This window comes from Scylla paramamosain, chromosome 16 (genome assembly GCF_035594125.1).
Source record: "Scylla paramamosain isolate STU-SP2022 chromosome 16, ASM3559412v1, whole genome shotgun sequence".
NCBI lineage: Eukaryota > Metazoa > Arthropoda > Malacostraca > Decapoda > Portunidae > Scylla > Scylla paramamosain.
In genome coordinates, this window is record NC_087166.1 from 1,355,777 (window position 1) to 1,427,865 (window position 72,089).

At 43.0% G+C, this 72,089-nt stretch overlaps 1 protein-coding gene, 1 long non-coding RNA gene and 3 other non-coding genes across 5 annotated transcripts in view; 1 reads left to right on the plus strand and 4 right to left on the minus strand.

Annotated features, from left to right (window-relative positions):
* The window catches only part of LOC135107882 (uncharacterized), a 27,639-nt gene extending 24,765 nt beyond the window's left edge, over nt 1-2,874 (minus strand). The window contains exon 1 of the long non-coding RNA XR_010272031.1: nt 2,723-2,874. This is a non-coding gene — a long non-coding RNA (uncharacterized LOC135107882). The remainder of the gene's footprint in view (nt 1-2,722) is intronic.
* A 6,019-nt stretch (nt 2,875-8,893) lies between these two features.
* Nucleotides 8,894-59,584, minus strand: LOC135107883 (homeobox protein Hox-B1b-like). Its single transcript, XM_064018241.1, has 2 exons — nt 58,806-59,584; nt 8,894-11,665 (listed from the first exon to the last, which is right to left on the minus strand). Exons 1-2 carry the CDS (start codon nt 59,548-59,550, stop codon nt 11,178-11,180), a joined length of 1,233 nt encoding a protein of 410 aa, XP_063874311.1. The 5' UTR covers nt 59,551-59,584; the 3' UTR covers nt 8,894-11,177.
* Nucleotides 41,064-41,136, minus strand: Trnak-cuu (transfer RNA lysine (anticodon CUU)). Its single transcript has one exon. It is a non-coding gene; the product is annotated as a tRNA-Lys (tRNA).
* A 7,514-nt stretch (nt 59,585-67,098) lies between the features above and the next one.
* Trnan-guu (transfer RNA asparagine (anticodon GUU)) lies at nt 67,099-67,172 on the minus strand. Its single transcript has one exon. It is a non-coding gene; the product is annotated as a tRNA-Asn (tRNA).
* A 97-nt stretch (nt 67,173-67,269) lies between these two features.
* On the plus strand, nt 67,270-67,343 carry Trnan-guu (transfer RNA asparagine (anticodon GUU)). The gene has a single exon. It is a non-coding gene; the product is annotated as a tRNA-Asn (tRNA).
* The last annotated feature ends 4,746 nt before the right edge of the window (nt 67,344-72,089 follow it).

The window sequence follows — 72,089 nt, forward strand, 5'->3', positions numbered from 1 at the left end:
CAATCGTATTTATATCGCCATTACAGCGACCCGCCTCACCCTCCGCCGAGCATCCATCTTCAGTCTCGTTACAACGTGAAATATATAAAATCATGAAAGACGAATTACCGGCGGAACACACGCGCTTAAGGTGAGTCGTTTGCTTAAGTATACTGGGTGGGCTCGTGTCTTCCTCAGTGACTCAATATGAAAGCAGATGGAGAGAAACTGAAATTAGACTTGAAACCTGGAAGCGAATGAAAGGTAATAATAATAATAATAATAATAATAATAATAATAATAATAATAATAATAATAATAATAATAAAGCCATTACTTGAAAGATCACATCCTCGATTACAAAAAACAATAAGTCAGTGAATAAATAAGTAAATAATAAATGTGGAGCAAGACTACAAATCCGAAGCAAATTAAATAAAGTAAAGAAGAAAAAGAAGGTAATGTTTAATAGATCACAGCCTCGATAAAAAAAAAAAATATGGTGTGGTGCAAGACTTCAAATCCAGTAGCGCATAAGTAAGATAAATAAAGAAAAAAAAACAAGAAAAAAAAACGCAGCACTTAATGGGCTAGAAAACTGGAAGCACAGGATGGAGAAACTCAAGAACACAATGAATTTAAATCTGGCTTCTCGACTCAATGAAGAAAAAGTAAAACCGGATAAAAAAAAAAGAAGAAAAAAAACAGCCGGTAGTAAATGCAGTAAGAAAAGAGAAAAGGGACACAAGCTCGATCACAGAATTGCAACCACGAAGAAGAGGAAATCAGGTGTATACGCGACAACTTCACCTCCCCCCCCAAAAAAAAAAAATAATAATAATAAATAAATAAATAGATAGATAAATATAAAAATTAATGAAAATAATAATTATAATAAAAAAGGCAAACAAATAGATAAAATAAAAACAAACAATTCAGTAGATCATAAATAAAGAGGCTGAGATCAAACAATTAACCAGGTAGAAAAAAAAAAAAAGAAGAGAAATCAACATTTAATCAACCGCAAAATAGCAAGCACGCTGTTGAGGGAAGCGAGTCTCCTTTGCGTACAAGATTCAGCGGCAGCCAGGAAGCGCCTTGCCTGGGAGCGGCGCCGTGCCTTTGTTCCTTCCTTTCCTCCACTAAAGGATTCCTCGCCAAGAAAACGCCAGACTTTCTTCCGCGTGTGTACAAAGACTCACCACCTGTTTGTCCAGTCCGGGGGGGAGAGGTGGAAGGCTCAATGCGGATATATTCTAAATTATCCTCCCGGTAAATACGAGAATATATAAGTGAATGGTCTTTATATTAGTTTATTACGCTTTATTTGGCCCCAGCAAACACAAGGTGGGCCTGAGCACCGCCTCAAACCGCGCCTTTAGAAATGAAGGTGAGGCGCTTTCCATCCCTGCCCGCTTTGTTCCCGCCAGGCGACGAGCAACACGCGTGGCTGCATGACTCGCTGCTCGTGCTGGCCTCAGGAGAACGTGGTAATTATTTAGACTCCTTTTTCTCTAACACTTAAGAAAATGTTCAAGATATCTAGTAGTTTATGTTGGGCGTGAAAAAAAAAGCAGGGAAATAAGTCCAGTTAACCAACTCAGTTACTGATAACTTTGTCTATACTGTAGATTTTTTTTCTATTTATTTTCATTTTAGCGATTACTACCTACGTTTCTTGCACTTCTTACTAACTATTTAATAAGCAATTCATTTTACCGCACTGATATTGCATTACTTCAATTCATCAGCATTTTGGTAAGTAACCATTAACAAAGTTTATGGTCTATGTGGTCAAAATACATATTTTTCCATCCATTCTTTAGTTCAGTGTAATAACAACACATTAAAATATCGTAGATACCTCGTGTTCTATCACGCCAGCAAAACATACTTAGGGATATGGCAGGAGGGCGCCTTGAGGTGATGTGCAAAGCGAAGCATCTCCTCCTTCGGCTAAAAGGTTATAGCACTTTGTAAGATTTAGTTTTGATAAGCCCTTAACCGTTACCAGACAAAGACTGAAGTAAGTAGTTAATTCAACTCGCACACCAATCGAGGCGACTTTCAGGAGGCAGGTGCAGGAACGCGAAGCGAGGCACTTACGTTTTTTTGTGGCCTTCATTCTTAACGTCATGATTTATGGGAAAAAAATGTAGTTTAGACTAAATACTTGATTACCAACTGATTGTACCAAATTACCTCTCTCTCTCTCTCTCTCTCTCTCTCTCTCTCTCTCTCTCTCTCTCTCTCTCTCTCTCTCTCTCTCTCCATTCATTGCCTCCCTCATCACTCATCTTGGTCTCACTTTCTCTACGACACAATTCCCTGCATTTCTCACACTCCTCGTGCTGCTCACAGCCTTGTACGAGGTCCACTGTGCCCCTCTAGCCCGCCATGCTACCTGCTGTTATCTTCCTTCAAACTGTGCAGTCCTTCACCACCACACTGACTGGACAAGAGAAGCGGCACACAGCTGGCACACACAACAGACAAGTGCAGGTCAGGCTATGACTGGCTCTGTCCTATGCTTGGTCGTTATGTCTACTTTTGTTGTTTCTGTACATTCTGTTATGTGGAATTTTACGTACTTCCAATTATGTAGAGAGAAAGGATGCAATGGCTGACCAAAATGGAAATGTATTAATTAGCCCAAACTGAACAACCCGAGGGAAAGTAATCACCTGTGACATTATACAAGAGTAACCTCCCAGCTTGTCTATAGCCCTTCCTTAAGACTTACTTGTCGTCACGAGGCATCCTGGACGTCTGCTGCGTAGCGTGTGATCTTCACCACTTCCGTATGATGAAGACACGAGATGCCAAGTGAAATAGCACCAACACACTAACATGGCTACTTTTATCAGCAGAAGTGAGGCCTCGCTTCCTCTAGCAGGCATGCCAACCTTACAGACGTGAACAGTGACTACGCCTTACATCTGCTCCACGCTCCGGGGGTTTTGGTCATTTGCATGTTATCCTTCGACATGAATTATGTTGCTATAAATTAAGTAGTGTAAGAAACGCATGTCACATTTTATGCTCCATGTGTTTCTATGTTCATGTTTTGTAAAGTTTACAATACGTGCGATTTTAAACTTAGTTACTTGCCTTGTAAAGATCAATTCTACTGTCCGTTTTGTGATTATCTACATATAAAGTATTTTTATTGCTAACACTTTCCAATCCTACTCACGCACGACATGTATTACTTTTCACTTACCTCAAAAGTCAAGCTCGAGGAAAACTAGTGTGTCAAAATTCTTCCATGGCTGTTGAGCAATCCATTTCTAGTGTACTTCCTTATGATTCACCCAATTGTCAGTCTGAATGATAGAGTACAGTTAGTTATAATCAAACAAGCTTAGTTACGTTTAAGACTGCCGTGGATATCTTGTATTCACTTAGTCAAGAAAAATGAGATGAGGGATCGAGTAACAAGATACCGTCTGTTATATATAATTCGGTCATTTTAGGAAGTACGGTGCATTTCTCTATTTTATTATTCCATTACGTAATTGTATCTTGTTCTTTCGCCCGAAGTTTATTAGTAATCGTATATAGTTAGTTTACCAGCTACTCTCGATACAAGCTATTTCTCTGTATATCATCTCTAGTTTTACGAGTGAGGAGGAATTACAGCTAAACCTTTACATCTCATTACACGTCCACATTTCAACATATGCAATTAGTGTATGGTACAAATATACAATAATACTACTGTATATAGCTATGCAACTCAGTACAGCTCAAGCAGCGCCCCAAAGTTCACCAGGCGTGCCAACCGTGCAGAGTGAGCAGCCTCGGGTCTCGGAACGAAGGCTCAAGACTCGTACTTTCCCACGAAGCTTCCCCCAAAACCCACGAGCAGTACGTACACCTGACTGCACTTGCGTCCTTCTCATGTTCCCTCATCCTTAGTCCGGATTCTTCCATATAATTTCCTCTGCCTTTTGTTTACTTACCTATTTTCTTTTCATCGTCATCTTGCTCCTTGCAGACCGCGGGACGGGAGAGTGCGAATCCTCATGGGTGGGCGGGTGAGCGCGGCGGCGAGGGAGGGACAGGGCGTGATAGAGTGAGATGCAGTGAAGACTAAACACTGCGCCGCCCAGCTGACCCCTCCACCACCACCACCACCTTGCTTTCTACACCACCAGTCCAGTCTCTCCACCTTCCCCATCCCTCTCAGCTCCCTTACCTTGCTCCTCCACTATTACCACGATTATCATCATCCTCCCCTTCACCACTATCTGTACCCCTTCCTTTACTGCAACTTTCACTTCCCCATTACCACTACCGTACTCCCACTCTTGTCTTCCCATTCCTATCAGGTTCCTTACCTCTGTCACTTCACTGTAGTTCTTCAGATTTTTGCAGCCTCCATATCAAGGAATACGTAATTTTATGATTGTTGTAACTTCTTTTAATCTTAATATTAACAATCATCTATTGCACTAATAGCAAGAGTTATATAGCAGTTCAAGCCTTTCAATCGCTATAGTTATAATTCTGATGAGTAAAATCGCCTAAGATCACTAAAATGAAGTAACAAGTAGCATACTGTCATTAGTTGAGGAATTAATTACTTCCTGACCATAGGTGCCATTTAACATTTTATACTTCATTATATAAAACGTTCGCGGTAAATCAGGTATATTTGTTCTGGCTTCTCGTCCATCTCTTTTTATTCTTTTTTCTCTATTGTTTTCTTTCCATTTGACTCTCTTACCTCCTGTAGCAGTAGTGTTCAGGACGTTTCTCTCAATGCATTTTAACACTTATTTTATATGTATTCCCGAACGCCCTTCGATGAATCAATTTGTATTCACGAACAAAACTCACGCACTCATTCAATTCACTCCGTGAATTGCTGCGCACACCTTTCCTCCTCCGCTTCTTACTCCTGGGCGCCGCCTCGCTCATCCAGACTCATTACCAAGACTCCCTCACTTGCTCAGTCCACTCACGCATTATTCTCGCCTCGTTATTTCCTCTCGTAACATCTAAACCTGCTGTAATCTTACTGTCATTCGTTGATAATTTTCCTCGCTACATAATTTCCTCTCGTAACATCTAAATCTGTTGTAATTTTAAAGTCGTTTGCTGATCATTTTCCTCGCTACATCACGTAATCTTGCGGTAGCGGAGGCATATCACCATTCATCTTTCCGGCACTTCGTCATCATATATTTTCAATTAAGGAAGGAGTGATGGAAGGGGTGCGAGCTTTGCCATGGTGCTGACAGCTGGCGGACACCGAGTACAGTATAATTTCTGTAAGCGGTAACAAACATGAGCGAAGTAGCGAGGGGGCAGACGGCAGGAGGGTAATCCGTCATACTTCCAAGGTGAAACTGCCGCGTGAATAATGAAACGATGGCGGGGCGAGCAGCATTGAGACATCGAGTGCCGGATCACAGGCAGTCTTTGATCCTACTCATACCCTGCAGCTCTTCTCACGACCAGAGGAGGCGCGATCTGCTGCTGGTTTTGCTGTGGATGATGATGAGGCTTGAAGTGATCTGGTGTGTGTGTGTGTGTGTGTGTGTAATAAAGAGTATCATTATATAGAGCTATCTGCAATCGTAATTTGTAACTCTCTATTCTGTTTGTAGTCCGTAAACCTATCTTTTCCTTCCCTCAATCTCTGTTATTTCAGAAAGAGTATCCTATTACGGCCATATACTTAATTAAGCGAGAAAAATGGGAGACCAAAGCCATTTTTTGGTCTTAATATGTTTGGTTCGGGATATTAAAGTACCCAAACTACCTCTACATCTATTAACCAACCCAAGGTAAGTGCAAGGCCTCGACGAGCTGACCCTAACTCCAACCCAGTCACTTTACCTAGCATTCTTCCTCAGACAAATGGTAACACAATAAACACTTAGCCGAAATAGGGAGAGAAAGAGAGAAAGAATAGAAAAACAACGTGTCCCGAACAAAAGTACTCGAGGAGGAAACGAAACAAATCAAGCCGCTCATTCCTGATCGAAGCCTCGTCTTGTGGGGTTCGAGATCCTACCACCAAGTCTCTTCATGTATAATGCTGCGGGGTGGTGGTGTTCCTCGCCTAATTTATATCACTTAAGAGCCAACAAGCAGCTATGAGGGGCGGGAAGGAGGGAGGGAGAGAGCGAGAGGGAGATGCAGGGAGGAAGGGAGGGACGCGAAGGGAGATGAGAAGAGGGGAGGGATGTGTGGGTGAACATGATGGGAACGTAAGGGAGTGAAACATGAGCAGGAAGGAAGGAAGGGAAAGGGAGGGATAGAGGGTGAGAGGGAAGGAGGACGAGTGAATGAAGTGAGAGGAGAAAAATGTAAGGAATAACAACGAACAGCATAACAAAAAGGAAGGCGTGAACGATATAAATATGATAGGAAAAAATAAGTTGGAGTGAAGAGAAAACTGAAGAAATCTAATGAATGAATGAAGTTTTAGTGAAAGATAAGGAATGGAACAATAATGACATTTAATGAAGGAAATCAGTAGAAGGAAATGAGTTCATATGGGACTGAGAGTGGATGGTAAAGAAGAAATAGGAAAACAAGAACCCGAAAATAAACGAGGAATGTGAAAATACGGAAAAATAAGAAAAGAGCAAATATGACAAGAAGCCAAGGAAGCCAAACAGAAGAGGATAACAATAAAAGGAAGACAACAAGAAAAGGATGAAAAAAAAGAGAAGGAAAGGAAGGAAGACAACAAAAAACCGAAGGAGGAATGACAAGAAACCGATTTTAGAATAACTGAGGAATATGGAAGTAGCAGAGAAAGAAAGAAAACAAAAACAAGGAATATGAACAGTGAAAAAAAAGTAAATCAGAACAAAAATAAGAAAAACAAACAGTCCACCGTCATTCAACCACAATAAAGTAAACAAACAAACCAAATACACGAGATTCACTACATGAACACACACACATACACATACACACACACACGAGCGCAGACAAGACTCTTCCTCCCAAAATAAGAGCGACAATGAATAACAAACACACAACACTATGACCTTGAGTAGTCTTGCAGTACCTAACAACAAGCGGGTCACGCGAGGGAACACTACGAGCACTGCAGGGGCGTGGGTGGTGATGGTGATGGTCGTGGTGGTGGTGGTGAAGCGGTGAGGTGGACGCGATATTAAAACTTTGGAGTGACGTATCGACACTGAAAATCTTGGGGCCACTTGCTTTCAACACAAAACTCTCTCTCTCTCCCTCTCTCTCTCTCTCTCTTGGCAGTCTCATGGCTCCGGTGTAAGGTTCTCTCGAGCAGTGTGATTGTGCCGCGTGTTCGAATCCTGCTTGGTTGGGTCTTACCTGTTTCATCCTCTCTCTCTCTCTCTCTCTCTCTCTCTCTCTCTTATGACGATGTTTTTAGTAGGAGGACAGATATCAAAGGTGTTTCTCTCAGTTTTCTTCAGCCAACCCTCCATGTGTGTTGTGAGCGAGTCAGACAAGCATCACAACCACGACACGCGGATATGAGAGACACATGATGGAGAAAAATAATACAATAAACTCAAGTAATTACATTCCTCACTCCACACTCAACGCTCACCAAAAGTTACGCTCACTCCTACACCTCCTCCTTCTCCTCCTCCTCCTGCTGCTGCTCCTCTTACCAAACCACGATGATAATAATAATAACAATAATCTGAAATATCATCATTTACACAGTGCAAAGAAAACTGAGAGAGAGAGAGCGCGAGAGAGAGAGAGGGAGGAGAAAAAATGCATTCCCTTAACTCGGTCAACAAAAGGAAGAAAGGCACTGGGGGTGTAAACATAGAGTTCATCCCCCTGGTGAGGACGTTTTCCTGGTGGGGGAGACGAAGATTAAAGAAAAAATATCGCCCATTGGCTGTTGGTCGGGCAGGAGAGGCAGGCGAGGCAGGAGAGGCGGCCGCGCGGGGTGTCAAAGAAAGATGGATCTATGGTGGCCGAATAATGCTCTGTCCAGTGTTCCGGGAATACTGTATCCCAGCCAGCGAGGGACGGAGAGAGAGAGAGAGAGAGAGAGAGAGAGAGAGAGAGAGAGAGAGAGAGAGAGAGAGAGAGAGAGAAGCAGACACGAAGGAACACAAATGAAAATCAAGCAGCAGCTGACATCTTTGGATTTACGAGTTTGTCTGTGATAGCCTGTGTAACTGTAGTTTGCAGTCCTAATTGCCTGGTACAGTTATAAGGGTTATTTTAAAAAGTTCACATATATCAGTTGTGTTCTTATGGGTGTTCTCCTGATGATGATGCAGAATACTTGTTAAACTATTACTAAACTCATAAAAAACACCCTTTAGATAGAGACAGAGTGCCGAAATGATTAATTATAAAACAGACTCATCCCGGCCAGCGAGGGAGGGAGACGGCGAAAAGGAAACACAGAGGAACATAAAGGAATAACAAGCAACATGACATCTTTGTACTTACGTGGTTGTCTGAGATAAACTACATAGTTAATCTAGTGATAGTAATAATGAGTACAAATGTTGGGAGGGTTGGTAGAGGCTGGCATGGTTCTCGTCTTGTTTATTCAGCTTCTGGCTCTTGCAGGGTAGTAGGTCATATCGAGGTCACCATGACTAAGCTGAGACACATTATAGAGAGGGTCTGTTAATTGTTTCATCTACAGAAAAAATAAAGGTTTGGAAAATGTCCTGAAACTTTTTTTTTTTTAACCAAGGTCAAATGACATGTATGCAGCAATGTAGTTGTTGAGTTAGGTTTGGTTACGTTAAGGTGACGCGCAGCACTATAGTTATTGCAATAAAAAAAAGTTTAATAGAGACATTTTAGGTTTGGAGATGACTTGAAACTCTTCCCTTTAAACAAGATCACGTGACATACATGCAGCATTATAATTGTTGGGTTAGGTTAGGTTAGGCAACATATATTGTAATGAAAGCCATACTTAGTCAATATTTACTTTATTGAAAAGCTCATCATTCCAGAGTTATAATTTACACTGATATGAGTGAGGAGGACAGTGGTGATAAAAATATCGGGAGGTACACAGCTGCTGCGGCGCTGGTGTGTACGCGACGACCCGCTGGAGGGAGGGTCAGGTCACGGCCTCCAGCTTGTATGTACAGCGGGGAGTGGCACCCTGCAGGACCAGGAGGAGGAGGAGGAGGAGGAGGAGGAGGAGGGGGAGGGACGGAAGGAGGCGATCTCTACGGATTTATGAGAGAGAGAGAGAGAGAGAGAGAGAGAGAGAGAGAGAGAGAGAGAGAGAGAGAGAGAGAGAGAGAGAGAGAGAGAAACGAGGAATGGGGGAGGGAGAGGGTGGGCGTCTGGCAGCGTCGGTTTAAAGCACAATGGGTTTTTTTCATGTTTATTAATTTTTCTTTATAAATTTCATATATTAGAATCTTACCAATAGACGCTTTATACAAAATATACACAAGTCCTCATACACACACACGCGATTACGCACTGACATTCACTCATCACATAGCAAAAATAAAGACGTTCAATATATAAATTATGAAAATGAAATGTCTTCTTCCCAATTCGGAAAAAAAAAAAATAATAATTTGAGAACATTATCGCCGAGGAGGAGCGGCTTGGGACTCCTGCACCAAGCTGCTGGTACCTTGACGACTGGTGGGGCGCCAGGAGGAGGAGGAGGAGGAGGAGGAGGAGGAGGAGGAGGAGGAGGAGGAGGAGGAGGAGGAGGAGGACGAGGAGGAGAGTCAGCGTGTGGAATGTTTCTAATGAAGGAGGCACATTCGCAGGAGGAGGAAGGAAGGAATGGAAAGAATCCTTGTGATTACAAAAATAGTGTCTCAGCTCCCGGACGCCCAAGAACACTGTGTTGTTTCGGTTCTTCACTTCTGTTGTCCACAGTCCCATTGCTTAAAAAAAAATGCTACTTTTTTGTACAGATTTATTCCAGTTGTTAGTAACGTGAAGCGCGCGTCTGTTAGAACAAATTTTGCACCTATGGTCCAGTTTGCTCCAAAAGCCCCAGTACCGTTTTATTGTAGTTTACTTGTAAGTAGGAAAATCAACAACAATCTCATCAAAGAAGTTTGTCTCAGGAAACTTCTCTGGTTGATGTGGGAACTTCCAGGTGCGGTTGAGTTGAGTCTGGCCCCGCCGCCACCCCGTCCCTGGGCCGGCGGCGGGCGAGGCGGTGCGGGGCGGGGCCGGGTGTGCGGTCTGCAGGAAGGCATGCACCTTCCCCCAGCCCCGCCGAGACTAAGGTGAACCTACCGTGAAGTAATGGGCATGCATCCGTCAGTGCCACAGGGAGTCCACACTAATGAGGCGATATGAAATGGGAAACCTGCGTATAAGAGGTTCACATGCGAAGGCATAATGTGACAATGATATTTTTACAATGTGTTTTATAGTATACGAGTATCAGAAAAATATAAATTTAAATATATATAAGTATTTATATTTCATGTCCTTGATTGTGTACAGAACTGTACATAACACTCGAATTACTACTGCTGCCACCGCACGATGAAACTTCTCTCCCCTTCTCATGAGTTGTGACAGCCAATCATGCTCCGGTGTGTGAAATATTGCACAGTATGGCTAAGGAGGAGAGAAGACGACAGCTCACACGGGTTGGAACAGCATGAGAGTGACCGACAGCCCGACAGCACCGCTCCAGTAGCAGCGGGAATATAGTTAATATGAAGGCTACTGCACCAAGTGACAGTTCCCTGAGCAAGAAGCTGATAACAGCCACCACCGTGCCGTCGCCAGGCGGGATCCTGCTGCCCTCCTCTTCTGGAATTATTAATTTCCAAAGAGGTCCCTTCAAAGTGTCCTCTCACTCCGGGTCCCTCTGCACACCTCTCACTACCTATACTGAATGTCTCGTGCACTTAATAAAAGCAGATATGGATAAAGTCTATTTTTTTCATCACACACTTGTGTATAGCCGCAATGGTGGAGGCACGTTCAAGATGCTTCCTGTAATATCACGAGGAAGGAGGGCCGGGTGGCGTGGCAGACTGCTGGCGGCGATGACCTCGCTGTGGGCGTCGCTGGCTGGCGGATGCTGCTCCTCACCGGGGCCCTACTGCGGCAAGGGATGATAAGAGGACCCTGAGACCGTTGGGGGAGCCCGGCACTCGCGAAGAACTGTAGACGGCCGGAAGTCTTCCCTGCTCGAGGCCGCCCAGGTCACAACCCAAGTTAAAGCTCTGACGGGCACCGAGGCCCAGGCCTTACCCTTACGAGGGGCTTTGGGTCGTGGCGGGCAGCGCTTGCGTCTTGGATTTGCTGGTCGAAGTGGGAACTTGTAAGGGCTGAGAGTCGCTGCCACCTCCTGACACCGGCGACTCTGACTTAGTGGTGACGCCGCCACTCGCTGCGCCATTTCCGCCGCCGGATGCGCCACCACCGGAGCCGCCGCCCGTGCTGCCACCCGTCGTGGCTGTGGAGTCTGAGTCGTTGCTGTTCTCGTTCGGGGTTGAAACAGTCGGGGGTTCGGGAGCAATGAGTCCTTCCTTCATTCTCTTTTTTTGCTTCATTCGTCGATTCTGGAACCAAATTTTGACCTGCGTCTCGTTGAGCTGCAGCGCTGAGGCAATCTCGATCCGCCTGGCGCGAGTCAGGTACTTGTTGAAGTGGAACTCCTTCTCGAGCTCCGTCAGCTGTTTGGTGGTGAAGTTGGTGCGTCCTGTGCCGCCCCCAAAGCCCCCATAGTCAGTCTTGGGCGCTGCAACGAAGGGTTTGGTTAGTATCCTGCTGCGCATTGACTGTCTTTGCTTCTACAACAGTTAAGTTGACTTTAAGTATAGAAAATAATTTTTTTTGCTATCTCATTTGAGCCTCAAGTGAAATGGTCTAATTACATATATACACAATAATTACTGAAATCATATTTACGTTTAGGATAATAATATCATATTATACAAGACGCGACAAACATTAACTGATGATTTTAAAAACCTAAGTAAATGTCAAATAAACGTTGATGTTATGAGAGAAGTGTGTACAATAAAAGCTATATCAGACTAAGATGAAGGTGAGACCACATTGTAATATACAAAGAAAGGAATATGAGTGTGTTTACGTGTTGGTGTTAGACAGAAGGCCAGAATACTGTGGACTCGTGTCATGTGTTCCCAGCGTGGCGGCGGCGGCAGGCAGCGGCGGGCAGGGCGACTTCACACTAGCATCTTTCTCAGCTTCTCCACCCACCCCTCCCACCCTCCACCCTCCACTTCCCATCCTCCACTACCCACCAGTCCTCACGTCTATATAATAGCAGGACCTTCGATTGGTGTCATTTTAGTCTCCATGAATTAGATACTTGAAGGTAAATCCTCAAGAAATACTAGATTTATACCGATGATGGCAGTGGGCCGCGGAACATCCATCTCCAGGGCCGGGCCACCGCAGACTTGCCTAACAATGCCAGTGTTTAATCTTGAGTATGTTTCGCGCTCTCCACCACCCAGTGTAACCGATACGTGTTTGTCTCTTTTGTGCTGCCCGTTTGTTAAACTCATCGTGTGTTTGGGCTGCCTTCACGGTGCGGGTCGGGGTGAGCACCATCGCCGCCCCGCCAGCTGCTGCACTATTTTCACAGTACTTGGCTCGTTGGACCACACACCTTACCACTTTTTTTCACTCGATTCCTCTCGCATTTCTGGCTTTCTCTCGCTTTCCTCGCGTTGCCCGAGGTCTAACTGTGGTGAAGTGGTTTACGTGGCGTGTGTGTGAGGCAGGAGGAACCCGCGGCAAGGCTCGGGGAGGCGAGGAGACGCGGGCGAACAGACGACGGGGAGCGACAAGTGTGGGAAGAAGAGAGAAAAACCAAAGAGGCCGGCAGTAATGGCGTCCAAACACTGTAATTACACAGCTTAGAGAATCGACAGAGAAAGGAAAACAGAGAAGACAAAAAGACAAAAGGCTGCGGGCGAATCTTTATACAATGACTGGGCGTGGGCGAGACAGACTAGGGGAAGATCACGCCCAGAGGAGGAGGAGGAGGAGGAGGAGGAGGAGGAGGAGGAGGAGGAGGAGGAGGAGGAGGAGGAGGAGGAGGAAGAAGACAAGAGAGAAGAAGAGGAGGAGACTGAGCAGTGATGTGCGGTGTAAGAGATAAAGAAAAAAAAAAACTAATTTTATATTGAGAAAAAGAAAAAAAATAATAGTTGAATTCTATATCTGTCATTCTATTAATATTATGTTTGATTTTACCTTTAATGGAGAGAGAGAGAGAGAGAGAGAGAGAGAGAGAGAGAGAGAGAGAGAGAGAGAGAGAGAGAGAGAGAGAGAGAGAGAGAGAGAGAGAGAGAGACCTAATAATGGAGGGAAATACCATGAAAAGTTGAATTATAATTGACTCGATCAAAAACAAAAGCTAAAAGAGAATAGAATAGTGTAAAAGAAAGGGACGAAGAGAGATAACAACTGGAAATGGAGGGGAGCAGAAAGGAGGCACACGGGAACACAAAGGAAGGACAAGGAGAAACTGATCTGATGGTCTTGATGGTGTTGTTTGTGATACATTGCATTATTTAATTTAAAAGTGGGAGGAGTAACAACAATAAGGCGGAGGCTCTTCAGGAGAAGGAGGAGGAGGAGGAGGAGGAAGAATGTCTGGTCTCTGTTTAGGGGTGCATGAGAAGGGAGACACACACACACACACACACACACACACACACACACACACACACACACACACACACACACACACACACACACACACACACACACTAGGGAAAAAATACATACACAAACGTGGTTATGATTCTTAATATGACAATGATGATGGAGACAGCAATGCAAATGATAATGGTGATGCTAATAACACGATAGCAGTGACAGTGGTGTGTGGGTGGCGGCACAACTCTCACTGTTGCTGTGGTGGTGTAGTGGCGTGTGGTGGTGTAAGTGACAGCTGGGATGACGAGGGAGGGAAGGCGTCGGAGGGAGAGAGGGAAGAAAGGGCAGGAGGGAGGTTACAATGGGAGGAGAGTGAAAGAGAGAAAGAGAGAAGAGAAGCTACAGAAAACGGAGAACTTGTAAGAGTACAGTGGAAAGGAAGGAGAGATTGGAGAGAAGACGAGAACGAAGAAAATGTAAATAGGTTAAGAAGGAAGGAGGAAGAAAGAGGAAAAGTTAGGAGAGAGATCAGAGGGGAAGGAAAAAAAAAAAGGAAGCTGCAGAGAAGGAAGAAAGAGCATAAAGGAGGAATAGATAAGGAAGGAGGAATTGAAGGCAAGACAAGGGGGAGGAGGAAGTTTATAGAAGACTAGTAAAGCAGAATGGAAAAAAAAAGGGAAAAAAACAGAGGATGGAAAGAGAAAAGTTCAGAAATAAAGAACAAAAAATTGGGAGGGATGAAGAAAAAGCAAATCTGGCTGAAAAAGGAGAAAGGAAGAAGAGAAAGAAGGGACGAAAAATGAATGGGAGAGTAGAAAGAATGGAGAGAAAATTGAAAGACAGAAAAAAAAGAAAGGAAAAAATGACGGTGAGGAAAAGGGATGGAAGAAGGGATAAAAGTGATGAAGGAAGAGAGAGAGAGAGAGAGAGATAGAGAGAGAGGAGTGTCGGAGGCTGCAAGTATAAGTATGAAAAAAAAAAGCAAAATTATGAAGACGGCATAGCAGTAAAACCCTCTTTGTGGAAACTCACACGGATGATAAGAAGATTCACACGCAACAAATGAAAGCAGACAGTAACAAGTGACACGGTTTAAAACTTTCCTTTCAATGTAAAAAGAGAAGGAAAAAGATAAAAATAAATTAAACTTTGTCGCATACTTGAGCATTGGCTATGAATAATGATGTGTAATGATGATGGTGGTAGTAGTAGTAGTAGTAGTAGTAGTAGTAGTAGTAGTAGTAGTAGTAGTAGTAGTAGTAGTCTCACTAGTAATAATAATAACAACAACAACAACAACAACAACAACAACAACAACAACAATAGCAATAATAACACCAATAACAGCAACAACAAAATCTCAAAATAAAAGCTGAGAAAATAACACAAACCATACTTTTTACCCTTCGTCTGAATGCCACAAAGCCTCATAGCAATAACAGACCACTCCTAACACATTCCCTTCCTGTATGGCGACTGTCCTCAATAGTTAAACAGCTTTGGTTCGTTTCCTTGGTGTTGAGAGTGTTAGGTATACTGTACAGCAAGGAAGGTATTAGGAGAGCCAGTGTAGGTATGTAGAGGGTGTAGATGAGTAGGTGTAGACGGTGAAAGCTTGTGTGTGTGTGTGTGTGTGTGTGTGCCAGAGGGGGTAGGAGGGAGTAGCGGGGTGTGGTGTGCGTGCGATGATCACCTACGGAATGACTGCGGGCGGCGGGCGGTGGGCGGCGAGCGGCTGTGGGTACAAATGAAGAGAAATAAAAATATCTACGTACACGCGGACGGGAGGTCACTGCCGCCCTTGTTGCGACGCCTGGCAGTCCTGGTGGTGGTGGTAGTGGTGGCAGACTGACTCAAACTATTGATATTATTCATTATTTAGTTGCAGGTTTATACATATCTTTCCAGCGCATTTGAGTACTTTTTATTTGTTTTTATTTAATGTACCACCATATTTACTTGGGAGAAGGACAAAAAAAAAAGACCATCATCAATATTGTTATCATTATCGTTCAGGACACAAGAATAATGGCACTTAATCTTCCACCAATTTCAGAATCATTAGAAATTTTCCAGCGCGCATGAGTTTGTTTAATCTATTTTACGTACCACCACACTTGTTGCATGTATAAAAACCATTACCCTCAATATCACTACCATCATTATCATCTAGCAAATAAGAATACCAACACTCAATCTCCCGCCAGTCTCTCCCTGTCTCATCTTGGACATCCTAACAATTCACGGTTTTCACACTAACTCACGGTCACGACACGCGGTCTTAAGATGACGTCTAAAGCTTCAGGGTAATACAGCGAGTTACTTAATGGCCACAGGAGATAATCAACTTATTACAGGGAGAGGTCGGTCATGGAGTACAGCGGAGAAGAACGTAGAATGAGAGAGAAGGATATTAAAGTGAAAGAGAGGTGGGTGTTAGAGGGAGGGAAGGAAACAGGAGAGAAGGAGAGAGTGGGTGACGGATTAGGAGAAAGAAACTGAGGAGCAAGCCCGAGTGAGAAATAAGGGAGAGAGAGAGAGAACGTAGTAGCAAAAAGTGGAAGGAGGAGGAAGAGAGGTGGCTATTACAGTGAGACTAAAACAAAAACAGGTGAGAAGAGAAAGTGAGAAATAAGGGAGGGAAGGCGTATGGAAGAAAAAAAAAAAAGTAGATATTAAATAGTAAAAAATGAAAAAAAAGGAAAAAGAAATTAACAGAGGAAGGGAAGACGTATGGGGAAAAAAAAATAGATATTATATAGCAGAAAAAAAAATGAAGGAGAGAAAATGAGAAATGAGGAAGGGAGTACGTTTGTCTGGCAGGGGAGGAGAGTAGAGAAGAGGTGAGGTCGCTTGGTGCACGGCTGCCTCACCGCCTCACCGCCTCGCCCACCACACGCAGCCTTGAGACTCGCTGTTGGCGCTGCGGGGCAAAGGTGGCGGCCAAACACAGCCGGCGAGAGGTAGCGACACGCACCAACACAGCCAGGTAGCGCCTTACAACGCACTGCTCAGATACACGTAAAAATAATCTATATGCAAAAAAACGTGTTCGCGGAGTCTGGTTCTGCTTGGTGTGCTGCAACGAAGAAGGTTTTTATTCTTTAAACGTTTCAGCGTCCTGTTCCGACCACTCCAGACAGGCTTTAGTGGAAGCTATCCGGGTTGTCAAGTTTTTTTTTTTTCTTTCTGTGATTGTAGTGATAGTTGGACCTGTATTCTGCAATGCCAATGTTAAAAAAAGTAAGTAAATAAATAAATAAATAAGTAAACAAATAGATAGATAGATAAATAAATGAATAGATATATAAATAAATAAATAAATACATATGACGAAATAAAATAAAGTAAAAATAGATCAAATAAACATGAATAACAACACCAATGAAAGCACCCAAAAAATGATACTTGAAATTCCTAGGAATCCAATGTAATTAAATAAATAAACATAAATAAAAAAAATCCTTTAGTGTTTCATTTATATAGTAATTAGCTTTTTTGATTATACTATCGCTACTTCCGTATTTGAATTACACTTCTGTTTTCCCCAAAAAGCCATGTATTATATGGGATACTTGTGCATTTTCTTCATGTACATTAAGACACTGCAAACAATTTCCAAGTATAATAAAATGTTTCAAAAATTTTAAATGCTTACTTTTCTCTAATACCACTGTTCAGCATAGTATAATCAGTGATGCCAACAAGAACCTGAATTTCTAATGATGTACGAAATTCCTCGCACTCTCTCTTGTACAGTATCCTTGGTGTTGAGTGAGTGGTCGAATATGCTACATCGCCTGCCTCGCCGCCGCCCCTGTATTGAGCTGTACCCGGGCACGGAACTCCTCTATTAAGTCAATAGCAGAGCCCCGCGGAGGGACTGCCTGGCCTCGCACCACTTCTTTGATCAGCTGGCTGGCAGTGGCTCAGGCAATGGCTCGACCCGCTGGCATTCTTGCTTAACGACCGTGTTATCAGAGTACAAGCAGACCACAATGAATAAATAAACGAATGAATGAATAAACTAGTAAATAAATAAAAGATACAGACAGGAAATCAATACATAGAGAAGAATAAACATATGTGATAAATTACAATTTTAATCCATCAGTCGATCAATCAGTAGAGATAAAGAGACCATAAACAAATACAAACAAATAAAAATAAGCAACATTTCTGAATACTTCTCGTCTGAATCCGCTCCACAACCTCTTTTTCTTTTTTTTTTCATATAATAATTCTCAAACTGAAGCACGTACGTACAATCCAATCACAAAACATAACTCGAACTAAATTACACAGAATGGCAAACATCGCATGACTTCAGCGAGATAAAAACAAAAAAGTAGCCCGTGGTTAGAAAATAATGGAACAATAAGAAAATAGTATGATACAGATGCAGCAAAAAAACACTGGTTCGTTAGTTAAGTGGCGAGAGGGGAGAGGGAGAGGGAGGAGGGAAAGGGATCAGGGATAAGGAGGAAGGAGGGAGAGGGGGGAGGAGGAGGAAGAAGAGGGGGAGCTTGGACCCCTGCCAGAAAAACAAGAGGGGAGAAGGAAGAGAATCGACACACACACACACACACACACACACACACACACACACACACACACACACACACACACACAGAGAGTACCACGAGTGTCTTTGTTTTGGCTCAAGAGACTTCCAATAGTTCGGTTGTGTTTGTGTCCTGTAGTTAGTTGGCGAGGCAGGGGTAAGGGGGACGGGACAGGAAGGAACAGGAGAAAGGGAGGGGAGGGTGATGGCAGTGGGGAAGGCGGTGCTGGGGGTGAAGGATACGCAGAGGAAACTAGAATGGAAGGGAGGATGACGTTACAAGTTGAAGAGGAGAGGGAGAGATGGATGAATGTGATATGAGACTCTAAAACACTTCTGCCCTGCATCTCTACTACACTCAAAAGGCTCTAGTTCAAGCTACACGGGTTTCTAAGGGTGTTTTCATAGTTCTACTGACAGATTAACAAGATTACGACATTATTAACAGGAAAAACAGTCTTGAGAGTCCGGCTAATTGTTTCTCTGGCCTCTAAAAATATTTATGGTGAGAGAGCAAAGCGTTTCTGAATATGTGCCAGAGGTGAGCGGTAAGTGTGTGTGGGAAGGACGTGATACTTGACGGCGCTGGGAGGCAGGTGTGCATGCAGGTGAGAAGCAACGTGTTCTGAGTTTGCCATACTATAAGACCTTAATTATGAGTGACGGGGGTGAAAATTATTGGGAGTTTGAAAGGAGTAAATCATTAAATAAAGAAGAAATAACATCAGTAGCAATGTAAAAAAAAATATATAAGAAAATCATTAGTGGAATTAGCTGTGAAATCAGGGAAAAAAAAAAAATATCGGAGAAACGAGAAGATGTAAAAATACGCATTAAATACCAACATACATTTTAATCAAGGAAAAATTAAAGAAATATTGATAAAAAATTGTAAAATAAAATAATAATACTAACCATAGCTATTAAGCAATAGCGTCCACAATGAAGGGAGCCAATCATGAGAAAATTAAAATCAGAAGAAAAGGTAAAACTCGAATATACACTGAGGAAAAAAAAAAAGAAAAGAAAACACGCAAGCACAATGGCAGAGCAAACACGTATCTGTTTTCTATATAGTGATTGGTGTGATTTACTTTTCATGTCTCGTCCCGGCAGCGCATCGACCCGCGGCACGGCACGACACGCCACGGGGGAACAAAGCACCAACGCCTGCTACCTTCAAGTTCATGTAGCAGCTTATTTGTTCCATCTTCCTCCTTCACTTATATCTAACCGTTCCTTCCAAGACTTTGCTACTTAATAATCTGTAAAATTATCTTTATTTCACACTCATAATCCAGGAATTTTCACTGGCCATTATCTTCGTGCTTCTATTTATTTTTTCCTCACTTGCGTACGTCACTTTTTTCTTTATTTTCATTTTTTTTAATTAGATTTTGTACCTTAAGGAATTTATATTATACAGCAACATAATTTTTACACTTAAGTCTAATTGAATTCCTTATATAATTAGAGGAAATTATCTTTAAGCTCCAACAACATATTTTCTTTAACTTCTAAATAGTTTTTATTCTTAGACCGTGGGCAGCATTCTTAAACGCTTTGTTCTCTCATCACAACTATTTTCAAAGCCACGGAGGTTACTCGTTTTATCATGAGTGTTTTTCCTACTGAAGATCCAGAATCCTTGTTAAATTATCACATGAATCATGAAAACTCTTGAAACTTGCAAATCAGCCAAATAATAACAAATAAAAGATAGGACAAAGAAAAGTTTAAGAGTACACCTGATGTTGGCAGCAAGCTCAAGTTTGTTCAGATACTCGCAGAAAAAAAAAAAAAAACCTATTCCTGATTATATACAAACCGCATAATATTTTCTCAACATTCCTTATTTATTTTGATTTTTTTTTCTTATAGATTCTTTTTCCTTAAATATCCACATAAATACTACTACTACTACTACTAGTACTACTACTACTACTACTACTACTACTACTACTACTACTACTATAATCCCCTGTAAACCTCACACTTTTCGTCTCTTTAAATGAAATGATCTTGACAAATACCAAATTAACACGAATATAAAATAACCTCCATAAACCACAAACCTCTTAGCCACAACCACAACGAACGATCTACTGGAGTAATGCAAACGTCAGCAATGAGCATGTCAAGAACGCATTTGTCTTTTCTTCACCGGCACTGTTAATAGCCACCATTTCACTTCCATCCGTCACTGTTCACACCCTGCAATGACTCAATTACGGGAAACACAACCTGGGGAGGAGAGGAAGAGGGGGGAAAGCGAGAAGGGGATAGAGGGACAAAGAAGAGATAGGGGAATAGAGGACAAAAAGGGATAGGGACAAAGAGGATAGAAGGATGAAGATAGGAAACAGTAAGAAGAGAGAAGAAAACGAGAAAACAAATAGAAAAGACATGATGAAAATAGGGAGGAAAGAGAAGAGAAGGAAAAGCACGAATAGGCAGGTAAGATAGAAAAAATGAAGAGGGAAAAGAGTAAGGAGAGAGAAGAAAACAGGAATGAAGAGACAGAGAAGATAGAAAAAGAACGAAGAAAGGTAAAAATGGGAAAAGAATGAAGGAAAAACACTAAAGAAAAAAAATACACAGGAAGAATGGAAGACGAAATGGGAAAAAATAGATAAAAAGGGTGATAAAGAAAAACAAAAAAAGAAGAAAAAGTTAAATAAAAGTAAAGAAGAAAAAAAAAATGAAAGGAAAACATGCAAGAAGAGAGAGGGGAATGAGAGAGGAGAAAGAAAGAAACCAAATAAAAGCTAAATTGGGGAGGGAAAGGAGAGAGAGACAGAGAGGGGAGTCAGTGGGGAGAATGGTTGCTGGCCTGAACTGTATCCGTGTGTCTGCTTTGTGGTGGCACAGTTAATAATGGTTCCTGAACTCCGGGGACACGGCAGGCAATCAGTGCATGCAGGTGAGGAGAGGCAGGTGAGGGCAGGTGATGTGGGTTACATTATTTTGGCTTCAGTTCACTCTGCCATTTTCCCTTCATCTCATTCTCCTGTTTTCCTATTTTCCTTTCATCTCACTTCCTTATTCTTCTTTTCATCTCCTAGTATTTTCTTCTCCGTCCGTGCAGTCTTCTTTGGGTCTGTATTTGTGTGAGTTTCTGAATGCGCGATGGATTACATGTTTCGTTTCGGTTCGTTTCTTTTCGTTTTTCGTTCGTACGGATGGATGGATGTCATTTCGGAAAGGTAAGGAGAAAGTGAAAGTAAAGAAACAAAAAAAAAAAAAAAAAGTGGAGGGTAGAATTTCCACACACACACACACACACACACACACACACACACACACACACACACACAGGTGAAAACTAGTAAAAACATTAATATTTTGTGTAGTTAAGAAGAAAAAAAAATCGAAAAAACCACAAAAGCAAAACATGGATCAAGATAAAACCGAGAGAGAGAGAGAGAGAGAGAGAGAGAGAGAGAGAGAGAGAGAGAGAGAGAGAGAGAGATACAGTCGCACGAACTCATCGGGAGCCGTCACGAAGGAGCCACACGCCTGCCAGTCCCACTTTTTGTCTCCAACATGCAACGGTAACTTCGTAAACTCCAGCGATATGCAAATTGTCAGGTTTCCTCGGGCCTCCTGCACTCCAGTCCCTCCAATGTGGGCCTCTGTTGAAGGAGGGAGGACGAGGAACACGGAACCCATATATATAGAGCCCCTTTGTTGGGTTTTCTTAAGGTATGGTTCAAGGCATTCGATTACCAAGAGCGAGGCAGGATTGATACGTTGGTGGGTTTGTGTAATGGCTTCGTTTTCTTTCCTGTCTTTGCCTGGCTGTGGTTATGCGGGATTGACATGAGGTGATCTGTGTTGTCTCGTGCTCCGGTGTGTTTCGTAAAGGTGGTATACTTGTCTGTAGGTGGTTTCGTTATTCTCTCTCTCTCTCTCTCTCTCTCTCTCTCTCTCTCTCTCTCTCTCTCTCTCTCTCTCTCTTTTGCACTTAGCTTTCCTTCTTTTCCTTCCTCTGCACCTCTCCTGCTATATAGTGATTTTCAACCAGCATTTATACCTTCCCTCATGAACTTTATTAGTCATACATTATGCTTTATTCATATTGTAGGTAGTTTCCCGAAATGCTGTGACTAATGTAGAGTAGAGCATTAGAATCAAACACTCTACTAAGAACCTAAATGTTTGTTGGTGTTTGAAATTCTCTTTATTCCTCTTTTTTTTCTCCTTTTTTGTTCTTTTCTTGTCTGTTTCCTTATCTGCGTTACTTCGTGCTTGCGTCTGCTTCATACAAAGAGAGCCAGTATATACATGCCAGCAGGAAAGATTTCACTCTTCACTCAAGGAAATGAGACGGAGCAAGGGGATGGAGGAGGCAGAAAGCAGTCAGTCCTTGTCATGCACTTGGGTATTGAATTTCTAACGTAAAATGCTGCCTCGAAAAAGGACGTGAATGGATGCCAGCTTTACCATTTCCTCACGATATACTAATCCTGAGCTTCGTTTCGCTTCTAAAACTCAAAGCCACACATACATTGAGCATAAGACTTCAGTATATAGTTTATGTGGGGCAGTTTGTATTTTTTCGGACGTAAGTGGTTGCCAACTTTATCATATGCCCACGATATACTAATCCTGAGCTTTGTTTTGCTTGTAAAAATTCACACCAATCCATACACTGGGCATAATGAGATCAAAGTATATGATTTATGTGAGGCAGTTTGTATATTTCCGACATGCGAATGGTTGCCAATTTCCCTATTTCTCCAAAGATATACTAATCCTGAGTTCTATTTCGCTTGTAAAGATTAAAACAACATATAGATCAAGCACTACAAGACAACAGGGTATCATCAGCATCACCCAGTTTGTATCCTTCAGGTCAGGCAACGGAACACAAGCAAATAAACTCCGCGGCACCTCAAGGGCGTCGCGGGCTGTGATTGGGTGGCTCTGGCAGGAGGGCGGGCCTTTCCTGGGTTGAGTACTTCACGTAATTATAGCAAACCTATTCCTCCCATTTTGTTCAGGACACTTAGGGAAAGGCAAAGCGGTCAATAATCTCCTCCACATGACCCATTAGTGTTGCTGTTCCATGTGTTCATTTATTTAAAGCTTCCTTCTGCCCCGAGTCTGAGTCTTGAGTGGTGTCATCATTTTATAAAGACGAGAGAGAGAGAGAGAGAGAGAGAGAGAGAGAGAGAGAGAGAGAGAGAGAGAGAGAGAGAGAGAGAGAGAGAGAGAGAGAGAGAGAGATCAAAGAAAACGTAGAAAGTGACGGATCTAAAAAAAAAAGAAAAAAAAAACGAGAAGGAAAGAGGACAAGGACATAATTGAAAACGCACTGATGGCGAAAAAAAAAAAAAAAAGAAAAGAAAAGAAAAAGAAAGAAAAGCAGGAATGGAAGATTTGAAGAGGAAAAGCACTGATAGAAATTAACATGAAGGGCAAGAGGAAAGAAAGAAGGTGTATGTGAAAAGTGACACGACGAAGATGAACTATAAATTAATTACCTGAGTATGCCAAAAAAAGAATGTACAGGAGGAGGAGGAGGAGGAGGAGGGATCGCAGAATATTAAGAAAAAAAATATCAAAGAAAAACATAATCCATGAAAAAAAATAAATAGATAAAAACGAACAAACAAATAAATACATAGATCAATAAACAAATAAAAACAAAAACAAATAAAACCTCAAATAAAACTTAAAAACAATAGACAACACTCACTACCAAAAAAAAAAAAAAAACTTAATAAATGCACCGCGAGACACCTGAGGGAAACAGATCACAAGAGCCACAACAACTTCTAAGAACGCCACTGAAAGGAATCGAGGCCAAGACAGCTGAGTGATGGTATTTCCAGCTTCACTTACGTCGCCACATTAGCAAAAGGACAAAAAACAACGATAAAAAAATAAAGCGAACGAAGGGAAGCTGGTGATGATGGAGGAACAAGGAGGAAGAAGGAAGGAGAAGCAGAAGGGAAGAGGGAGAAAAAGAGGAGATGCAAGGAATTGGTGAGAGATGACATAAAAAAAATAGAAAGAAAATAAGCAAGATACAGAACATGGTAAGAGTAATAGCAAAGTGGTGAGATGGAAAAGGAAATAAAGCGGTAAATTGAAGATAAATAGAGGGAAGAAAAGAGTAAGAAAACGAAAGAAAGGACAGGAAGGACAGGAAGACACCATGAAACAGGGAAGAGGCAGAGAAAAGAAAACGAAAGAAAAAAAGAGGAAAACAAATAAAATAATGGAAAGAAAGACACCATGCAACAGGAAAAGGACGGAGGAAGGAAAAGAAAGCGAGAAAAAGCTGCGGAGAGGAGGAAGGAAGGGAGAGAGTGAGTGAGGGAGGGAGGGAGAGAGGGGTGTGTGGTGGTGACGGTGATGATGACGGACATAACATCCTGTGCCAGCGTAACAAGGAATGACAGACTGACTCGGTGCTACCTCCTCCTTCTCCTCCTCCTCTTCCTCTTCCTTCTTCTCTTTCTCCTGATCTTCCGCTACCTTCTCGTCTTCGTCTCCTCCTCCTTTTCCTCTTTTCTCTGCTCCTCCTCCTCCTCCTCCTCCACTTCCTCTTTCTCTTTTCTCTACTTCTCCATCAATTTACTTTCTTCATCTTTTTCTCGTCTCCTATTCCTTTTTCTTTTGCATTTTTATCACTTTCACCATCTACTTTTCTTCTTTCTCCATCTCCTCTAGACAGATTTTTCTTTTCCTGCTCTGCTCCTTATTATTCATCACTGCCTGTGTGTGTGTGTGTGTGTGTGTGTGTGTGTGTGTGTGTGTGTGTGTGTGTGTGTGTGTGTGTGTGTGTGTGTTGGTGTGATTTTCTCTTCTGGCATGCATATTTCGTCAGTCTAATCCCCCCAGTAACCTCTCTCTCTCTCTCTCTCTCTCTCTCTCTCTCTCCTCTCTCTCTCTCTCTCTCTCTCTCTCTCTCTCTCTCTCTCTCACTCACTGTTTCTCCCAACGACCACCATAACCATCCATACAACAACGACCTCTGTCACCACATCACCATTCATCCAACGCTGCACCATACATCCCACCACCGCCACCTCCCCTCATTGTAGTGACTGTCCCAGCACTACATCAACCGCCACAGTAACATTGCCAGTACCACCAGCACCAAAATAACAAACAATATCTCCATAGCCACACTGTTCATTCCTCCCACCATACTATCCTAGCGACCTCCTATTGCAACTCTGTCACAACACGAAACAAAATCCTAAGGGTCAGTAATCGTGGTAGTGAAGGGTTCAAGCTTGATGAAGTTAGAGTTAAAAAGAGATAGGAAAAAACTGGTTATCAAACAGAGTGGTACAAAAATATAATGGACTCAGTAATCAGGTTGTCAGTGCCGAGTCAATAGGGAGCATTAAAAGATTAAGCAAATTTATGGATGGGGATAAGAGGTGATAATAAGTATACAGGTTTTATGCAGAGACTACCACGTGTAGGCTTGATGGCTTCTTGCTGCTTCCTTTATTTTCTTATGTTCATTTATTTACAGCCATTATACCACCTCCAACATAACAGCCTCCCCATCTTAAGTTCATTACAACCACTGAGGACAAATCTAGCCCACCACTAAGCCTTGCCTCATCATGCACGCCACCGCCACCACGTCCCCTTCAACCCCGCCACCCGCAATGCTCGCCATCTGAGGTTCTTTCACCAGTATTTGCATTCATTGAGGGGTGCAAGACTCCCTGTGCGTCAGAATGGTGCAGCTGAAGCCACGCACAGATCTAGGCCAAGCAGGAGGCCGCCCACGTTGGGTTACAATTACTGCGACTTAGGAATGTTATTCTTATATTATATTTATTTTTCTATCTACTTTGTCATCTAGAGTATTGTGTTGATTACTTATAACTGGCAGTAGATTCATGGGTCTTTACCGAAGTGTGATTATCGTCCCCATTGCACAGAATATAACATGCAATTGGGCTTTAACTTGATCTTATTTTCTTCAAGTAAACGACACCCAGTGCTGTTAAGGAGTCTGATGAGAAAAGACAAATAAATTCCATGACCAATCAGCCTGGCGCGCGTGCTGCCGTGGCGTCCCGTGTGTTGCGGCTTGCAATCCCCGGAGGTCACCCTGCTGGCCATAGAAACACTCACGCGAGTCTCGGCACCGCCGCCAGTGCCAGCTGCAGACACTCGTCCATTTGGGTTATGAACACAGATAATAATTTCTCATCAACTTTATCCAGCTTTCATTCTTCACTCTGCCTTTTTCTTCCCTCGCTTTTCAGAAAATATAATTAGAAAAATTGAGCTCGTCCTGCGTCATGTGATGAGTCCATTAGTTAAGTATGAGTATTGTGATATAGTGATAGTGGTGATGGTGGTGGCGGTGGTATCACTGATTGTGGTGGAAGTATTGCAGTGACTGTGATGCATATACAATTGTACCTGTGGTGGATGAACGAGAGTAATTCTGTACTGGTGGTCAAAAAGGAGAGTGGTAACGGAGGTGGACTGTAGAAGCAAAGGCGGTAATGATGGTGAGTAATGGCAGTCTTGGTAACAGTAAGTAGCCATGGTGGTAATGGTGGAGGCAGTAGTGGTGATGATGGAGGTGGAGCACAAAACACAGCAACCAGATCCTCCCTCTTCCCTCCAGAGTGGGTCCTGATCCCTCTGAAGGCAAGCTGATCCTCTCAGATCGTGGCCTCCAGAGCCCATTACCACGCAGCAGAAGGGAGGAGGGAAGCAGGAAAGGGAAGGGAGAGCGGAGGGAGGGGTGGAGTAGAGACTTAGGGTGGTGAGGGTAACGGAGGGGAGAGGGGACACGTGGGGAGGGAAAAGGGAAGAGTGAGAAAGAAGGATAAGGGAGGGGAGCAGCGAGGGGAGAGAAGGGAGCTAAAAGGTTATAAGAAGGGGAACAAAAAATCAGGCCCATATAAGGATATATTAAGAAAATGGCAGACGATGTTGGAAAAAAAAAAGTTTGAGCTGCGTTTCTACTTTCATTATTTGTTTTTAGTTTTCTGGATTATATATATTTTTTTCATCTTGGGTAGTTATGATATTTTTGCTGATTCTAATTCCTCGTTCCTCTATTTCATTACTTTTTCCTCCCTGCTTCTTTCTTATTTATCAGTAGTTGTGATTCCGTTTCCATTTTGTGTTCCTCGTTGTTTCCTCATCCTTCATTCTCTGCTTCTCCATTTTTTACTTTTTCATCTCTTAGTTTTCCTCTATCCATTGCTGTTTTCTTCTATTCTTGTCTCTGTCCATGTGTTATAACGAAAATATCCTCCACTACTTATTTATTTATTTATTTTTTATTCCTCGCTATTTCATTTTATTATGCTTCATCCTTTTATTCTTGTCTCTTTCCCTTTGACTAACAATACCCTCCACCACGCTGCGTGTTGATGCAGTCCTGTTGTGAGGGCGTGCTGGGGACTGTGCTCGAGGCAGATGGGACGCAATATGTTAAGGCTGAGGCTGTATGTAAGAAAAAAGTGACCTCTCAGAATACAAGCAATTTATCATTCTCTTTTTTTCTGGCTGATCTTGAGATTGAACAAGTAAATAAAATAGAAAAATCACTCCACAAAGAAAGAAAAAAAAACGTGATTAAACTTAAACATTAATGGAGCGTTTAATTTACTGCATAAATTATATGAAAAAAAATGAAAAAAATAGAGAAGATATATCATGAATTAAGCATGAACAGTAAAGAAAAAAAACATAACTTGTAAAAACCTGCCATTAAGGATTCCTATTACTTCTTACAAGGAGGAGGAGGAGGAGGAGAAGGAGGAGGAAGAGGAGGAGGAGGAGGAGGAGGAGGAGGAGGAACAGGAGATGTGATTGGGAGACGAAGGACAGATAAAATAAAACAAATAAAAAAAAAAAAACTAACTTCATTTTACGACGCAGAGAAAACCATCTGTGCCGCATACAGAGCGATTCGAAGACGTAGACGTGGACAAGGAGGGAAACAGGAGATAGAAGGAAAAGAGGAAAGATGAGGGAAAGTAACATACGAGTGAAAGAATAAAGAGGAATACAGGAGAGTTTTTATTTTATCATTATGCTGGCTAAAGTAAAATAATATGGATTCTTACATACTTAAAGGAATAAATAAGAGCTGAGGACGTTTTTCTAATCAACTGCGTCAGGTTTTTGTTATGGAAAAGGAGACTATGATGCTATGTGTGTTGACTACTGTAGTTGTGGTGGTGGTGGTAATGATGTGGTAGTATTTGGTATAGTGTGGTAAATGTGTCGATAGTGGTGTTGGTGATGGTGTAGCACTGCCTGAGGTGGTGTGGTGAGTGTGGTGACGGTGGAAATGGTGTAACAGTGCTTGCTGTGACGTGATGACTGTGATGATGTTGATGGTGTGGTGTGGTGTGATGATTATGGTCGTGGTGGTGGTAGTGGTGGTGGTGGTGACAGCAATAGAGGTGGTGATGTAGTGCTGCTTAGTATCATGCTGTGATTGTGATGATAGTGGCGGCGGCGGTGCTGATGGTGATAATGGTGCAGAATTCTTTGATATAGTGGTATATGGTGGCGGTGGTGGTGCTGCATGGTGATGATAAACAGGGTGATGATGATCTGTCTTGCCTTAATACGCCCCAAGTCTCGCCTCTTTAGACACAATCCACCAGCAGTTTACCTAACACAGCCTATACAGGTCGCGGATTTAGGCCTACTGCGTATACATCCAACCAATTCAATGAGCCTATGAAGTTATAACTGGACCGGAATTTTTGGGGTGAAAAGTCCCCTTGGCGCTGTCAGAGGAATAATGGGGAGAGGTAAGATGGATCAGTGAAGGGGAGAGCCTTTATCCTCCCCACTCCAGACTCCTCCCGCTCCTCCAGCTCCCTTCCCGCCGCTGACTTCAAGTATGGTCAGCGAAAGTTTAGCGTAGATGAGCTGGAAAGTATTCTAAGCTTTCATATTTTTGACTTGGAGCAGGAAAAGGACGAGGCGTGGTAGGTAGAGCAAGAGAGAGAGAGAGAGAGAGAGAGAGAGAGAGAGAGAGAGAGAGAGAGAGAGAGAGAGAGAGAGAGAGAGAGAGAGAGAGAGAGTGTATGTGTGTGTGTGTGTGTGTGTGTGTGTAAGGTTCATGACGTCAATAACACGAGGAAAGGCTGTCTACCCACCCATCTCTTCCCTTCCTTCTCCTCCCTCCGCCTCGCTCCACGCCCCTTCCCAGCTGGCCAGCTTTGTCCTCCTCTCCACTCCTCCCAGATTGCCTTGTAGGCCTCCGCAGCGACACAGGGCGAGGATGAGACGAGTGTGGAGGGTGGAGAGGGGAGCGAATAAGGGAGAAAAGGAAGGGGGATGAGGAAAGGGGCACGAGATGAGGGGACAGAGTGGGTGAAATGAGTCAGAAGGAAGTGGTCGAGGAAAAAGAGTGGAAATAAGGATCGGGATACAAGGGGAGATGAAGAGACGAGTAGTTTAGCATGAAAAGAACAAATAACGTTATAAGTAAAAGATAAAAATGACGGGAATAAAGGGGAAATGAAGAGGCGAGTTGAGGAACATGAAAAGGAGCAAGTAATGTCAGAAATAAATGAAAGCCAGAAGGACAATGATAAAAGGGAGATAATAAGAGGATTAGAGAAGCACGAAAAGGAGGAAGTGATCTTAAAAGTAAAGGAGAACCAGCTTTTACAATCCAAATAAGATCCAAGACTAAAGTTTGTGAGTCTTAAGGGGATAAAAAGAAGACGAAGAGATGAGTACAGGGGAATATGAAAAGGAATAATGTTAAAAGCAAAGGAGACTTAGCACTTATAATCCCATTTAGCAAAAGATCCACGACTAGTTTGTGAGTCTTAATGAAGGATGATACGCCTTGAAGTGGAGTGCACTGGTGAATGTATCGTGGTGGACATAATATACAGTATCTTCAAAGTAGTGAAAATAAGTTTGGGTAGTGATGGTGGCGGAAGTTGTGATCAAATACGCTTTGCTCTCTCACACAGACTACTTTTAAAGGCCACACCGACAATTAGCCGGGTTCTGAAGTGCGTTGCTCGTGTTAATAATGTAGAAATCATGTTAATCTGTCACCTGAACCATAAAAACACCCCGCATGACTTCAGCTAGAGCCTTCTGAAAGCCGTGGACGTGTGGCGCAGAAGTGTCTCAGAATATGGACCCCAAGACGCTACGGTACAAGTGCTGTGTTGGTCATCAGTTCTCTCCTCCCCTCTGTTGTGCTTCCTTGCCTTTCATTCCTCCCTCTCCACCTCCAACTACTTTGTTTCTCTCCCTTTGTCCCTTCATTCCCTACTTCTAATCTTTCTTATTCCTTCTCTCCCTTTCATTCGTTCCTCTCCTCACCAACTACTTCCTCTTTCCCTTCATTCTGTCTCACATCTGCTCTCTGTCTTCCTCTTCTCCCTCTTCTCCAATTTCTCTGCTTCTCTTCCAATATCTCTTCATTTAGTGCCACAAGATCTCTTTCTTTCCTTATTTCTCATGCATCACTTCTTGAATTGCATTATTTGTCTACTACACTCCCTGTCATCTGTACATCTGTCTCTCCTTCTACACTCCCTGTCGTCTGCATATCTGTCTCTCCTTCAGTCTTCATGTCTGGAAAATTTTAATATGAGAATCAAATGAGCCCTCAAGAAACCCCACAGAAACTATCTACATTCATAACAACCATCAGATAATAGGAAATAATGATAGTAATAATAACAGACCCGAAACAGTGACCGTGAAATAAAATAAGGGCGCCAAAATATAAATCTGGATTCACAACAACATTAAATCAAGGAAACGAAACACCAAACACTGAAACCAGAAAACTAAGAAGAAAATGGCGTTCATGGAGACGGAAGAAGATATAAAGCTGGATTCCTGAAAGTATAAAATTAACTGCTGCCGGAAAGGAAAACAAGGAATTATACATCTGTTTTCATTATTTTTCCCTAGTTTTCCCGTCAGTTGGTGTATATGTAGAGGAAAATATAACTAGGCATAAAAGAAAACTGCAATTTTTTCCCTTCCTTTCCTCCTTCAGGTGCTGAGGCTCAAGTTTAAGTCTGTGTGGGGTGAGAGTGGGGGGTGGGGGGTAACTGGGGGCCATAGCACCTTCCCTCCCCTCTCCCCTCCCTCTCTCCTATCCTTCCCCCTCCCTCTCCCGAAGTGCTGTGCCGACGCCGGGATCAATGTTTACATCACGTGACCTGGCCCCACCTCCTGCCTGCGGAGTGGTGGTGGCTGGGAGTGTACGGGAAGGCGCGGCACACACACACACACACACACACACACACACACACACACACACACACACACACACACACACACACACACACACACACACACACATGCCTCACTAACCTCGCTCTTCACCACACCTGCCAGAAAATGTGTGTGTATGTGTGTGTGTGTGTGTGTGTGTGTGTGTAGCGGTGATGGTGAGAAGGCTATGCGATACAATTACAGGAGGAGGAAGAGGAAGAGGAGGAGGAGGTTAGCGCGCTACGATTATTATGACTGGACGCTCGAGGCAGGAAAACTTGATACTGTTGCACAAGATGGATGGTGGAGGCAGGACTGAAAATGGCCGACCGTGGTGTGAGTACCTTGGGATGTCTGTCTGGGATGTGTGTGTGTGTGTGTGTGTGTGTGTGTGTGTGTGTGTGTGTGTGTGTGTGTGTGTGTGTGTGTGTGTGTGTGTGTGTGTGTGTGTGTGTGTGTGTGTGTGTGTGTGTGTGTGTGTGTGTGTGTGTGTGTGTGTGTGTGTGTGTGTGTGTGTGTGTGTGTGTGTGTTGAATAGTTGGTTCTTTCATTCACATTTTCTTGAAGTTGTTATTCTCAACCCTTCTCTCTCTCTCTCTCTCTCTCTCTCTCTCTCTCTCTCTCTCTCTCTCTCTCTCTCTCTCTCTCTCTCTGCACTAATCCATCTTCATCCATATTTCCAACACTACCTCCACATTACTTCTTGGCCACCATATTTCTTCTCCACTTTCTCCTCATATCACGAATGTTCCAATGACAGTTTTTCCTGACACACAAAAACGCCTGGTTGTAATTGCTCTTTTTGTCTTCCTTTCCCTAACCCTGTACTCCCTCCCTGTACCTTCTGCCTCCCCAGCCCAGGCCTTGGTAAACAAAAAGTACGTCTCCAGCACCAGGAATGACCAGGAGAATGTAGGGTGGGTTGGTATTCAGGTCATTAACTAGTACACGGTGAGACGCAATGCCGCCTGTGGGTATGAAGAATGTAACGCAAAGGAGCACAAAGGAAGAACAAGCAGCAGTGATGTCGACCCATAGGAGTCAGTGATATACGATATATAACTTAAGAAACGTAGGATAGGAATTATGAGACGTCGGAGCGGGGAAAAAAAGAAGGGAGGATATATATATATTTTTTTTTTAACGTTGAAAAATGATTGTTGTGAAATCTGTATAAAATCAGAAGCAGTAATGTACCTTCGATAATAAGTATAAACAGGAAGGTTAGGCACGAGCCATTTTTTTCTGAGATGTTGAGATCATGAGGTGTTTTGTCATTCAATTAGTCTGGACACTTGTTATTGGAGTCTAGGTAAAACTGACGACGTCCAGACACTAAATATCGATAGGGAAAACCAAAACAACGAGAAAAAAGATAGACGGAAACTACTTCAGTCTTACGCCGGTGTGTTTAAAAAGGGAGAAAGGGAGAGAGGGAGGACGATAAAGAGAGGCAGAGGAAGGCGGAGACATGGATGGGGTGGAGAGGGCATATGGGAAGGCTGATGGGAAAGGGGTATGGATGACCGGGTTGGGTATGGATGAGGGGGAAGGAAGACAGGGAAGAAGGGAGGGCAGGCAAGAGAAGCAGGGGGAATGAGTGGAGAGTCGAGGTGGTTCTCTTACCCAACAAATTTAACTTTGAATCTTGGGGAAAAAAATGTAACTTTTTCTCCAACATTCCTCCCTTGAAGTTGAGATGAAGGGAGGGGAAGCGAGAGGGAAGGAAAGGCGCGTCTCCCAAAGCCATTTCAGCCGTGCCCTTGTGTTCAGTCTGGCGAAGGCTGAGGAAGGGAGGCGAGCAACGGGAAGATGATAAGAATAAACAAGTAAATAGATGAATGAATAGATTAATCAACTGGTAAATAAATATATGGGAAATTACTCTATCGGGACGGTGGTCGAATGTATAATTGGGTGTTTGGTTTAGTGTAATTTGAAAAGATCCTCAATTATTATTATTATTATTATTATTATTATTATTATTATTATTATTATTATTATTATTATTATTATTATTATCATTATTATCACTACTGCTACTACTACTACTGCTAGTGCTATAAGTAATTATTTTCAGAATCACTCTCATCCTCACTATTATGATTACTATGACCGCTGATGAAGAAAATAAATAAATAATGATGATAAAGACAACAGCAACTTCATCGAAACAATGATGATGACGATGATGATGATAGTGATGATGATGATGATGATGATGATAATGATGATAATAATAATAATGATGATAACAATAATAATAATAATAAACAATAAAAAAAATACAGTGTTCAATAACCATAAAATACAGAAAGAAGCATAAGCACTTTTTTTTTTTTATTTCTTAGCTTTCTTTGTAAATAAAATAAAAAAAAGCTTCCTATCAAATACATCCACTTCACATTCCTGTTTATAAAGCTTCCTCCACCATTCACACCACCACAGCCACCACCACCACCACCACCACCACCACCATGACCACCACCACCACCACTGCCATTACGCCTTGACATTATCATCATTGCAAATATTAACCATTTAAATGCAAATAATAAATGTAAAAAGTCATCGTGAACAAGACTGAGGGAGAGCAAATGAATGAGTGAGGGAATGAAAGAGGAAGAGAAAGTGCAAGTGAAGTGAAGTAAATAGAGAATGAAGACAGAAAGGATATAGCAAATTACAAAGCAAAGACGAAAAGAAGAGGAAGAGGAAGAAAAGAGAGAGAGAGAGAGAGAGAGAGAGAGAGAGAGAGAGAGAGAGAGAGAGAGAGAGAGAGAGAGAGAGAGAGAGAGAGAGAGAGAGAGAGAGAGAGAGAGAGAGAGAGAGAGAATCCTATTACACTGTGAGCCAAATAGCACGAGAGGAATAAATAAAAAAAAGTAAAATAAATAAAAAAAGAAAGACAATTCCAACTTAAGAGAAAGAAGGAAAGAAAGAGGAACAAAGACGAAGTTAAACACGGCACGAGGAAGAAGAAGAAAAAAAAAAGAAACGAAAGAAGAGAAAACGAAGAGAGAAAAGGAGACGAGAGGATAAGGGAGGAGGAGGAGGAGGAGGAGGAGGAGGAGGAAGAGGAGGAGGAGGAGGAGGGACTGCTGGTCAGTAAAACATTGGCACACACGCCAACCCAAACACGCCATATTGATTTTCCACATCCTCGCCTCCCTCCACCTCAGGCTGCCTCCACCCACCGCTCCTCCATCTCAGTTTATCTCTCCACTTCAGACTCTCCCTCTCCACCTCAGTGTCTCCCTCTACTTGTCTCTTCATGTACCTTCTATTTCTTCTTCCACTTCTCCTTGTTTTCAGTTTCATCTCCTTAGTTTTGTAATTTCTCTTCTTTTCTTTTAGTCTTCTTCCTTCCCTTCCTTGTCCAGTCCTTTTCCACTTTCCTTATGTTCTTTGTCTTCCTATTCGCTGTTTTTCTGCTCCTTTCTTAACTTTTCCTTCTACCTTTCTTTTGTCCTTTATCATTTATTCTCCTCCTCCTCCTCCTCCTCTATAATTACAATTCCTTAAACACCAAAATATCTCAGACTTACTCACAATTCGTTCACAAATCACTAAGGAAACACTAAACAATTTATGAATCCTTTTTTTTTTTTTCATATTATTTTATTCCCGTCTGAAAGGATATGTATGCCTGAAGTCACTCCCTCTCCCTCCCTGCCTCCCTGTCAGCGTGCGGCGTGAGGGTGGACATAACGGTGAAGGGGAGGTGAGGGGAGGGGACGTGACTCACCCTCACCCTCACCTGACGAGACGACGAGGGAGGCAGGCAGGCTGACGTGGTGGTGGTGGTGGTGGTGGTGAGTAAAGTTAGTGAGGAAGTAATATATATTTTTTTTCAGCTGATGGAAATTCATAATGTTAAATTGATGTGTAAGTAAAAACGTGTGAAACGAAAATCTAGGGAGTTTTTTGATAAGGGTAAAAATGAAGGTGCGGACACCGACGACGAAGAAGAAGAAGAAGAAGGAGAGGAGGAGGAGGAGAAGGAGGAGGAGGAGGAATACAAAGGAATACGAAGGAAGACCAAAAAGCAACAAACACTGAGGCCCTTAGTGTTTGGGTAGGAGAATAAGAAGATGAAGAAGAAGAAGAACAAGAAGAACAAGAAGAACAAGAGGAAGGCTAGGAAGAGAAGGAGCAGGAGGAGGATATGCAGGCCAGTCTAGTCAGTGTGGGAGCGCAAGGGAGGAGTAGAGGGTAGTGGTTGTCATCCATCTTGCTGCTTCGGTGGTGTAGGTTACCAAGGTCGCTCGCCTCCTCGCGCCGCCACGAGAACCACCGAGCCACTAACACCACTACGCGGGGCCGAACCTCTCCTCTCGGTGTAGGGAGGCTTATATTCCATCGAGTATTAGGATATTAAATAGTGCAGGTCGGCAATGTATGGTGTAGATTGTGTGTGTGTGTGTGTGTGTGTGTGTGTAAAGTTGGAGATATGGAGTTTTTTTTTCTCTCTTTTATGTTTAGTTGTAGGGATATGCATAACAAAGTGTTTTTAATCTTTTAAACTGATACTTTTCTCCTTTGCACTTTGGATAAATACAGAAGAAATTTTCTGTATGAGCAAAAAAAGGTATCATAATTACTAGTACTATTATTTTCATTATTATTATGGCCATCACTATTATCACAAGAGCCCCTAAGCCCACTGAACACCACTACACAACCGTAGGGGAACTTCTGAACCAAAGAATACCACCAGACAACCTCACAATCCCTGCAAACTGTCAAGACTTCGAGATCACTTGTGTGAACTTATGAACGCTGCCTTGGGACCCTTCACGCCCCTCACTCACCTTGATAACCGAGTGCTTCCCCTCCAGACCACTGATGAGAAGGTTTTTGACGGAACAAAGACTCTCGGTGGGTGACTATTTATGATTTTGAGATACTTGAAGACATCTTGAAAATTCTCTACTTTAATATTACTGTTACTTGATGCTGTTATTGATGCTGCTGCTATTTCTACTACTACTGCTACTACTACTACTACTACTACTACTACTACTACTACTACTACGCTCCCCTCCTCTCTCTCTCTCTCTCTCTCTCTCTCTCTCTCTCAAGGGGTGCAGTTCTAAGGCCGTATTAGCGAACTTAAGATACATATTTAAATGATACAATTGGATGTTAAAGATAACTATATAATTAAATAGGATTCGTGTTTATTTATCTGCTCGAAAGATGAGTCTTGATTATTATTATTGTTGTTGTTGTTGTTGTTGTTGTTGTTGTTGTTGTTACTATTATCATCACTGGCATTTCTTATTATGGTGTAATGGTGGCGAGGGTGATAACTGTCATAACCTAAAAAATAAAAAAAAATAAAAATATTGGTTATTAGTGTTGAGGAGACAATGATGGAGATTAGTGTTTTAAGATTCATGTATAGCAGTGGTGGTAGCGGTGTGGTGGTGGTGGTGGTGGTAGTGGTGGTGGTGGTCAGTGGTATTAACTAAAGCATGGTTACTCCAGTGGTTGTGGTGAAGATTGTGGTGGTGAGCGGTGAGTCATCATCTTCGTGACTGGACAGATGGTGGTGGCAATACCTAGTACTGGTGGGGAGAAGCGGTGGTGGTGGTGGTGGTGGTGACTGAGATGGTGTTAAGTGGTGTCTATTGGTAGGCTGGTGGCGAGGGACGGGACAGAAGAAAGGTTTGTAATGATGTTAATATTTAATGAATGTCGGTTGTAGAAGTGACAACAGTGGTCATAGTAATTGTTGTAGTGGTAGTAGGATGGCAACGAGGGACATGAAGGTGGTACATATAGTGGTAGTGATGTTAATTAGTAATAGTATATTAATGGTGTCAGTAGAGGTGGTGGTAGTTGCGGTGGATGTCGTGGCGGTGGTAGCGGTGGTGGCGGTGGTAGCGGCGGTGGGGGAGACACACCGCCGCAACAAGGCGAGGAGGGTCTGGTAGTGTCAACAGCGGCCGGCGGGGCGGCTGCTGCCTCGCCCGTAATTACCCAACACTGTTTGTCCTCAACCAACACGGCCGAGCTTTGGGCCGCTCGCCACCGCCGCCGCCCTCGCCTCCACCCTGCCTACCCACCTCCACCCTACTACCCATTTCCCTCATCCAAGTCCCTTAACCTATTCACCTTAACCCTGTCTGTTCATCTCCTTCACCTCTACCCACCTCCCATTCCCTTCATCCTATTCTCTTGACCCTGTCCACTCATCCTCCCCTTGCCCTCCATCCTGCTTCACCCTATCCTTACCTCATTACCTATTCCGTTTCCTATTCAACCTATTCAACTACCGTAACTTCATACCAGTCCCCATTTCCTTCACTCTCTCCCTCTTAATTTTGTTTGCTTCACCCTCAACACACCCATTCCATCCACCTCTCCTACTCACCTACCTCATATTCATCTAGCAGGTACCCATCTCGCCTGCCCAACCAAAATCACGTCTTCAATTGCTCTTTACTAACCTCCTTCACCTGTCTATTTCATTTCCTCAATATCTATGCTTCTGATTTTCTCTCTCATTCACTATCTTCATTTTTTACTTTATCCATCCATTCCTTTTGTTCTTATCTTGGCGTATCACTTATCATTAATTCGATTTTCCTTTATTTTCTCCTCCTAGTTTTAATCCTGCTTATTTGTCGTCTCTACTCTACCTATCTCCTTTACCTTCATTTAATGTTTTTTTTTTCTCTACATACCTTGCTACCTGATCTATCTCCGTCCTATCATTTCATATCGCACTTTCTTTTTCTTCCCACCACCCGACCTCTAATAATCAAACTATCATTATATGTAGTAAAATAAACATCAAGACAAGTATTCTCCATTACAGGTCTTTACAGTCCATTCACCAATCCTTTGCTCCTCGTCGTATAACAGATCCTTCAGTGATCTTAAAACCCAAAGTAAACGCGAGAAGATTAGCTTCTCTTGAACTTCATCTCATTTGGTCAAACAGAGACCAGACTCCGTGATGCGCGTGAAGGAAAACCGTTACACCAAGAGCAGCAATAAACACGGCCTTGGCAGAGGAAATAAGCATCACTTGAATATAATTATCCAAAAGAAAGAAGAATTACGTCTTGCCAGTAAACACTATAAAAGAAAGTTTTAACAGCAACAGCGGCACTGGCAACAAATGAGACAGCATCACTTGAACCAGTCACATTATTAGGTCAAGTTAGGATACATCTCAGTAAACGCCGCAATAAACAGTAATAGCACAAGAGCAACACCAACATCAACAACACCAACAACACCAACAACAGCGGCGGAGGAGGCGGCGGCGGCGGCGGCGGTGAGGGCGGCGGCAGATGTGTGTGCTCAGGGATCTGGTCTACACGACGCACGGCCTCACCACTGCCACTCAACAGCGACCGAGTAAACAGAGTCAAGGATCCTTCACGTCTCTCGCGGCCACGACCCAGAGCCTGTGTGATCCCGGGCCCGCCAACACCCTGTAAAATGCCGAGAGTATCCTATCCCTCGAGGAGTCTTACACGGCAGATAAGTGTTGACTCAAGTGCGAGGTGCTGTCACGCGTGTTTTGAGATAACGTGTATTGCTCGCTGGTGTGGCGTGGTGGTCCCGCGGTGCCGGCCTGGGCAGGGTGAGTGGCTGCCTGGCTGACTGGCTGGCTTATTAGCAGGGCATAATGGGGCGAGGAAGTTTGTACACAGGAGGGCTTGCTGCGGCGCCAAGTACCGGTACAAAGGGGGAAGGGGCGCTGTCTGTGGAGGGTGGAGAGAGGGAGGGAAGGAGTGTAATATTTAGTAATGACTCGTGTACGTGTCAGAGGAGGCGAGGCGGACGCGGGCTGCGGTAGTTAATACAATGCCGATGACGTGTGCAGTGACGAGGTGCTTTATGCTTGCTCCTCGATAGCGGTCTGTGACGTGGCGGTGCGTGGAGCGGGGTTCAGGAGGAGGAGGAGGAGGAGGAGGAGGAAGAGGAGGAACTCGTGCGACGCGGGACCTTTCTTCCTTCTGGAATCACATAGCAGAGGGTCAAATGGCTGGTGATCTCTCTCTCTCTCTCTCTCTCTCTCTCTCTCTCTGGCAGTTACAATGAGGTTGCAATTTCTCGTGTCTGACATGTAGTATGATGCATCTCGTGTCCCTCTTCGTGCGTGCATAGCAATTACTGGTGCATTTATTGATGCTAATGACGAAGAAGTCAATTACGCTCTTACTTAACACTATTCATGACGAGAAAAATAACATGCACGTCCTGACACAGTTCCAGACTCTTTGTTTTGTTAACGATAAGCATTCAAAGTGACCGGCAGGTGGGAATTACACTCATCAGGATCTCGTTTACTGGCAAGGCGAGATGGAGGGAAGGTTAGGAGGGAAGGCTGGGAGGAGAGGATGGGAGGGAAATATAGCTCAGGGACGAGGTGAGAGAGACACGAGACGGGTGGGAGGAGATGAAAGGGAGACGAGGCGGGAGGAGGTGAGAGAAAGGTGAGGCGGGAGGGAGAGGCAGCAGAGCAGAGCAGTCCGCATGACAATCACGTTAATTAAACAAGAGCGGAGAGGGACCACGCGGAAGTAAGACTCTCACCGCTACGGCCGATGGGAATGTCTCTCCTCCTCCCTCTCACTTTTCTCTTCTTCTTTCCTGTTATGCGTATCTTCCTTCCCGTGAGCCACCCTTCCCTCCACCCTCCGCTCCCTGGCTGGCTCTACTGTTTGACGTTAGCTGGTGGCCACTGATGATATTGTAGCTGTTGTGGTCACGTGAAATGCACTTATCAACAAAATTATTATAGATTTTGAGAAGCTTAAGGTACAAATTGAATAACTGTGTGTGTGTGTGTGTGTGTGTGTGTGTGTGTGTGTGTGTGTGTGTGTGTGTGTGTGTGTGTGTGTGTGTGAATGGACGAACGCATGAATGAATGTATGTATGTATAAGTGAAACTGCAAATTGACAGACCTGTACAGTATATCACATAAGCTGACCCGATGTAAGCTGCCAAATTAATTCCCATTTTCTTTTGATCCTCAGTGGTTACATTTTCTTTCAGTCCCCAAAGCTTGCTCGCTTTATAGTCAATTTTCACTTTTAAATCATGTCTTTTCACGACTGGGAAAACTCGAGTACTTGCATCATGCTTCACATCAAGTTCTTTTCAGTGATAACAACGCTCCACTGTCCTCCACGCCGCTGTCTCATCTGACTAACAAATGATCAGGGCAGCGCGAGCCTCCTCCTGCGGCGCTTACACATCACCAAGAGGCGCGTGCAAGGCTCTCCAGGCTGCCCTCTGCACTCCCCTTGGACACACGAAACAGACACGATGAAATCGACCTCACGCCTCTTTTCGATTGTGCAAATTAATATGTGAAACCAAATGTATACACGCATTATAGCCTTGACGTTGTTATATTTAATTCCTTCCATAAGTGTTACTATACAGTGGATACATCTTTTTAAGTGTAAAGGAGTCTGGTCATGGCCCTGAAAAAAGTACATATTTACAAATGTTCAATGTTCCTTTTTTTTCGGTATTTACGTCCGGGTTTCTGTGATGAGTCAAGGTTTAAACGGTGCCTCCTTCGGATGACTATGACTTGGCATTTGGGAACCGTTACCCGGGAGTGGATGCCCATCCAAGCACCGGACCATGGCCAGGATTCGAACCCGTGCGTCCGAATACGCACGAATCAGCATCACAGCAGCCCTCCAAAAAATTAGCAGATATTAATGCCGCCCAACGTGGGGCTCGAACCCACGACCCCGAGATTAAGAGTCTCGTGCTCTACCGACTGAGCTAGCCGGGCTGATACTGTATTTGGTCCAATCAGGCTTGTTAATTTGTTTCTGGAGAAATCTTGAGATAGTAGGGAAGGAATATTATATCTCTTCTGGTAATAAGGAATGAGGGTGATATAATACAGATGAGTGGTATTACTTGGGATGAGTAAAGCAAGACACAAAAGATGAGAAAAGAAAAATATAGCAGTCCAAGTGAAGCTGAGATGGAAACACTGCAGGGGAGGTTGTGGCGTCTGCGTCTCGTCTGGTGAGGAAGGCTGGGGAAAAAAAAAAAAAAAAAAAGAGATGAGGTGGTATGTACATCCACCAGACAGTAAATGGAAGGGTGCAGGTGAGGGTGACGGCTGGACGCAGGTGTGACGGCTGGTGATGTCATGGCTGGTGGTGATTGCAGTGGTGGTGGTGGTGGTGGTGGTGGTGGTGGAGTGCCTGAGTGTCCCTCTGTCTGCCTGTGTGTGTGTCTCCTCTTTTTATCATTTAAAGCTCATGTGTTCCTAGAAGTGATTATTTTTTATTAGGTCTCTGTCTCTCTCTCTCTCTCTCTCTCTCTCTCTCTCTCTCTCTCTCTCTCTCACCTCTTTTTATACGCCTTGGAGTCTGGGAAGGTTGCCAAACATCACCAAGATCAAGAATACAGTACTTTACACCTGCACTACCGTAAAACCTACTGCAGAAATTCATGAAAAGACCAACACGACTCTATGTACGATACGATTAACCACTGACAATTTTACGAACGGAGGAAACTCTACAAATATGACGATGTGAAAAGTCAAGGTCACAAGCAGTCCCATTTCAAACCTGTAGTCCTAAAGATGCAATGTAAGGACTCTTCACGCCTCACCCTCGTCAGCGTCGCCCTCTGATATCTTGTCCGCCCGCCATCTCGTCCCCGTCAGCGTCGCCCCTTTGTACCTAGTCCCCCGCCGCCTCGTCCTGAGCCGTCCCATCCACCCACTCTCTTTCTCCTCCCTTTCCGTTCTATTTCTCTCCCTCCCTTGCACCCTCAGCACCTCTTTCATTACCGCGCCATAATTATAGGCTCAGCACAGCGCCACTCAGCTCCCAATACTGGCGTCCAATCTCAAACATTCACCATCGATCGTTAATCCATCACACCATCTACATTGTTACCATTTTCTTTCTCCTCCGCTGCTTCTACCGCTGTCCCCAATACTGCCAATGCCAAAAACAAAGAGAGTTGTCAGCACCTCCATTCCTACTTAGTACTGCTGCGGTTACCGTCACGATCGCCACTACTAGTACTGAATGAATCTCCTAAGCTCCTCTTGTGTGATTAAAAGACGCTCTCTCACACGCACTTTCCTTAGCTAAATGTACCTGTAATTATTAATACTACCTACTGCTACTACTACTGCTCTGCTACAACTACTAATATCACCGGGCACCGTCACCAGTACAAGCAAGAAACAGTCACTTAATATCAAGAAAACAAGGGAAAAAAATTTCTTCTTCAGAAAAAAAAAAAAAAGTAAATGATAAAGATCTTCTCACTGTCACTGAGACTCTTGTCACCTCGAAACAGAGAAGCGAAGGCGTGTGAAGTGTGGAGTGGAGGTAATAAATAGCCACTGTCATGAGTTGTTAGCAGTGAGGGCAGAGTGGAAGATGATACACAGAAAAACGAGCATACAAGATCATGAAGTGTGTAATTTCCAGCAAGATACATGAATTAAAAAAAAAAATACAAGACTATTACCTGTGAAATTTACTCTTAATCGCGCATAATTTTCTATTATGTATATTTTCCTGTGACGATCAAAAACGCAATTTATCATTCCTTTTTATTTAACTCATACTTTCTCGGTCGTTATGAGAACCGTCTGTCAGAGTTTTACATTCAGTGTGAACTCAATATGTCATAAGAAACACGTACACGAGTGTGACAGGTAACCACTACCATACATACAAGTTGAAACGCCAGAATTATGTATCGTGACAAAACTTAAACTACTTAGCAAACTTTTTAAACTAAGCTAAAGCTAACTCAACTTGATAACCAAAAAGAAAGTTTTCTACGTAATTATATCTAATAAAACTTAACTCACAAATAAAGAAATATATGGAACATCAAAACTGGATCTGATAGGTATAAATTCCTCCCAGCTTTCCAGGGGGCAAGGAGGAGTGAGAGGAGAAGGAGCAGGATCAGGGGGAAGGCGGGGGGCGGCGGACCCGTATGGACAGCATCAGACACGACCATCAGCAACTTGAGACCACACCAGACGCTTCCCCAACGACCCCTCCCCCTTCCCCGCCAGCAGGAGGTAGGCGCCCCCCACCCTTGGAGCGACAGAGGATACCAACTCCGCCATTAATCATCCCTCGGAGACAATTAGCTGTGAGTATTTTGACTTCGGGAATGGATTCATATTTGCAAAGTGATGTATGTGTGGTCGAGCTGTCATTTGACGGATGGGTTTTTGAGAGAGCTTGAGGGAGGGGGGAGGGAGTGAAGGGGCGCAGGGGGTCGCGGCTGGGTGAAAAAAGGGGTGTGACAGACTGGAAGTGTCCTGGAGGTAACGTATTCAAATGCTTGAGTGAATGGATTAAGGTAATGGATGGGGTGTAGGGAACGCCGAGGGTGTGTTGGTGAGAGGAATAACGAGGAAGAAACAGTCTTGGTGTGACAGAGAATGTTTAAAAAGTAAATATCATTGACTAAAGAAAGTGTCAATGCTTGTATACGTGTAGATAACAAGGCAACTGTGGAATCATAGTTGTATCGTTACGACGTGCACTTCTCTCAGATGCGTGACTTGTGTGTACTTCATGTTATATTTATGTTATCTCCATCAACACCACTACTACCGCTACTACTACTACTGCTACTACTACTACTACTACTACTACTACTACTACTACTGCTGCTGCTGCTGCTGCTGTGGATGCTGCTGCTGCTGTTGTTGCTGCTGTTACTGCTGCTGCCGCTACTGTGGCTACAATAACAACAACAACAACAACAACAACAACAACAACAACAACAACAACAGCAGCAGCAGCAGCAACAAACAATCAACAAGTATTATTACTACTACTGCTGCTGCTGCTACCGCCTCTGCTGCTACTGCTGCTGCTACTACTACTACTACTACTACTACTACTACTACTACTACTACTACTACTACTACTACTACTACTACTACTACTACTATTGCTACTACTACTACTACATTTTAACCAGCGTTCCTGAGCCAACACACACACACACACACACACACACACACACACACACACACAGCTAAGCCTCAACAACTGATCACACTTTATCTTTAAAAGCAAACCAAACCGAGAGCGTATCAGTCACCGGGAAGAAGAAGGAGGGAGGAGAGGAGGAGAGGAGGAGCCATTCAAGGAGGGAGGGACGGAGGAGGACAAGGTAGAGGAGAGAGAGGGAGAGAGGGAGAGGGAGAGAGGGAGTGATGGAGGACCACCGCGCCCACTTCCATGATTAATGATGCGGGTGTCACCCCAAATTAATGAATGTCACTGTGTGGCATCCAACCTGACTGGCGGCCGCTTACAGGGTGGCCAGGACGAGGTGGTTAAGTCCTTAATGCCGCGTTAGTTACTCTTATCACCTTCTTACAACAATTAGACTGAGGGGGAGGGGATGCTGGGCTCGGAGGAGGGGGATCTGAGACAAGATACAGAGGACAGGAAGATACAGAGAAGGAATAAGGATTGGAGACTGAGAAAGAAGAAAAAGAGAGATAGAGAAGAAGCGGTGCAGAAACGAAGCGCTGGAGTGGGAGACAGAGAAGGAAAGGTGTGGAAGGAAGGCAAAGCAAAAGAGAAAGAGAAAGGAGAAAGGAAAAAGACAGAAATTATGGATAAGAAGATAGAGAGACGGAAAAGGAGCAGGCAGTGGGAGAGAGGCAGAAAACGAGAGGGTAGAGAGGAAGAGAGATGGAAAGACTTAAGGAATTGAGACAGAGACAGACAGTGAAAAAAGGAATAGAAAAGGAGAGAGACATGGAAGAAAGTCAATGATAAGGAGACACACAGAAGGAAGGATGGGGAAGAGACCCAGACGGAAAGAAAGAATAGAATCAGAGAGAGAAGGAATGAAGGGATAACGACACACACACACACACACACACACACACACAAGCAGAAGGAATGAGAGAACACACTCAGAGAGACACACGGAAGGGATGAAAGGCGGAAGAAAACTCCAAAGACGACAAATTCAGTCACCGAAAACAGACATACAGAAGCTACCACCTCTTGTCCTTCTTCATCCATTTTCACTCTCCCTCCCTCCGCCTCCCTGCCCCTCTAAGCCCGTTGGAAGAGGAGGAGGCGTTCGGATGGCGCTACAAATGACGCACCACACCCCAGCCCTTACAGAATAGAAGTGGCGGCCGTGGACAGAAGGAGGGTCATTACACGGCCGCGACACAAGCATTAGTCTTACCGCCTCGCTGAAATTTATGATCTTGGTGAAGGGAGACGCGTGTTTGAGAAGAGGAGGGAATGAAGAGGGTATGGAGGAGGTGAGTCAGGCGGGAGAGGTGGAGGTGCAGTGAATGGGAAAGGGAGAGAAGGGGAAGGTTTGGTGAGAAGGAAAATGGAGGTGTATTGCGGGTTGTCTGCTGGAGATATTTTTAACATTTGGCTTCAAGTATATGTGCGTAAATACCGTTGACGTAGGTGAATGTAGTAGTAGTAGTAGTAGTAGTAGTAGTAGCAAAAGAACAAGAAAATAAAGAAGTCATTGGCAAAGAATATGAGGAGGAAGAGGAGAAAAAGAAGAACAACAAATGAAGATGACAACGACGACAATGACAAAGAAGAAGAACAAGAATAAGAAGAACAGAAACAAGAACAAGAACAAGAAAAACAAGAACAAGCACAAGAAGAACAAGAACAAGATCAAAACACGAACCATCGATGCACACTCATACCCAAGTGCAGACCGAGCATGGAACCAACGGATAGCCGCAGCGCTGCCCCGAGGACTGAGCTGCCTGGGAGGAGATAAGCAGCAAAACGCAGACAGAGAGGGCACCAAATGGAGACAGATAGAGTACTAAGTGGGGATGAGACATCACCTCTGTTATCCATTACCTTACCGAGCCACCAGCGATCATCCTCGTGGCATTAATCAGCATAAATGTCCGGTGTCATTAGTAAAAAGTGGAGCACATGCACACATTATTACGTAAGTATAGGATTAAAAATTTATCGCTAATTACAAGGTTGGATTCCGAGTGAATATCAGTCAAATGCAATCCATCAATGATAAAGTTGAGAAGGGAGGTAAGTGATTTTCCGTTATTTTTAACGCGCAAAGAAGATTGGCCGGTGGATACAAAGAAAAAAAAAGTTAATTGTCTCTCTTATTAAAATGTTGAGTATTATTCATCTTTAATTTTCTTCAACATCATCAACTTTTCTCTTCACTTCCTCAAAAGATGACATCAAGGACACTTCCTCTTCCCCTGTGAATGTTACTCCTTCCCTTCCTCACAGCATTATACTCGCTTACCTTAGATATATTTCCATTATAACAAGAATCCCCCCTATTATAAAACACACGTCGCTTCCCCTAAGATTCTCGAAGGGAAAGATATCGGCCCTCACATGACCTCAGCCAGAAGAATATATGCCGCAACACCAAAACGAAATGAAATCCCAAATCCCCTTAAGAAACACGCCTCCCATTACGAACTCCTCCCTCTCCTCACCTATACAAGTCAGACATCCACAACCAGACATCCAGAAACTTGCCATGCTACCTTGCAAAACTCCAGCCATTCTCGTCCCCTCCACAAAACAGCCACAACCACCCTTTCCCTCTGCTCCCTGCCCAGCGCCCCCTCCTTCAGGACTCGAGGGTTCAAATACTGTTCAATCACTGTGGTGACGATGTGCCGAGATAGTGATCGGAGGCATTCAAGGCCCCATGTGTGTCGCGGACCACGTGGCTGTGTAATGAGCTGAAGCCGGATGCAGGGACGATAAGAAAAGTTGCCCCGCTGCCCCATTCCTCGCTTCATCTCGCGTCCCCGGGGAGCCTTGGAGACGCGATGCTGGCGGGGTAAGAGCGGGAAGTGGGAGTGTTTGGAGGGGGGACGGCAAGGTAGGAGATATTGTAAGGGTTCGAGATTATCGCCACTACTGTACTAATGTTACTATTGCCTTTTGCTCTACTACTACTACTACTACTACTACTACTACTACTACTACTACTACTACTACTACTACAAAATTATCACTATTAGGACTACTTGTTTTCCGGTTACTGCTGCTACTATTACTGCTACTTATAGTACTTTTATTTATTTTACTACTACTACTACTACTACTATTACTACTACTACTACTACTGCTACTATTACAACTATACTACTTCAACTACTTCACACTTCACGTTAGGCACATCACACAAAACATTTAACAACATTTAGCTCCAAGTTTCCCAGACGCAAGGATGTTACCAGGCCGCCTCTGGGGAAGACCATGAGCAGAAGGGACAAATTTGTTTAGGTTTCGGAGGCTTGTTTGTAAACAGTAGTGACGTCACCACAGCTCTCCCGCCCCACTAAATCTGGACCCAGGACGCGGCCTCAGCTGACCCACTAGGCCCCGGCAGAAGCGTCAAACCCCAGATATCTAGACTTATATGTAGGTTGCGACGCAGTATTTCAAATTACGTTTTCTTCCGTGATGCAAGTATTCAAAATTGTTGTTTCTCCTTAGATGAAAAGTGCTCAGTCTTTGCATCTGTACAGTCATGACACAGTTAAAGTAGAATAGTTAGGCAGTTAAGATAAGCGCAGTGAGATACTTACATGGTGCCGAGTTATAAATTTACATAAAATAGTAGTAATGTTAAAATGAAAGGTAGTAAAAAAGAAAACTTCAGATTAAAAATAATATATAAAAAAAAAGGAACTAAGAAATACAAACTAAGCTGGCTGAGACAAGAAGGTTAAGCCAAGTTAGCTGAGGCAAGGCATTTCAAACATACAATTCACTTAAGAGAGTTAGAGCAAAACAATTAAGACAGTAAAGGCAGGCCAGTTTAAGCAGGACAGTTAAAACAAGGCAATTAAAACATTAGAGTTAGGACAAGATAGAAAGGAGACAGTTTAGGCAGGAGAGTTTAGACAAGACAGTTAATAAGACAAGATAGTAAAGACAAAATAGTTGAAACAAGACAATTAAGACAGTCAAGGCAGAACACTTGAAGCAGGACAATTAAGACAAAACAAAGCAGGAGGGCAAAACAGTTAAGGCAAGACAGTTAACAGTTAAAGCAGGTGAATTAAAGCAAGACAGTTCAAACAAAACAGTTATAAGCAAATCAGTTAAAGCAAAACACACATTTCAGACGCAGAGATCAGTTAAAACGACACAGTTAACACCAGACAGTTACGTGCTGCTCTGGCGTCTGTGGGTACATGACACACTGTTAAGGCGAGACGGCGCATCGAGAGTCTTTGTGTTGACGCATCCGAAGCGAGATCCATAGAGCTGGGCGAGGAGTTATGGTGTGCGAGGGAGATGACAGATGACAACATGGACAGTAATATAATGATCTTGGGGACAAACAGAGGAGTCACACCAGCGGCTCCTGTAGTAATGATTTTAAGGGTAGTCAGTAAAGTCTTGCGTCACCCAATTGTTTAAAAGTGACCTGTGTCTTTTGTACGACCTAGTGACCCGAAGTTTTGAAGTCTTTGAAGCTATGGGAAATAAAGTGAATTGTTGCAGTTAGCTATTTATCCTACAAAATGCGGAAATGCGATATGCAATGATTTACATATTTTCAGGAGAACTGCGTATTCCTAAAAAAAAAAAAAGTGATGTTTTAAAGGAAGAGCAGAAACTACAGTAATAGACAATGCGAGAGTGAATTCACGTGCAGATAAGCTAAACAAAATAGACAAGTTCAGTAGAAATGACACCTATAAAAAAACACTTAAAGTAAAATTCCAAGAGACACCGAAACTACGGCAACAAATAAAGAAAAAAAGGTCTTGAATAGAATATATACCTAGAAATAACATAATACCACGAAAAAGAGAGAGAAAAAAAAACTACAGCGAGCCAAAAAAAAAAAGAAAAAAAAAAAAAGAAGAAAAAAAAGTTACTTGCAGCAAAACGAAACGAAACAGAGAGATGGTTGGTTGGCTGAACTGGATGGAGGAGACCAGAGCCGAGCCGCGTGACGGTTCAAAGACACCAGTTTTGTGGACACGCTCCCCCCTCCCCCACGCTGGCAGAGACCCGCAAGAACCGATTCCACACGTAAAAAGGACGGCAAACAGCTAATCGGCGGGAGAGCAAATGTGTCCAGTGTTAGGGCGCCACGCACTCCGGCACACCCAAACACCGCGGTCATGCCTCCCGCCGCCGCTGAAACCCGCTGCCGAAAATCACGCGGTCCCGAGCACGCGTCTCCTTCTTCCCCGACCCGTCCCCCGCCCGCCCCCCCGCCCACCCGCCGCCACCGAATCGCTGAAACAGGGCGTGATCGAGGGCGTAGTTAGGCAGGTGTGTGTGTGTGTGTGTGTCTTTTTCTTTCTTTCTTTCTCTTTCTTTTTTCTTTGTTTCTTCTCTTTTTGTTATTCTTTTATTCTCTCTCTCTCTCTCTCTCTCTCTCTCTCTCTCTCTCTCTCTCTCTCTCTCTCTCTCTCTCTCTCTCTCTCTCTCTCTCTCTCGCTTCACACACACTTTTTCCTTTTTTTGTTTAGTCAATGTACATTTCCCTCACTGAAAAAAATCACACACTGTAGGGAGAAACAAGCTATTTAGAGCAGAGAAAACACTCGTCCATGCAATGCAGAAATACACTTTTATCTCCACGCAAAAACGAGAGAAGGAAGGGAGTGCTAACCTTACCGCAAACCGCTTTTTATTACGCATGGATGTGGGAAAACTAAGTGGGGGGGTGTGAAATCTCTGTGCCCAAGCCGTGGAAAAATGTGGGAAATTCTTAAACGATGATTTCCATGCCAAACTGCAAAGTGAGATGTGAGTATAACGAGGAAATTCTTTAGTAAATCTTGCAGTACTTGGGAGTAAAAAAAAAATAAAAAATAAATAAATGAATAAAGACATAAAATAAATAAATAAATAAATAAAAAGTGTGGGAGGTGAATTAAGATCCTCCGCCATTTACTGTGCCTGCCATTTGGATCATTCTCAATTTTTATATCTTGAATTCTACATCGAAATCAACCTTTGTTTCTTTCTGCTAAAAATGTGAAGGCTAAATTAATTATCCCGGATTATTATTATCCGTAGTAGCTTTTATTTCACTTCCTCCGAAACCAGTTATCATTCGTATGTAGTCCAGTTGAAAAATATCAATTAACGCTCGCTGTCCTTTACTGTTTAGCGTCTTTTTACTTTGTTAACATTGCATTTAACTCAAAACTGTTCATAATTTCTATATCTCTAAGGCTTCACCACGCCTCCACCACCACCACCGCCACCATCACCGCCGTCACCGCCACCACCGGCCCCTCCTGCAGCGCAAGAGGACGAGTGGGTGACAGAACTGGCAGTCAGACTTTATTCTCGAGGGCTGAGGCTGCCAACCCTCGCCGCGCCCCACAACGGGAGGAGGGGCCAGGAAGCAGGCCGAGTGTGGAGAGGCGGCGGGGTGACAGAAGGAGGCTGGGTAAAGTTTGTGTCGCTCTTAGATCTCAACGTGAGGCTGAAGAACGAGGCAGTCACATTTTTCATCTCTCTCTCTCTCTCTCTCTCTCTCTCTCTCTCTATGACGGCTGACATTCGTTTCCCTTTAATTATACCATTACCTGCCGTCGGTCTCCTCAAACATGCAAATTAACTTTGACTAAAAACCACATCTTCTGCCGCCGTCATGTCACTGCCGCCCTCCCCTCCTCTGCCCCTTGAGGACCCATCCTGTTCTTCCCTCACCTACATCACCATCTGTTAAAGCCCTCTAACTCTAGGTGGTTCTTTTTTTTTTTTTTTCATGATACTGATTCACTGAGAGCCAACATTTGAAATTAATTTTATGAGCACTTTCAGTAATATTACAAAATTAAATAGTGATACTCGAAAACAATTATATTTACTATTAAGCGACAAAATTAATTTCGAGTAGGGTGATAAATGGCAGGGATAAATTCGGTTACAGGGTTATTAGAGCAGTCAGTAAAGAGTTTTATGAGGAGATTAGGTAAATTTATAGGGATGACATATAAAGTATATATTATACGGGAATTACCAAATGTATGGAGGTCTGCTGGCTTCTACCAACTAACCATGTGCATTCCGTCAAACAGTCTAGCTGGCAGTAGGACGTTTGTAGCTGTTTGTCCATTGCATTCATAACAAGATTTACTGAAGAAATAATAATATCTACCAAGTATTATCTTTACTGAGAATTAAATACGATCTTCAATGGATCTGTGGGAAATTAACTGTCACTCTCCTAATATTCCTGAACGAAATAATTACAATTTCATATTATACTTATAAAAACAACTCACTGTTATTAATTTCGGTCTCTATATACCTATTTTTTTTTTATTTAAAGCTCCAAGCTCTAACAATTTCTTTTTACTATGTTAATCAAAGACACACACACACACACACACACACACACACACACACACACACACACACACAAAGGCATAAGTCTCACATCTGATAAGACACAACATAGGGACAAGAGGAGGACTTTTTCTCACAGCACCACATGACAGTCCGCTGCAAAACGAGCAATTAAACAAACACACACACACACACACACACACACACACACACACACACACACACACAAAGACAAAACACAAATCTGTGCTGTTTTTGTGGAGAGGTATTTGCTTCTTCTTTTATGTTGGATCTTGCGACGTGGTATGTAAGTCTGGTAATCAATGAGGCAAGGAATGGCAAGAAAAGGGAAAATATTTTGATTCGGGAGACCGTGTTGTTTATATTTTCGCTGGTGTGAGAATAATAAGTATTTCCTCTCCTTGAAAGTCTGTTAAATATGCAAACTTGAGAGAGAGAGAGAGAGAGAGAGAGAGAGAGAGAGAGAGAGAGAGAGAGAGAGAGAGAGAGAGAGAGAGAGAGAGAGAGAGAGAGAGAGAGAGAGAGAGAATTAAAAAAAAATGTCCCCCTTTAGTACGTGGCAGAAAAAAAAAACGAATGATGCATGAGCTGTGTTATTAACTACAACGCAGAAACTCATTCCAGCCACGATATATGAACCCCACACTTAAAAAAAAAAAAAATTAAAGGCGGCAAAAAATAATCGATGTTTGATGATCGCCACGAGGAACTGAAAGGGATAAGAAAAAAGGAACTACCAACTGTTCTCCTCCGACAGGCGACCAAACACGCCCCGGCGGTATCGCGTTAGTATCGGCTGCGGCAACACAAGGGCCACAAAGGGTTCAATGGGGCTCAGTCCACCAATGGATTGATCATTAGCCTCATCTGCCTGCCGCCCTCCCGACCCCCTGCCCGCCGCCAGCTCGCCCGCTCGCCCGTCGCTCTTCATGTCAATGTCCAATTACCTCTGGTTTTGACATATTATTGTTCATATCAGTGGCTAGAAGGTACCGGGGCCTCGCATGGCTCGATAGGTCGCTGGGTAACTAGAGTCGTTGTTGGAGAAGAGAAGGAAATATATATATATATATATATATATATATATATATATATATATATATATATATATATATATATATATATATATATATATATATATATATATATATATATATAAAGCCGATCATCCCCATTAATTATGAAAACCTGTCCCACTGCAGCATTGCAAAGACCTATATGGCCTGTGGCGTCCATCTCATTACCTATTGATTGCGTCTTTATCACAGCTGCTAATAGTTTACTACAAATTTAAACATTACAGTTACAATGGGAGAAATAAATGTTTTCCTCCTCGTGGCCGCGGAGCCGCGCGGCGCGTGTCAGGACCAGTGAAACAAAAGCCATAACTTAAAACATCTCAAAGTCAAATGACTGTGATGCATAAAATCAACTGCTTGTTTAAACACCACCCGATGGCTGCCACTCAAGTTGCTCAAAGGACTGTGCACGGCGCTAGAGTGGTGTGTATGTACACTTGGCGCTTGTCAGACAGCGCCGGGGGAGGGGTCAAGAGGGTTCCGTCTTGAGGTGGTCGGCGGAAAGACTTACTGTGGTGCTCGATGCGAAATCTGTTCCCCGAGTAGGAAAAACTGCGCCATTCGGTAAATAAGGTTTCAAAGAGCGAGCTGAGCTAAGAGTACTTGAAGAATTGAATGACTGATTGATTGACAGACTGAATTAATGGTACCGCAACACTGACGTCATACGGCGCCGTGCCTACAACAGATATATTTAAATTGTACTTGTTTAGGCAATGTTGATTCTATTACTGTCATACACAATTAAAAATTTTCATAGATAAACAACACTAGTGCGGTTTGGAAGGCTCTACATTATTCACGTTTATTCACCAACGTAATGCACATCTTAATACGAAGCAAGTGTCCACGTGGCTCCGCCAGACACACTACATCAGCGCCTCCCCCATTCGTCAGTGCTCCTCTCACGGGGCGACACTCCACCACCCCACCTCACTTGCCCTCATGCCTGCTGTCCCACTAGTGTGTGTGTGTGTGTGTGTGTGTGTGTGTGTGTGTGTGTGTGTGTGTGTGTAAATGGAACGAAATAAATTGAAAATAAGAGTATATCCGTACATTACCCCGAATACTTCATGAGCCATTGGTGGTGCGCTGAACATTAGGTATCACATTAACACGTCTGGCACGCTACAATCAGGTGGTGCTAATTAAGAGTAATCATCGAAGGAAAATACATAATAATACATTAACAGTAGTTATTAAGTGCTAAATATATCGATTATATTTTATTTTTAATTTTCACCTTCTCTCAATTAGTCAAGTTCACAAGTGTTTCATCAGCATACGTAAGCTGCACAAAAAGCGTCGTTAATAAAATCATTTCATATTTACGTATTTCAACTAATGTTAATATATATATATATATATATATATATATATATATATATATATATATATATATATATATATATATATATATATATATATATATATATATATATATATATATATATATATATATATATATATATATATACATGAAAATTTTACATTATATTCTTTATCGTATTTCTGTGATGTGGAGAGGGGACAGTGGGAGGGGGAGAGAGTCCACGAGCAATCACACCTCATCAGCTGCCTTAACTCATGACCGGGAGCCTCAAAGCACTGCACGTGAGCCCTAACATGTCCCGCAACCCTGACTACGTAGGCTAGTATGAGTGCCGCTGACATAATGAACGTGAATTCTTTAGTTTAGGTCATGTGCCCATGATGTGAGGGACTGAAAATGAAAAAAAAAAAAAACAGTTGAAAGCATACAATGGAAAGAGAGGTGATTGACTGATGGATTGTTGCTGATAGTGTAACAAGGTCATGTGGCGCAGGGGAGGGAGGAAAGGAAAGGGATAAGAGTCAGCAGGAGACACCGGAGGGATGCATCGTCCTTGAGATAATCTTGACTCCTCAACTCTCTTTCCTCGCCTGAATGGTGGAAAGAATAATGGAGAGGACATGACGTGAAAGACAGAACGGAGAAGTAGACATAATCTGCAAAATATTAAACTTTATACACCTTCCCTCCCTCCCCTCTCTCTCTCTCTCCACACACACACACACACACACATTTGAATACCATGGGGAGTATTAATGTGTAAACAGCATGACTAAAATTCCGATTCAAAGAAATATAAGAACAGTAATTCCTTCTTTTGAAGAAACAAGACCTCTAACAATATTGTTCTGAGAAAATATTACGATTCAATTCAAATTATAAACCTGAGCTTCCTAAGTAAAGAAAGCAACAATAAAAAGATTGCAGTATACAGAAAATTATGTAAGATTTTATAACTTTTCCTACCGATTATAAAAATAGCTAGATACTATTTTACTATCTGGTGTGTAATCATGACTTTTCCCACAACCGCAACGGCCAGCGGGGAGACAGGAGAGTGGCCAACAGCGACGGCGGCCGCGACTGCGGTGGTGGGCAGTGCATCGCCGGACACGGACGGACACTGGCCCGGTCACTGTACCTGCCACACGTAAACACACATGCGTGCACACACAGATGAAAGTTAATAAATAAAGGCAGAAACGAATTACAGGCAACTACAAACACTCGCATCACGCACACGTAAACAAACACAATAGGTAAGGACGCGCCGAGACACGGATGTGGAAAGCACCGCTGAGCAGGCGACGCAGGAAGGTGGAGTGAACCCTGCCAGGCAGCGGCCAGTGGTGTGGCCTGGTGAGGGAAGCACCAGCAAGGTTGGCGACGTGAATATACAAGATACAAATACTTGGCTGTTCGGACAACACCCTCACAAGTGACTCGGCATGCTGGGCAGCGGTGTCACCCAACAAACGTACAAGAAAAATAATCTTAGCGAATTTACATGAACTACACTACTTATATTCAAGCCAAATAACGCATGATACCGACTTCCACCTGTGCTGTGATTTCATCTATATATATATATATATATATATATATATATATATATATATATATATATATATATATATATATATATATATATATATATATATATATATATATATATATATATATATATATATATATATATATATATATATATATATATATAGATATATAGATATATATATATCACACCGCTAGTTACCTAAGTAGTCACCGCCCATCAAAGTTTCTGACTGATTTAGAAAATTCTTTTGGTAAGTTGATAATAATAATAATAATAATAATAATAATAATAATAATAATAATAATAATAATAATAATAATAATAATAATAATAATGATAACAATCATCATCATCATCATAATGATAATGTGATTATTATTATTATTATTATTATTATTATTATTATTACTATTATTGTTATCATTATTATTGTTATTATTATTGCAATAATTATGCGAAATAAACAACAACAACAACAACAACAACAACAACAACAATAACAACAATAATATTAATAATAATGATGATTATAATAATAATAATAATAATAATAATAATAATAATAATAATAATAATAATAATAGCAATGAAATAATAGTATTAATAATAATAATAATATGAGAATAAAAAGAATATTGCTAACGATAATAAAAGTCTGCTTCACTCGTATCAAGACTAATACAATAAAGCAAGCAAGCATAAAATGGAGTGAAGAATGAGCCGAGGCCAGCTGAGCAGTGCATGCGGGACTAGTGCAAAGTGTGAGGTTGAAAGTCACAGCAAAATTATCATATCTACAAGCATCATAAAACACTAGAAAGAGCACAGGAACGTAATGTAGTAAGTGACAAAGTAGCTGTTTGGTTTGAAAATATGATTCGCTTGTTGTAATTTTTTTGTATTATTTGAAAGGCACGAAAAAGTGAACGTCTCATGCACCAACACTACAGCAACCGCGGCGGTGCTGACGCTGACCTGCACAATAGCAATGAAGCGGAGTTTTAATCTCTTATATTTGGGAACTTGGCTAATATCGATCACATGGATGGAAAAAAAAAAAAAATCAATAAAATAGGCTAAAATGTATATAGATAAGTAATAAAATGCGTAAAACTTTTTGAAATCCTTGTTTTTTTTTCATAAACATAATTACCCTAACTTTAAATGAAGCACAAAGTCTACCAACACAGCTTGTAGACGACAAACTCGGCACAAATCAATATATTAAAACAACCTCTTATTTTTTTTCCCTCAATATCTTCATTACACTAAACAAAAAACAGCGCAAGGGGTTTACTACCACAGCATGTATTCAAAGAAGGATTCAGCACACAAGCGTACACACAACACCGACCACAAGCATATACACAGCCAGCACGGGCAGGCCTCGGCGGCAGCGTGCGGCGTGCGGCGTGCCCGTAGTAGTGAGCGGCGATAACGCTTCCCTGCAGCTTGTTTGGAAATATCTCCCACGACTGATAATCTGTTGGCTTATCTCCCTTAACTGTCGGTTCCCTGAGGACGTTATCAGGGCGCGGTGCATGCTGGCGGGCAATCAAAGTCTTCTTTTACGCATTTAATTTTGTAATATCAAATCAGCTTATCAGATTTCTTGTGACATTTGTGTCTGATTAAAATTCTTTCGACTGTATCACCGGATTTATGTTAGTACGCGTATGCATTTTGACTGGCATTTTATGTTTATATTATGAAGGATCTAAATATCAATTAGATACGAGCAAGCATTTTTTTTTCCTTTTCAGAATTTTAAAGAACATTAATAGTATTCCACGGACGAGACAAAAGTGTGTCGTATTTTGTCAATAATGCAAACTCAGTAAAGCACAGGAGTGACAAAAATAAAAAATAAAATGTTGTAAGGTGAGAAAAAATGCCTTTGTATGGTGCGCTGCCCAAGAGACGCCTTCCCTTCCTCCTTCACCTCAGATTCCTCCCTGCCCTCCCTGCTGCTGCTCCTCTTCCCATACCAGTGATAGCTCTTATATCCAAATCAGCTGGGCAGCATTCACACACACACACACACACACACACACACACACACACACACACACACACACACACACACACACACACACACACACACTACACTAGAGGGTGTGAAGGACAACAGTAGTAACAATAATCGCCGTCTGAGTTGGTGATATACAATAATCTCCTCGAAGACAAGTCACTACTACTCATTCTGTGCCAGTACATGATATCCCTCTCTTACCGTCCGAGCGATTCTACATCACTACAGAGATTGATCACGAAATATAATGCAAGTGTATTCGTTTATCTTGTAATTAAGATAACAAGTATTTTGTCTGATGTAACACTTATTTCTTGTTACTTCCTTGTTTGATATACATTTGTCTTAGTAATTACGTTAAACACATTTTGATATCTTTGTTGTAGCCAAAATTCAGAAAATGAACACCAGAGCAAGACAAAAGTCATATAATTTCTCGCATGAGGTTAAAGTATAGTGCGCTGAAATGCCCACGAGGCGCCACGTGTAGCGGGTCGCCTCAATACCTCACTAGGGGGCGGTGCTCCCCTCAGGCACTCAGGTATGCGAGAGTGAAAGTAATGGTTTGTGCCTACATCGAAAGACAGGATGGAGGAAGTGTTCATTTTTTCGTTGACAGAGCGTGGCGATTCCTGTCTGCCACACCAATATATGAATGATATTCAATTTTTGTTCTTTTTTTTTTTTTTAACAAATATCAAAAAGACCAATATTTTTTTTCTGCTTTTCTTTTTTTATCCCTTAACAACAAAAGATCCGCATCTTTAAAAGAAAAAGAAAAAAAAGTGACAAGCTCTATAAAAAAAAAAAAGCTAACGATATGGTGAGCGGAAGCCTCGCGCGGCGCCGCCCCGCCCCGCTGCTGCCGATGTGTTGGGTCACAACACTTACAGCTCCAGCGGTTCATGTCAAGTACTGGCCGCTGCTGAGGTGAGAGTGTGTGTGTCTGGTGCGGGTGGTGTGTGTAGGGTGCGAGGAGGAGTGGCTGCCCTCCATCCTTCGGCACCGTGCTAGAAGGATGAAACTACAGGAGGCAATGTTGGGGATTGGGGCGATGAAGTGTGGCGGCCCCGGGGGCGCCTTACCTGGCTTGGGTACATTCCTCTTGACCTGCATCCACTTGTACGTGGGCACGGACTGCTGTGGCTGGTGATGGGGGAGCGCGTGTGGCGATCCGGTCATCATGCCGCCCACCCCACAGGCATCCCTCACGCCCTCGTGGTGGGCGTACAGTCCCATGCTCATGTGTCGGTATTGTGCTGCGGGATCCAAGTAGCCCGGGTAGCCTCCCGCACCCGCCGGAGACATGACGCCCGTCTGGCCGCCCACGCCGCCCGCCACAGCCGCCGCCTGCACAGCGCTCGTGTAGTCGTAGCTTTGCGAGACATGGTGCTGCGTGCCCGCCATACCACTCGCGGCGTGTCCCGGGTAGCACACGCTGCTGTAGTCATCCAGGTTGGTGTAGGAGGAGGGGACATGAGCGTCCTGAAGACTTGTGTGCTGCGGCCGGTGGTGGTCTGTGGGCGTGAGGGCGGGCGGAATGTAGGTCTGGCCCTGGACCGCCTCATGGCTCTGACACTGGCCGTAGTAGTGCTGCAGCTCGCTGCAGTAGGGCTGGCTGTGATAGCCGGATTCGGCGTTGCACACCCCGTACACCATGTTGGTGGTGTTCATGGGGCCGCGGCGTCCCTCATACTGACCCGCCGCGCCCGCCGCCCCCGGCACCCTCCTGCGCCTGGCCCCGCCCACACGCTGACACGCCCCGCCCACAACACAGGTACACATACCGCACGCTACACTCATTCCCTCACTCACGCTACACTTCCTCATAACTCTTAACACACTTCTCGCAGTGTTACAATGGCCGGGTAAACAGCCGTGCCTCAGGAGTGGAGGGTGGGGGGGATGAATGACAGGCGCCCTGGCACACACACACACACCCACACCCACACACACACACACACACACACACACAGAAAGAAACAAAAACAAACAAACAAACAAACAAACAAACAAACACAAATGCAGTGAGGTACATTACAAAGCCTGTTTACATAACACGCAACATGACATGATTTACACACACACACACACACACACACACATCACTGATAACCTTAATCACGACCACACTGCTGCTCCCGCTGATAAAACCCGCGTGATCAAGGCCAAGACTCCCCCGCCGCTGCTCCGATGCCTCGCTGCTGTATCAGTGAGTCGCGGCGAGTGAGAGTGATTGACTCCCGCCGTGTCTTCCCTCCACTCAACAGCCGCTGATCGATCAGTCAAGTAATTGTTTGCAGTCTTCTTTCCCTGACGGCGACAGAAGGCCGGCCATTCACCCAGCACTGCGTAACTCACTCTCAGTTCTATACCATTTTCTCCTTTCTCCCTCTCTCTATTCAAGTCATGTAAATGTTTCTGATGGTGCAGTTTTTCCCTCTCACGTTCAGCCAGCTCGCCAAGCTCATTTCACGGCCTGCGTTCTATTTCTTTCCCAGCCGCGGTTTCTTTCATGTATTTCAGTGTTTCAACATGTTTACTCTTTTCACTAGTTTTACATCTTTGGATACCGAATAACAACGTGACATAAGTTAAAACTGCCGCACACTAACGCATAGTCATGACCTCAATACTGAACAATACTTCTCTGTTATGGATTATGAAGAAAATAATCACATAAATAATACTAGTCACTTATAGCCAATAATTTTTAATGCAATCCGCTCACAGTGAATAAAAGATGCACTGAAAGTATCACACAGTCATTTACGCCTCAGCCTTTGACATAATCTTCAAATGCGTGTCAGTACCGCGGCACAACTATTTATAAAGACAGAGCATTTTGATGTAATAGCCCAACAAAAGCAGCTTACGGTTACAGGAGGAAAGAATTACGAGGGTTACTACATGAGAGGCGTGAAAAAGGCGACCACAATTGTTAAGGTGTGAATATGCACCGCAAAACAAACATCATTCGCCTCTCTCTCTCTCTCTCTCTCTCTCTCTCTCTCTCTCTCTCCACACACACACACACACACCTCACCCACAAACACACCACTGCCAACACAGTCACCGTCCCCCGCATTCACGCCCGGGCAATGAGACCAGAGGAAAAACAAGAATTATACTCTAAATTAAACGCCCTTTATTGATCTCTCACACCGGGGCAACACAGAATATATACTCACTAACGCAATCATCCCCCCTGAACAAACCTCTCGCGGCCACAAAGACGAGCCTCTCAGCACACCTCTTGCTGCGGTCAACAAAGGTGCTTATTGTCGCCCGCACGAAGCCGCCGAGGGAGGGAAAGGGTGCAGGCCTGGAGGGTGGGAGAGGGAAGGGCGGGAGGGGGAATGTAGGGTGCAGGGTAGGAAAGGCTGGTAGGGGGTATTGTGGTGGTGGTGGTGGTGGTGGGATGGTGGAAGGTGAGAGGGGAGTGAGAGGGAGGGTTTGGCGTAGTGTAGTCAGTGAGTGAGAGGAGGGATGTAGGTGATGAGGAAAGGAGGTTGTGTGGTGGTGGTGGTGGTGGTGGGGAGGGGTTGAGGTGACGGGAGGATGGGAGTGTTATCTATGGCGGTAGTGGGGTTTGTGACGGTGTGAAAGAATGGAGGTGACGAAGAAAATGCTTAAAAAAAAAAGTATGACATGAAAAAAAAATTATTCTCTTTTCAATAGAACTTCGTGACGACGTAAAAAAAAAAAAAAAATTAAGGCAACAAAGAAAGTTATAAGAAAAAAACAAGACATGAAAATTACATCACAATAAAACATCACGATTTCTTTATCTTTTCAGTATAAGAAATTAGAGAACATTACTGTAAAAAAAAAAAAAAAAAAAAAAAAAAGCGCCATGTATATTCACCATTTCTAAATCGTATACGTAACTCGTGAACCCTATATACCATTCCCTCGTGCCGCCATTACAAGTGTGGACAAGTGCTATAGAGTGGGAGGTTTTGGTGGTGAGGTGGTAATACAAGGCGTGATTAATGGTGGTCCTGTCGCTGTACCTTCGCCCAAAAGCACCTGTCCCTCAGCCTCTCCCCGCCCCCGTCTCCCTTACAGAAAGCAGGACAGGGAACTATGCAGATAGAGAGATAAGATTTTCTGCTGGTATGGTTTGGAACAGACTGGCAGGCGAAAGAGATGAGTGGAGGAGATATGGTGAAGTTTTTGTCTAACTCTGATGATGATGATAATGAGATCTCCCTTACCTTAGTGACTTGCCTTCCACTGCCTCCTAAAAACCATCTTAATTCATTGTCATTTACTGTAATTGTCTTTTTCTTTCTCGTTTCCTCGTATCTTTCTAATTCCTTAACATCAGCACCATCATTATCACAATTATCATTACCAGCCATTAGTTACCCACTGTTGGGTGATGCAATACCTTCCCAAAAGTTTCTCCATTCGCCTCTGCCGTTCGTCTAATGCAGGCCACCTCATGTAACCCTGAAGCAGAGACAAAGACCACCAAACACCATGTAAAGTCCCTTCCTTCATCTCACCTGAGTTATTATTCTTGGAAGCTTCTGTGTAAAATCTCATCTACTCTCAAAAGGCTATAGTGGAAATGATCGAGGTTTTCAAGAGCGTTTTCATAGTTGCAGTGATAATCTAAGAAGCATCCTGAATCATCAATGAGAGAAACACGTATGAGAATCGGATAAATCATCTCTTAGCCTTAGAAAAATGGTGCTTATGGGAGAACAAACGCTTCATAACACACACCATGCCAGGTCATCTAATCCTCCGACAAAGACAAAGAGCACAGACCACTCACTGCATGCTTCCCTGCCTTCCTTTGACCTGACACCCCCCCCCCCTCCCAGTGTACTCCTTTCCATTGCCTCTCTCAATACATCGAAAACTCAGACGTTCTCAGAAGACAAAGAGGACAAAATATCGTGGAGTCAATATTAATTCTCGCTAGGCACACTGGCTCCGCGAGACCCGCCTCCCAATGCCTGCAAAAATGTCCCCTCTCTGTTGACTCTTTCTCCTATTTCTCTTTTACTTTTTGGTACACATTCTCTCTTTCTTATTCAATTTTTCTTTCTTCCTTTACTCCTCTCCATCCTTCTCTTTCTTAACTAAATTTAATTCTACTCCTCATCTTTCTCTTTCACTCTCTGGCGCATCTCTTTCTGCTTCCTTTTCTTTCTCTTTTTCCTTCTGCTAATATTTCACATCCTTCTTCACACATTCCACATCTCTAATCTTTTGGTCTTTCACTACTATTATTATTATTTTTTTTTTTACCCTTCTCTTTCTCATTCTCTGCCCCCTCATAAAGAGAAGACCTGTCGAGGAGAGCAGGACCCAACCACCATGCAACATTATTACGAACTGGCATGCCATCTTTTGTCTACTTTGGCTGTGTTACTATGTCCCTTGTCCTTCCTCCTCATTTTATTATTATTTTTTTTTCATTTTTTACTGGTATTATTTTCTTCCTTTCCTACGTCTTCTGAATATATATATCATCAGATGTCGCTTCTCTGAGGTTACAACAGCTGATCTGGCGTTCGTTTTGGCCCCAGGGGTAATAATGATGGTGGCAGCTGTCATTTCCTTTCTATAAAAAAATATATATGCAATTGATTTTTCTCAATGCTGTGTGTTTTCCTTTCCCTCTTGTTATCTCTGACTGGAGGAAGTTGTAAGTGAAGAGAATCCTTCGCCTTGACTATCCTACTTCTCTTGCTCTTTATACTGAATGTTGCCGTTTCCTTATCATCATCATCATTATCATCATCATCATCATCATCATCATTACCTTCTTCAAACTTACCCTCGTCTTCTTCCATTTTCTATGACTTTTTCTTCCTCTTCTTTTCTTCATCCACTCATCCTTCCCTCGCCACCACCATTATATCCACCACCACCACCACCACCACTACCTTGGACTCACCTGGGCGCCGGGGAGTTGTAGGCAGCTGGGAATTATACTAAATAAACCAGCCTGCATCAGCAAGACCAACAGGGCAGGCGGCGCGGGGGCAGGATGGAGGGGCCGTCACGGGGAGGCTGACATATGCGTGCTCACAAGGGCCGCTTTAGGGAACCCTGAGCAAACCTGGACTCGCAGACGAACCTTGTCATTGTGGATTTTCTCTCTCATATCGACGGAGTATTTCTCCTTTTTTTTTTCCGGGGAAGTTCAGTAAGTATTCGTATTTTCTTTTGTATCAATGTGGAAATCGAAGGAAGAAGTCAATTTGCGCATGCGTTAGTTGGTTCTGAGGGTATATTTGCGTGAGCCGGTGTGTCCTTGCTGATTCATATTATTTAAGGAACCAAAGCAAATCGTGAACCGGTCCTATTGCTAACACGTTGAGAGGGAATGAGTTTTTCTTTTTTCCAACGTGTTTTTTTTTCTTTTTTTTTTCCCCTTCGCAAGCTAAAATGTACCTAGAAATAACAATGCAGGTAAACACACCATGCATGACATCAGGGAACGAGACTCTTCATGAACTTACCTGTTACGGTACGAAAAATTTCAACTCAGGTATGATACACCATAGTTACCTCACGTCACCGTAAATGAAACAAATATGCACGTATAAAATTAAAATAGAACACACACACACACACACACACACACACACACACACACACACACACACACACACACACAAGGGGCGGAGAAGGGACTACATTACCTGCCAGGGGACCTCACCTGGGCAAGTCATTAGCAGTGTAAGGGCCACCAGACCGCCGCTGCTGATGCGAGGGCGCCCCAGGAGACCGCGAGGACCCGAAGCAGTGACGGGAGCTGAGATGAAGGAAGGAGACGTAAATAAAGAATAAAACGAAATAAAATAAAATAAATAAATAGAAAAAAAATATATATACATTTTCTCAAAATATAAATAAATGCAATGTTAATAATAATGATGACAATGTTAAAGATAGTGATGATACTACTACTACTACTACTACTACTACTACTACTACTACTACTACTACTACTACTACGACTACTTCTACTACTACTACCAACTACCACCACTACTACTGACACTATTACTATTAGAGTTGCAACAACAACAACAACAACTACTACTACTACTACTACTACTACTACTAATACTACTACTACTGCTGTTAGCGTTACTACTATAATTGCTGTTACTACTACTACTACTACTACTACTACTACTACTACTACTACTACTACTACTACTATGATAAGAAATATGTCAGTAATGTTGATGGTGATAATGATAATAATAATGAAAATAATAATAATAATAATAATAATAATAATAATAATAATAATAATAATAATAATAATAATAATAATAATAATAATAATAACAATAAAACTCATGATTTCGGTATAAAAGAAAACTAAACGAGAGAGAAAAAAAAAAAAAAAGCTCGCTATCGGGTAAACACGAGGAAGCAAAAATTAAAGAAAAATGACAACAAGCAGGAATACTAAGGCTGGGCAGACGTTGCTCTAAAGTATCAAGATTGAATGGCCTTTGGGTGCAGCGTCTCGCCAGCAGCGGGGAAGAGAAATCGGTATTGAGTTTCGATTTGCAAGTCCCAACGATGGAGGGAAGACACCAATCTCAGTCAGATGGAGTGATCACACCGACTTAATGAGGACCCTGTGTGTGTGTGTGTGTGTGTGTGTGTGTGTGTGTGTGTGTGTGTGTGTGTGTGTGTGTCGGGCAGCTGTGTACACATCCGCGACGCTCCCTTAAGTGGTGTTTACAACTCATAAAACACATCCCCTTCACGGAAACACACACTGGCATAGTATAACGATAGACAATCATTACATAACACCTTGAACTGAACGTAATATTCACCATCCCGTTTTCTATGCATTTCCGTAAAGCCACACGCTACGGATGGACGAAAAAAAAAAAGAAAAAAAAGATAGATTCACGTGGACTTCCGGCTGTGGGAGGAAACAGAGGAAAGGACAGAAGTATTGAGGAAGCGAGAGGCTGACTGGAGGGAGGCAGGACGGGAGGGAAAGGGTGTATGGACTGTAGGAGCGGTGGAGTAGCGGGGGATCGCCATCACCGCCCGCTGTGTTGTGATTGACGGGTCAGTGTGAGGGGCGCTCGGCCGAGTGATTGACTGATGCTCCCGTTTTCTTTGTGAATTCGACAGCCTTCGCTCGTGGTCTCTCCGCAAAACAAAATAAACACAAATATGAGTTAAACCAGTGAATGTTAAGCTTCCTTTCTCCCCGTATTGAGTAAAAGCATCTTTCTTCTCGTTATTCTAAGGAAAATTATAAGTTGAAGAGGCTCGTGTTGGAGTGAAACTGTCTTGAGATGAGGTGATGTGTGGGTGTCTCTTCCCCCCTCGGCTCCCCGCCAGGCCCAGCAGGCGAGGCGAGATCATCCTGAGGTTATAATTTAATCTGCGGCACAAGTGGACGGTGTTTTCCTTTTGTCCACAGTGTAATGCGTCGCTAATATCATATAAGTGAGGGAGGGACGGAGGAATGAGGGGAGGCGAGGTTATTGAAGAAAGGGAGAGGGAGAGGGAGACAGCAAGTAGTTTGTAGCTGAGAAAAGTTTCGAGAGATAATGTTGCAGACAAAATTGACTGGAGGAGAAAATGCAATACAACATACATACAAATACTTCATATATATATATATATATATATATATATATATATATATATATATATATATATATATATATATATATATATATATATATATATATATATATACACACACACACACATACATACCAGTTCACTCTTACATAAAGAAAACTCAATAACTACGAGACAAAGAACCAAAAATCATGAAAGGTATACACACACACACACACACACACACACACACACACACACACACACACACACACGGGCCAGTTTACCTACACGCAACGAACCACTTTGTCCCTGCCTGAAACACTCCGTAATCCAGCCTAGACAGACCATAGGCGACTCACCCACCGCACCACGACGCGATCCACGCCCCTCCCTGCCCCGCCACCGCCCTCACGCCCTCATGCCCACACGCAACAAGGATCAAAATAAGAGCCATCAACACTCCAGAGGACATAGAGGGACTGCGTGAAGATGCAATAGATCTGTGTTTATCTGAGACTATCATGGTTTTGTGATTACAAGGAACGGTGAGGCGGTGAGGTGCAGGGAGGCTGTGTGGGTGTGGGGCGAGCATCTGTGTGTGTGTGGCTGGGATAGCGGTGGTGGTGGTGGTGATGACAATAATAATAATTATAATAATAATAATAATAATAATAATTATTATTATTATTATTATTATATATTATATTATTATTATATTTATTATTAACACTTCATAATCCAGACGTTTCCTAAATCCTCAGTTACGTGAACAAGCTGCATAATAAAATAGAACGCCCCCGGGTGGGCTCGAACCACCAACCTTTCGGTTAACAGCCGAACGCGCTAACCAATTGTGCCACGGAGGCTTGCTACACTGACAATGAATTGCTATTTAAAAACTGTTGTTCGTCGTGAGTTGGAGCTCCACAGTTCGTAAATCGTGATTCAGTGCATTCGTCGCAAGCCTCCGTGGCACAATCGGTTAGCGCGTTCGGCTGTTAACCGAAAGGTTGGTGGTTCGAGCCCACCCGGGGGCGTTCCTTTATTATACACTCAAACACGCACATGCACACACGCACGTGGAAACTCTCTCTCTCACATGAGTGTGTTTGCATATACATATATATGTATATATACATAATATGTACATCTGTTTGTTCTGTGCGTGTTACCGACATATATTTACCTACTGATCTATTTAATCATCTTGTATATTTAACATATGCAGAAATATTACTAAGATTGTTTTCTTTTTTTCTCTATAGTCACCTTTCCTAACCAGCTTCTCAAAAAAAATGATCTCCGACGATAAGGTCACTTCATTATTTTCACCTAATCTAGCAATACACTCCTCTGCCTTCCTTACCTTCACTTCCTTTACGAAGTTTTTGATGCATCTTTCCCCTCCATGCTCATCTTGCAGCAAGCGTCTCACTCAAGAACACATTTCATCTTACACTCCCCTTTATTACCTCTCATATCTTCCTTTCCTCCCTTCCACCCTTCTATCGCTCTCTTACACCGGTATTATATCCTCCTTATTCCCTGTTACATTACTCGTATCTCTCCTCCCTTCCATGGCCTCATCTATACCCGCTCTTATTTCCCTCTTACTCAGCTCCCCTCTTAACATTTCCCTCCTCTCTCTCCTCTCCGTGTCACCCGCTCCCTGGGGACTCCGCGGGGCGCCGTTATGTAATCAACACCCGCACCCCACACACGTCAACACGCTGCTCTCGGCCAAGGTTCCCCGACGACACTCTCCCGCCAGTGTCGTCGGTCCGCTGGATCTTACTGACGCTGACAACGACGTGGCACCGCCTGGCTCTTTGTGAAGCAGTGCCACGTAGTTAAAGAGATTTGTCGCTGAGAGTTTGCAATACAGGGCACGATGTTGTTTGAGTAAAAAAAAAAAACGAATAAAAAATGAAGAGGATAGTGTTATATTCCTTTGAAATAAGATTTATATATTTTTTATATTTTTTTTTTTTAGGTTTCAGAACACTATCAACATCAAATACAACAATTATATTCCTCCTTTCAGCGAATTTTCAAGACTGGCTGCTTCTACAATTCCAGAAACTAAAAGAGCAGAGTTGCCGTGTCCCTCTACCAATACAAACTTACTTCATTGCCTCATAATACTTTAAACTATCGCTCACAAGTGTTATATTCTTCTTTCTCAGCAACTGCGCTTCTGTTTCCCAATCCCAACAACAACAACAACAAGAACAAACTACACTAGCACGAATTAGAAACCAGAAATGCAGATGAAAAAGACCGAGGAAGGAGGGGAAAAGGTACTTTTGTTTGGGTGTGGTCGAGGCGGAGGTACAACAGACAAACAAGTAAAGAGGTCAAACAAACAACCTTAGGGAGAGTACAGTTCTCTCTCTCTCTCTCTCTCTCTCTCTCTCTCTCTCTCTCTCTCTCTCTCTCTCTCTCTCTCTCTCTCTCTCTCTTCCCTCCACCCCTCGGCGAACTAATTAGAGGTACAGCCACTGATCAATTATTTGGGGTGTGGATTAAAGCAACACAGGATACCGCCAGCCATTTATCGACCCAGCTCAGAGGGGAAGAAAGGAAAGGGAGACATGAAAGTAAAGGAAACAAACAAGGATTAGTACAATGCATGACTGAAAGCAATACATACTTGATAAGACAGAAGGAGGAACGTAAACTTGAAAAGACAGAAAGTGGAGGTAGAGAATTAGATAGATGAAAAGGAACAAAGGAATATAATGGATGAAAGAGTTACTTGCATGCTAAATTAAAAGTAGGAGAAAGAGGACGGAAAGTGGAAACATATATGTGAAATAAAAGAGGAACGAAAACTAGCATGTAATCATTATAAATAAAAGTAGGATAGAAAAAAAAGAAAACAAATGGAGGGGACGCAGTTGTAAGAAGAAAGAAGAAAGGAAACAACTAATACCATGATTGAGAGAAACACACTACAAAAAAAAAAAATATATATATAACTAAATAAACACTAGAATAACGTTGATAGGGGAGAGAGAGAGAGAGAGAGAGAGAGAGAGAGAGAGAGAGAGAGAGAGAGAGAGAGAGAGAGAGAGAGAGAGAGGTTAATAAGAGATCAAGAATTACCTGATTGTCTTGAGATTTTTTTTTTTTTTAATGTTTTTGGGAATGTTCATAAGTTTTGAGTGATTTTTTTTTTTAAGGATCACTAAAATCACGAACAATATCATCAGCGTAGCACAATAAACAGCGGGTGAGACTGAGACACGACTAGCAGAGACGTGTCAACCTCCGGGACTTGTGATCAGCTTCTCGTGTCCCTCTTCACGATAACTCAGCGTAGTCAGCTAAATGAAGTGATCTATGGGATGTTTGTTGTCCCATACTCTCCTTCCCTCCCTCCCTTCTATAGATCTTCCCTCCTCCTCCTCCCTATTGAGGTGTAGGAAGGACAGCTGCCTCCCCCTCCTCCCTCCTCTCTCTCCCATGTCACCTGCCAGTCCTTCGCTCCTGTCTGTCTGTCCATCTCTCCCTCCCGTTGCGGGTGGCCGGACGAGGTCACTTGTGTGTGTGTGTGTGTGTGTGTGTGTGCGTGTGTGTGTGTGTGTGTGTGTGTGTGTGTGTGTGTGTGTGTGTGTGTGTGTATGCTGTTGTTGTTATTTTTTTGGTGTTGGGGGTTCTGGTGTGGTGGTGGTGGTGGTGGTGGTAATGATGAGGGGGAAGAACAGTGATGATCTTTTTTTTAGCTTCACATGACTGTAGCTTGACTATGAAGGATCTCAAGGCTATTCTTTCCATTTTCTAGTACAGTATCTTGCATCTTATAATTTTCAACCCCTTTTATCATATAACATACAAAGGCAATATGAAAAACGACTTATAAAGACATTAATAAAGAGAAAGAACAAGAAAGGAATCAATACCTGAGCTACACCTTTCCCACAGCAGCCCACCAGACCCACCCTCTGCCACCCTTTCTCTGTACACTACACCTTTACCTGCCCGCCCACTTTCCTTCCCTCCTACTCTTTACCGAACTCAGTACCTTCTCTCTAGTCCATTACCTTCCTTCTCTCTGCTGAATTTCCCTTCTACTTTTCTCTCTTCCTTCCTCTTATATGCTATTTTCCGTCTACTACATCCATTTTCCTTTTTATTGAATTATACTGCCTCTTTTTTGTTCTTATATTTTATTTTTCCATCTTTATCAGGTCATTTCTTTCTTCTTTATTTACTAACTACAGTCTTCTTACCTGTTCACTATCATGTTACCTTTTATTCCATTTCCCTTTTCCCAGCTTTGTATAACTTTCGCGAATTTCCTTCCTTTTCATTTTCCCTTCCTTTGTTATTAATTTCACCATCATCATTATCGTCATCATCATTATCAGCCTCTCTGTTTTCATTGCAGGACATGACTTTTCCTCAACCTTCTCTAATCATTTCTGCTTACTATTCGTTTATACCTCACTAATTTCACTTACCCAAATTTCTTATCATAAGCACACATATTTTCCTCATTAGACACCCACTCGCTCCCTTCTCTTCATCGCCTATCACATGTCTTCTCCCTACATCTCCCACAAGCACACTTTTTCCTCACCTCCCACTTACTCCCTTCTCCATATCAGTCACTGTCTTTATCCAGCCTTACTTACTATACGAGTAAATTTGAAGAACATATAGGAACGTAAGAAAATAAGGAAAACTGCAAGAAGCCTTCAGGTCTACACATGACAGTTCCTGTACGAAATATACTAATTTTCTCCCAACACCATTACTCCTCACCTCATTTCCTTCCCTACCCATCACTACTCTGCCAACAATCTGACCGTACCTCACCACCCACCCATCACCCATCACCCTTCACCCTATTCCCGTTACCTCCCACACCCATCCCACACTCGCATCCCTAACTCTTTCTCTCGCCTAATTTGCCTCTCGAGTCGCTAAGCCGCGCAAATCCACTCCCCATCCGCGCACTTAAGCCGGATTAACGCCACTCATCCTCCGCCGGGCGTGAGCTGCTCCGCCCCACTTATTGTTAAACCGTGCGGCCGTGTTTGCTCGAGTAAGTGATATAGGCTTCCTTCATATCCCTGGCAAGGCGGTCCTATTCCTTCTCCTAATCCTACCCTGCTCTTCGTCTTCTCTTTCTTTTTCTTTTTTATCTAGTTTTCTTTTTTTTTTTACCTTTTTCTTTCTTTCTTTTTATGTTTTTCCTCTTCTTCGCCCTCTTCCCTTCGTTCTTTCTTCTCTTCTTCTTCTTCTTGCCCCTCTTCTTTTTTTCCTTTTTTCTTATCTTTTTCTTCTTCTTCTTCTTCTTCTTCTTCTTCTTCTTCTTCTTCTTCTTCTTCTTCTCTTCTTCGTCTATTTTACAGCATCCCCACCGCCTTAAATCAATCAATTAATTTTTCTCCTCCTCCTCCTCCTCCTATAGGCTTATTATCGGCTATTTATACACGCCCAGGAGACGCTTGGGACAGCCTCAAGTGATCGAGGGAAGGATGAAGCGAAGGGACATTAAGAAGTGGATGAAGGGAAAGTAACTGTGTGTGTGTGTGTGTGTGTGTGTGTGTGTGTGTGTGTGTGTGTGTGTGTGTGTGTGTGTATATGAGAGAGAGAGAGAGAGAGAGAGAGAGAGAGAGAGAGAGAGAGAGAGAGAGAGAGAGAGAGAGAGAGAGAGAGAGAGAGAGAGAGAGAGAGAGAGAGAGAGAGAGAGAGAGAGAGAGAGAGAGAGAGAATGTGAAAGGGAAAGATGAAAGAGAAAATAGGCAAAATAAAAAAAAAACACAATAAAG

Excerpts from the sequence above, each read along its gene's own strand:
- LOC135107883 (XM_064018241.1), bottom strand. The coding sequence starts at position 59,550 with ATGAGGAAGTGTAGCGTGAGTGAGGGAATGAGTGTAGCGTGCGGTATG. Across the intron at positions 11,666-58,805 it reads GAGGAATGTACCCAAGCCAG|CGCCCAAGACTGACTATGGG; the intron begins GTAAGGCGCCCC and ends CCTTCGTTGCAG.